This window comes from Trifolium pratense, linkage group LG7 (assembly GCF_020283565.1).
Source record: "Trifolium pratense cultivar HEN17-A07 linkage group LG7, ARS_RC_1.1, whole genome shotgun sequence".
Classification (NCBI taxonomy): Eukaryota; Viridiplantae; Streptophyta; class Magnoliopsida; order Fabales; family Fabaceae; genus Trifolium; species Trifolium pratense.
Window position 1 is genome coordinate 17267659 of NC_060065.1, and position 55061 is coordinate 17322719.

Here is a 55061-nt window from a genome sequence, read left to right on the forward strand (position 1 = left end):
CTGAGGCGTGCTGATCGCACTGTGCTTAAGGATTTATCCGCCTCATAAGCGCAAATCCCCCAGGATTCAACAGGTCCTTCCCGGATATGAATCATATCCAAGGTGACAGAACTAGCAAGACATAATTAGAAACCGGTGAAGTAATCCAGGAAGATAACTCAATTTTATGAGTGGGGAAATTATTTTTGTTCAAAATCATTTCACTTGGTTGAAAGAGATATGCAGACACCATCATAATACGAGAGCTCAATCTTCTTATATATGCCATATACATAGGATCCTCTCATGACACATATACTAATGTTGCACTATCTTTTTCTTTAAGAAAAATTATGATTCCTATTTATTAGGATTAATGGAGTAATATTGCATGTAAATAGAAACGGCCGGTAAACAATAATAACAATATTAATAATTAACAATAATAATACTTTAAAATAAATTATAATATCAAAATATCCAACAATTTCCCACAATTTATTTTAAAGTATAAAAGAATACTCAAAAAAACATTTCCCGGATTAACATCATTGATGTAATGCATCAAACTGGTGTAGCAAGCTATATGAACCAGTGCTAGACTGATAATACTTAACAAACAGTAACATTGGTGTAGCAAGCTATATGAACCAATGAAACTTAGCGTATGTTAGCGGTCTACCAATCGCATTACACCCCACAGTTCTTGTTGTTGCCGCTGTGTTGCGCGAATAGGCCGTGCGCGTGCGTGGATTCTTTCATGAGTGCTCTAGAGAGTTCGCCAAGATCTCATACAAGCGGCCCCACTTGACACTCACATAGGTGATTTCATCAAGTGTATGGTGCAAATCATACACCACCCATAAGGGATATGAAAATTATTAAAAGCTTTATTGCTTACCCTCTCAATAATGCAGTATCTAGAACTTTCTCACTCACACCATAGGAAAATGACTAAACAAAAATTAATTAATTAATTTTTGGTGCTAGCAGATCTAACAAGTAACTTGTTCTTACCCATATGAACCTTATTCATGGGATCTCCAATCACAAAGGTTGGGTTCCTATCACTTGTTGATTTCAAATGGCTAAAGTTCAATTCCCCTCGATGTGTCACAAAATTATTTCTTCCCGGGGGCTTTGTTTAGTAGCTACTTTATACACAAATGATGAAGACATAATTTTCTTCCATCAAGTAATAATGACTAAGACGTCTCGAAGTCAATTAATCTCATATAATATTTATTCAAGTCTATAACAATAAACTTGTTCCTCACAATAAATTCACTTATCGATTTTATTTTCATCGGCTCTTATATCCGATTAACATCATTGTATTATTTTAATACAATGGCTCATCTACTATAAATAATATAACACATATTGTCAAATCGACATTCATAATATAATTCATCAGGTCTACTTAGATAAATTCTAAGTGACAACATCTCCACAAATGAGAAAATAAAACTCAAGATTTGATTTATTATACAAGTCTACTTGAAAGACTATCAAGCGACAACACCCCCACATTTGGTAACATATTTGTGGATTTTTATTCAAGTCTACTTGAATTATTTCAAGTGACAGTGCCCCTCAATAAGGACAATTTATAACTCCGCACATAGAGATATATTTTCTCATAACAAATTTCACTAAATATCATTGTATTATTTTAATACAATGGATAATCCACAATTTTACTAAACATCATTGTATCATTTTAATACAATGGATAATCCGCAATATACCATATTTTAATTTATGGTATCTTAAAAATATTTCATGAATCATAATCATGTACAGGTCTACTTAGAATAATTCTAAGCGACGACATTTTTATCACATATGTATCTCTATGAATTTTTCAATATCATGAAATTTCTCAACAAGATATCTCCTCAATTTGCTTCAAATACTGCTCTACGAATTTACATGCTTCAATGGCAACAAATATTAGTGTTACTTGAATAACAATTACGGAACAACATAAACACCATCGACAATATAAGCACAACAAAATATTTTTCACCGATAGGAGAAATCAAGGTTTGAAAGTACAAGATTTAAAACCAATTTATTTTATATCACCCCATATATCACTCCCTCACATATTGTCCCTGTAAATTCATCCGCCATCTTTATAATAGATAACAACATATACACATAAAATTTCAGTTTAAGAAATCTTCTCTTAATTCCACACATTTAAATCAATTAATTATTGAAAGTAAATAATATTAAAATGGGTAAAGAATACCAATGAAAATTGATCACAATAATATGCAATCCCTCTTTAACATTCCAAAAAAAAAAATTGATCATAAGCACAATTCAGTGATTCACAAACACGTTATTATGGTTTTTTTTTTTTCTCATACTGATTCATCACAAGCAAAACTATACATATAATAAAGCTTTGTTTTGTTTTTCCACTAGAAGAAACAGAGTATTATGGACTTGCACAAAGTCCAATTAGGAATTGAATACGTAATTTCAAAACTATCTTATCATTCATTCTCATGGATGTTGAGTAAGATATAAAAATTATTCACAGAAATTTATATAAACAAATCACCGATATAAGTTTCACAATCAAATTGAACAAGCATAGTTAAAAAGACTTACTTGAATTTTTATATCACGTTTTTGCAACATTCATATCTAAGGGATTCAACTAACCGTATACCATCATTTCGTGGATTGGAAATTCCAGCTATCCACCTAATTCTTTATCACCCACTCTACTTGGATATTCAATATGTAATTCTTCTCTCACCGCAAAATCGCGGTTTTACGTTCTATAATCCGAGCATAATATAAGAGAATAAATCCTTAAGATTGTTGTAAAAAATTGGACCTAATCACAATATTCATAATAATAAACAACATATTAATTTATGTAATTAAACAAATATGAATGATAATAAAATAAAATAGAGATTATAGAACTTATCTATGATTGTTGTATATCGTTGTCGGCACTACCGCATAGTAAGCAACCACCGAGTCTCAAAATAGGGAGAATAATAAACCATGAAATAATACCTGAGGCGTGCTGATCGCACTGTCCTTAAGGATTTATCTGCCTCATAAGCGCAAATCCCCCAGGATTCAACAGGTCCTTCCCGGATATGAATCATATCCGAGGTGACAGAACTAGCAAGACATAATTAGAAACCGGTGAAGTAATCCAGGAAGATAACTCAATTTTATGAGTGGGGAAATTATTTTTGTTCAAAATCATTTCACTTGGTTGAAAGAGATATGCACACACCATCATAATACGAGAGCTCAATCTTCTTATATATGCCATATACGGGTCCGGTTAAGGTGCATAAGCTCAAGCTTATGCACCGTGCATAATTGCTACGCGCGCCCCCCATATTGCTACGCACGCGCCCCATTTTCTAGCCCCCAATTTCTAGCACGCCCCCCATATTGCTACGCGCGCCCCCCAACTGCTACGCGCCCCCCCCATTTTCTAGCCCCCCAATTTCTAGCGCACCCCCCCAGGTTTTTTTTTTTTTAGATTTCTAGCGCACCCCTCAGATTTTTTTTATCACGCTTTTAATTTTGATTGATTGAATTTTATTTTATTTTATTGATTAGGGATAAATTTCAGAGTATTATGTATGGTTAATTATTTTAGTAGTTAGTTTTAAACTAAAATCATGTCAAACCATCATCGCTGTAACCGCTGCAAGCTCTTCAATCTTCTTCGCTCTCGCTATCTTCGTTTTCCAATCGGAATCTTACAAATTGATTCTCTTGAATCGAAGGAAAACGAGAACGAATTGCAATTTCTGAAATGAATCAGAATCGGAGTTTTGCAATTTCTGAGATGAATTGGAATCGGAGTTCGTGAGAGAAGGTGTGAGTTCGTGAGAGAAGGTGAAGAAGATGAACAGTGATCGCGGATGAACAGTGATCACCTTTTCACTGTTTCGCGTAAGAGAAGATGAACAGTGAATTTTCGTTACAATTATTCTGGAAACCATTGTGCTGGTTAAATGGTTTCAGAGAGTTAAAAAGTGAAACCATTTGTATTATAAATTGGTTTTATGTGTTTATTGAAATCAATATTGTGTTTTTATGGTTTTAAAAATCCTGGAAACCATTATGCTGATTAAATGGTTTCAGAGAGTTAAAAAGTGAAACCATTTGTATTATAAAATGGTTTTATGTGTTTATTGAAATCAATATTGTGTTTTTATGGTTTTAAAAATCCTGGAAACCATTATCCTGATTAAATGGTTTCAGAGAGTTAAAAAGTGAAACCATTTGTATTATAAAATGGTTTTATGTGTTTATTGAAATTAATATTGTGTTTTTATGGTTTTAAAAATCCTGGAAACCATTATGCTGGTTAAATGGTTTCAGAGAGTTAAAAAGTGAAACCATTTGTATTATAAAATGGTTTTATGTGTTTATTGAAATCAATATTGTGTTTTTAATATTGAATTTATTGTATTATTGAAATAATATTCCTTCATTATTATTACTATTACTAAACCAAATTAACATCTCAAGATTCTCTAACCAATAATCACTCAACAATTATAAAAAAAAAAATATTAATCACTCTACTTTGTCTCCATTCAGCAAAAACACAAATATTTTATCACTAAAAAAAACCTCATCACAAAAAGAAAAACCAAGCTACCCAATTCGATTCTAATTCATACGTTCTTCATTGCCGTTCAAATTCGATTTTGAGGGGTGCGCTAGAAATCTAAAAAAAAAAAAAACCCGGGGGGTGCGCTAGAAATTGGGGGGCTAGAAAATGGGGGGGGCGCGTAGCAGTTGGGGGGCGCGCGTAGCAATATGGGCTTTCAGGCCTAGTAGGCTAAAAATAAAAACAAAACGTGTGCATCAGCAGAAAGGGGGTGGGGATAGCGAGCCTTTGGGGGGGCTGGGGGGCGCGCGCGAGAAACTTCTGGGGGGCGCGCGAGTAATTCTGGGCTTATGCACCATGCATAAACATCCCCTTATGCATATTAACTTTTGCCGCCATATACATAGGATCCTCTCATGACACATATACTAATGTTGCACTATCTTTTTCTTTAAGAAAAATTATGATTCCTATTTATTAGGATTGATGGAGTAATATTGCATGTAAATAGAAACGGCCGGTAAACAATAATAACAATATTAATAATTAACAATAATAATACTTTAAAATAAATTATAATATCAAAATATCCAACAACTCATAAGTAAGATAGAGAGCATAAAAGTATTTATGAGAAAGATACTCATAGAAATTCATATTGAATGAATATAGATTGATAAAAGAATGATGAAAATAGGTACAATATTGACTCTTATATAGGGCAATGTGTGGATTAACCAACTCTAACAAACTATTAACTAACTCTATCACACTAATCACAAACTAATGGAAAGACTAACTAAAGGGAGCTTTAGCTAATCCTCAATATTCTTAACACAGTTAATGTAAATGAATGTAATATTTTTAAGGGTCATGTTAACTTGTACCCTTAGGGCACATATTAAAAAGATAAATGTGAAAAAAATTTATTGAACTTCTAAACAAAAATATATTTATTTTTTTGAAATATGCTTATTAGAGCATTTTATTATAACAACAAAAATGTTATTTTGATACAATTTGTGTGCAAATATCATTTTAAATAAAATTTACAAATTAATTAACTCTTACAACTCTTCATAGATTAGTCTCTCCACTGATGCAGAGATACTAATTAAAAAAGAAGAGGACGTTTCAAAATTGGCGCTTATGTAAAAAAAAAAAGAAAAAGAAAGAGGATGATTCAAAATTGGCTTTTGTTGTCTATAGATATGTTTGGCCAATGTAGTCCTGAAAGTGAAGCTGAAAGGTACTTTCTCCTCATTTTCTTTTATTTAATTATAATTTTATTCTAAATGAAAAATGGTGTCTCAATTAATTCAAAAGCCTCCTTACCAAAAAAATCAATTCAAAGCCTCCTGATAAACAAAATTTGTACTCCTTCCGGTCACAATTATAAATAAAAATAATTTTTTACATTTATTGGTAAATTGATATATCTAACCTATATTATAACTTAATACATCAGTTTTTCAATAAATATATAAAGTTGTTGTTTTTTTTTTTTTTTGTTTATAATGGTAATCGGAGTAGTTGTTTGGTAACAACACTAACACTGTCACTATGCATGTGACATTTATAACATGACAAAATGACGCTGAGTCGTCGTGATTGCAACAAATTCACTTATTATTGACAACAAAACAAACAGATTACATTCATGCATGCATCATTAAGATATTCATTTTCAATATAATTGAAATTTGGAACATTAGTCAACATTTCTTTAATAAAATATGTTGAACAATGTAATCAAATATGATTAAATGAGCTGACATACGACCTAGGGACACTTGTTAGTGTACTATAAATAATAATTTTTTATTGAAAATTGTATATTTTTTATTTAAAAGTCAACAATTATTTTATTCAAGTAAAATTATTACATGAAGTATGATTAACATAAGTATGATTAACATGTATCTTAAGCGCACACAGTATACCAAAAGTTTACCAAAAGTTTAATAAAATCTGGTCTTCAATTATTACCTATAAATGTTAGTTGGGAAATGGAACATTTATACCGAGTACCGACATAAGGTGTGACTAGGCCGAGTAGTGTTGTTCATTTTCAATTCATTGAGCTCCAAGAATTTCTCAAGGAGCTGTAAGTTCATTTATTTGCTCATGTTACTTTCTTTGATATATTATTACTTTCTGATTAATCTTTTTTTCCTTCATGTTTAGTTCATATATAATAAAGTGATATTGAAAAGAAAAAAAAAGAAGAAGAAATTCTGTTACAAACATGGACCAGGAGGATCATATGAAAGAACCATTGTTGGAGAAGAAGCAATATTATAAGGATTGTCCTGGTTGTAAGGTGGAGCAAGAAAAAGAGCTTAATCAAGGGGTATCGATTATAAAGCTTGTCATTATTTGGATGGTGGTGTTATCTGCTAGTAAGTATTATTCAACTTCTTTTTTTCACTTCTTCAAAATTTGAATGTTACAATTCCTTTTAGTTTTTAACTCTTTGGTTCCCGAGGGAAGGTCCCCTCGTTAACCTTGTTAATCTGGAGTTCGGCAGAGAGGTAAGTAAAATCTGTCAAAAAATTGTTCTTTCTCGATCAAACTCAGGTTCTCCCAGATGATTCGTTCTAGGGGTATTCATTCCAATCACCTGGTGTGAATGTTACCATTATGTTGTTTGAGACATTTTGTTTGTATGTGATTGTTGTGAGTACTTGCTAATGAATGCTAAGTTCTTAATACTGGTTGAATTTTTGTGTTCTTAATTTTTGATGTCAAATGGGGATTTGAGGATTATTTAAGTTTTTTTCTTTGTCTTATGTGGTTTTTTTCTTTCTCTGATGTAACTTTTTTGTTGTTGTCATTTTCAGCACTGCCTGCAGCATCACTCTTTCCATTCCTTTATTTCATGGTGAGTTTATCTATATTGATTCTTGAGTTTTCCAATTTCAATTTCCTACACTGATTTTGTGACAATTGTTATTTCTTGGAAGTTTACTGAATGAACTCATAAAAATGAGATTTATTTATATATCTCAAGTGTTTCAATTTTCAAGTATAATTTCAGTATTATTTTCTCATACTCATATATTTATGATTGAAAAGTAGTGCATACTCTATTCAATCATTCTGCACATCAGTTAGAACAGCCAGTTGCTTCACTATGGAACTTAATCTAATAGATTATTTCAATTAATTTTAAAAAAAATATGGAGATTGTGGAAGATTATTATTTGTCTCTGACGAGATTTGAACTTCGTCCCTTTAAGTTTACAAGGTCAAACTCATACCACTGAGCTGACACCTGATAGACAAAATTGTTTCGATTAATCATTTTCCATGTCTAATCTGGCATTTCAAGAAATGAATGAGTATCAATTCACTCTTTAATCATCATTTGTGTAAATAGTAGAAACAATTGGTTCTATAATGTCAATTTCTAGTTTCATAATCCTTTTCCTTCTGTTTTGTCATATCTTGTGAAATACTCAAAAACATAAGTATTTGGTTAGTATTTAACTTTATATTGATTGATTCACATAATGAAACACTTAAATTTTAGGTGAGGGATTTCAATGTTGCAAAAGAAGAAGCTGATATTAGTTATTATGCCGGTTATGTGGGTACGATTGTCTCTTTTACTAGTATTTCTTAGTAGTACATATCATTCTTATAAGTTGCTAATTAATGATGATCGAAATGTAAATGTTCTAGGATCTTCATTCATGCTTGGAAGATCTTTAACATCTGTAATTTGGGGAATGGTTTCTGATCGATATGGTCGAAAACCTGTTATAATTATTGGGATCATCGCAGTGTAAGTAGCATCTAAAAATGGTTACTGATACTTTCTGTAAGTTATGTTGTGTGATTTCTCTCATAATTATTGATGATGTATACTTGATTTCAGTGTCATCTTCAACACACTATTTGGCCTTAGTACGAGTTTTTGGATGGCTATTATCACGAGATTTCTTCTCGGAAGTTTAAACGGTGTACTTGGACCAGTGAAGGTATGTGTAGGAGTGTTCTTCTTCAGGTTCTATTGTTCCTAATCCTTATTAGTACTGATATATGGGTTAGTTAAGTTAAGCTTTTGCGATTTTCTGTTAAAATAGATTTCCTAACTCTTAACCGTAATAGTTCTCAATATATAACTTGTTCAGTCTCATTCAAATTTCAATGTATGCATATGTATTTGACAAACTTCTCTATTTAACAGGCATATGCTACCGAACTGTTTCGAGAAGAGCACCAAGCTATAGGACTTTCTACTGTAAGTATCAACAATTCTTGGTCTACTATCAGTTCTTAATATACTTCATTTCCATCATAGTAATTCAAAGTGCGTTATGATTTCAGGTTAGTGCAGCTTGGGGCATAGGTTTAATTATTGGACCAGCAATAGGAGGCTATTTGGCTCAGGTACATCTTGCAAAAAGCCTTAGACTTTCACATGCACATAAGATGACATTATATGGAAAACTTCTGGTCTCAATATGAAGGACGGACACTCCTCAGATTAGGCGTGTCCCGTGTCGGACACACGTTGGTATTGGACACCGACATAAAACCGATACTTATAATTACATTTAATTATGCCTTTTTTTTTCAAATTATCGGTGTACGTCGACGTGTCGGTGTCCGTGTCTGTATCCATGGTTCATTGTTGAGAAGGTTAATGCTTGAAATTCTATATTGAATTCAGCATTATCAAGGATATACTTTTCATATTCATACCGATTTTCCATTTTAAAGGTCTTGTGAATGTTTTTAATATTTTGCAACAATAAGTTTTATTCTGTCTACGTTATTCTCTGGGTACTGGCACGCATTTATGAGCACATTTTTCATTTGTTTCTAACAGCCAGCAGAAAAGTACCCACAAATATTTGCAAAGGATTCCTTTTGGGACAAGTAAGTGAACTTTTCCTTTTGTCACCATCTAGTGTTTCTGTCCGTTTATCCTTTAACGATATTTCAATTTTCATTTGTCAAAACACATCATTCTGCAGGTTTCCATACTTCTTGCCATGCTTTATAATATCAGGACTCGCACTGACAGTGGCAATTGCCTGCATATGGATTCCGGTATGTATCTTAGAATTTAGCATCTATCTTCATTAAATGCAAATAGTTTATTCGTAAATATCCAATTTGACCCCTTAAATTGTAGGACATATCAATTTAGCCCTCCACATTAATATTTCAAAATGATCCCTAGAACTGTAAAATGCTAATCAAGTTCGTTCGTCTATTTGGATATGTTTTCAAATGCATCCTAGACATTATTCGTTTAGTTTATAATGCATCGCAAAAATTACAAACTGAATGTCATTAAAGTCCTTGTGAATATTGTTAATTTAGGGGACTATGTTAATACAGTCATACTGAGTTATCTTTTATGGTTTTTCTTGAACACTTTTATGATGACACTTTATAATCTCGAATAATTTATGTGTCTTTTCTAGCTTAGCCATGCTTTGTATCCACTGTTTGTATAGTTTTTCAGTATCCCTCATTGATATAATTCTTTAAATTATTTGCAGGAAACACTTCACAATCACAGCGGTAGTAATGAGTCTACAGATGATGCTGAAGCTTTAGAAAATGGAAGCAACAGAGTCGAAAAACAAAAGACAGTCCAAAAGAATGAAAACCTCTTCATGAATTGGCCTTTGATGTCATCTATCATTGCTTATAGTGTCTTCTCACTTCATGATGTTGCTTATCAAGAGGTAAATTTGTAACTATTGAACAATGTTGTTAATAGCGCTACAACATAGTAGAATTTCAACAAATCACTATTGTTCGTTGATACGCTATATTAATATTGCATATCAAAATTTGAACAAACAGTTCATTTCCGCGATCTGCAATTCATAACACTGTTACTGAGGTTAAAAATGATACATGTAGTTGTAAAGAAACATGCATTCATCTTGATTTCTTTAGGTTTTCTCATTATGGGCTGTTAGTCCTCCAAGGCTAGGGGGTTTGAGCTTTACAACAGACGACGTTGGTAATGTTCTTTCAATTTCAGGTATGTCTTTTGAACCACCTATAATAAATGTTTATCATTATATTACTTTTATAATATATAGATATTTTCTCATTGTATAAATACTAACTAACTTGTGAAACTATTAGGACTTGCACTTGTGATCTACCAACTTTTCATATACCCATCTGTAGAAAAAGCTTGTGGACCCATCGCCTTTGCCCGCATCACAGGGGTTAGTTTCAGTTTTCATCTAATTGTAGCAGCAGTTATTGAAAAATCTGCATTTCCTTTCTTGTTATTTAAAATATGCCATTCTAATTTTGGTTTTCATATGCAGATATTTTCGATACCACTTTTGCAAAGTTACCCTTTCATCGCAATGTTGTCTGGTGTAAGCTTATACATAGTCATTAGTATTGCTTCCATGCTGAAGAATGTTATGTCTGTAAGTGCATCTTTAAATTTAGTTTACCTCAGTAACAGAAGTTCAGTTTAATTAATTGAGAAAAGTTTCTCCGTGTTATCAATTTGACCGAGATTGTATTCTTTTTTATTGACATAATCAGGTGACGATTACAACGGGTTTATTCCTAATACAAAACCGAGTAGTGGTAAGTGTATTAGCTCATTATATTTTGTTTCCTCACTAACAAAGTTTGATATTAGTTTTTGATGGAATTGTCGCATATTGTTTTGGAAAATAGGAACAACACCAAAGAGGAGCAGCTAATGGAATTTCTATGACAGCTATGTCTCTATTCAAAGCTATTGGCCCTGCTGCTGGTGGAACAATGTGAGTCTGAATCTAATTTCCTCAGCTTTTGTTTGACTTAGCTGTCATAATTCAAAAATGTGAATTCAACAAAGGATTATTATTTCAAATTATGATTAATATTGTTTTCATTTCATACATGATCTATAATATAGATTATTTATTTTATGTGTGCCTGAAACTACATAGTAACTAGTTTCCTCTCAATATATAGTATTAAAATTCATTCTCAATTTTCTTCTTTTCATGATGTTCGTCAATGCAGATTAACATGGTCACAAAAGCGTATGGATGCTTCGATCCTACCCGGTATGATTCTCAACTATAAACAGTTAACATTTATCTATATGTATATACTACTTGAGAACTTACTATTGCACATTTAACTGCAGGCACTCAAATGGTCTTTTTCTTCTTGAATTTAGTTGAAGTACTTGGAATACTTATGTTGTTTAAACCATTCCTTGGTCAGAAGAAAAAAACACACTCAGATTTGTTACATTGATCATATCAATCAACTTTGCTTGAGTCTTGTTTTATCACAATGTCCTAATGGGGATAGTAATGGTATTTAACTAGGTGCATTATTAGCATTGTCATTGTTAAATTGATAGTAACAAAAAGAAAAAGAAAAAAAAAATGAGAAAACAACATAGGAGAAAGAATTAACAAACAACAGAAAACGAAGAAGAGTTGAAAAAGAAATAGAGAAAGTTAGTGTTTGCTTCTCTTGTTGGAATCATGATTCTTAAATTGAAAGTGATTTTACTAAATTGTCATTCTAGTTTTCTATTTTGTGACCTTTATAAATAAGTTTTAGCTAAGTTTATGGAAGTATATAATTGAAACATTTTAATCATGAATGAATATTCAATATACTTTACTTTGGGATGGGCTAATTTGCAACTTGGTGAACTAATAATGTTAGAAACTTGAGGAATTGTAGTCAGATCATCTGACCGTCTGATTAAGAGTAAATGGTTTTGATTTTAAATAATTAAAAATAAAGAAAAAGTCTGTTATAAATCAAAACCGTGGATGAGAAAACGACCAGCAGCTTAAGTCTAGAAAATGACCCGCAACTTAAGCTGGGAAAACAACTCATACTCTAAGCCGACAAAATGACCTGCGTCTTAAGCCGGAAAAACGACTCTAACCCCTAAGCCAAATGATCCGCATCTTAAGCCAGGAAAACGACTCACCCGAGAAAACGACTTGTATCTTAAGCCGGGAAAGCGACTCGCACCCCGAAGCCGAAAAAACGACCCGCATCTTAAGTCGGGAAAATGACTCGCACCTTTAAGCCGAGAAAACAACCCACACCTTAAGACCAGAAAACGACCAGCATCTTAAGCCGGGAAAACAACCCGCATCTTAAGCCGGGAAAACGACTCTAACCCCCTAAGCTGAGAAAATGACCCGCATTTTAAATAGGGAAGACGACTCGCACCTTAAGCCGAGAAAATGACTCGCAGCTTAAGTCGGGAAAAGGACTTGCACCCCTAATCTGATAAAACAACCCGCAACTTAAGTCGGGAAAACGACACGCACCCTAAGCTGAGAAAACGACCCACATCTTAAGACTGGAAAACGATTTGCACTCTAAGCAGAGAAAACGACCCGCATCTTAAGCCGAGAAAACGAATCACACCTTATGTCGAGAAAGCGACTCACAACTTAAGTCGGGAAAACGAATCGCACATTAAGCCGAGAAAACGACCAATATCTTAAGCCGGGAAAATGACTCGCACCCTAAGTCGAGAAAACGACCCACAACTTAAGCTGGGAAAAAGACTCGCACCCTAAGCCGAGAAAACGAGCAGTATCTTAAGCCGGAAAAACACTTGCACTGTAAGCTGAGAAAACGACATGCATCTTAAGCTGGGAAAATGACTCGCACCTTAAAGCCGGAAAACGACCAATATCTTAAGCTGGAAAAATGACTCGCACCCTAAGCCGAGAAAATGACCCGCATACTTGCACCCTAAGTCGAGAAAACAAACCGCAATTTAATCTGGGAAAATGACTCATACTCTAAGCCGGAAAAACACTCGCACCGTAAGTCGAAGAAACGACTCGCATCTTAAGCAGGGAAAATGACTCGCACCTTTAAGTCGAAAAACGACCCACAACTTAAGTTGGGAAAACGACTAGCATCCTAAGCCGAGAAAATGACCCGCATCTTAATTTGAGAAAACGACTCGCACTCTATCTAAGCCGAGAAAATGACCGGCAATTTAAGTCCGGAAAACATCTTACACTTTAAGCCGAGTAAATGACATGCATCTTAAGCTGGGAAAATGACTTACACCTTTTACTCCAAAATAAAATAGAAAATAACATGTCAAATAAATATATATATTTGACTATTTAATGAATTTGATTTGTTTACTATTAATTTTTTCTCCAATAGTATGCTAATTGATCCGACTATTATTATTTATTTATTTTTTGGTAGTAGATCCGGTTTTTTTAAGTAAGCTAGTGGTTAGAAGTATAAGTGAGATAAGCTATTAGGTTCGGTCTAGTAGTGAGGAGTTTGGGTAGTACGTTATATATCTTGGGTTCGATCTCCAACTCATTGTAAACAAAAAAAAAGAAATATAAGTGGGATGGTGCCATAAATTCTAGCTCAACCGGCAAAAATGTCAAAATTGTTAGGTCGGATTCGTGATCCGGGTTCGAACCCGGGATCTCACAATTATCAGGGATCTCACAATTATATGTGAGTTTAATTTCAGTGATTACCACTTCATCTAAGACAAAAAAAAAATTATAAGTGGAATGACCGTGATTCAAAACTGCATAAATAATGCAATGTACTACTAAAAGCTCACGGGACAGATCCTATTACTTACTTTTTATTAAGGTAAGTTTTGATGAGAAATTAATTTGTTCGATTGACATAATTAATAATTAAAAACCAAATATAATAGTGTAAATAGGTGTTGAAGCAGTAGAAATTGGGGGAGAAAAGTAGCTGGAAAAATGTGAGGAATTGATAGAGAGCATACGAAAAAAGGAGATGCCATGAGAACCTGCAAATCGGTACACTTTTCAGGAATCTTTTCTTTCGCTAATCAATCGTCGTTTTAATTTTGTATTTATTTGTTTCTTTACAATTACTTTGATCAACAATATTATTTATATTTGTTTTTTCTTTTATTATTCAATGAAATATCATTATTGTTCAGAGTGTATAGTATATGTCATTATTGTTTTTTCTTTACAATTGCATGCTCTCGTAGTTATTATAATTAAAGGAAAAGTTATAGAGTTTGAATTAATTTTAAACAAAACAAAGAAAAACATGATTAAAATCAGGATATATACATTGAAATCCTTGCACACAATAATCACTTCTCAAGTAAAAATTAAGCAGTAAAAATTGATGCACTAGCGATACGCACTTTTGACATAGTAGTGACCATCTTTTTTGAGTCTCTAAATTGTTAAGAAGTCTCGTATTAGATGTGAGTTGGCATGTACAATGGTTTATAAGTAAGAGACAATTCTTATTTTACAAGCCGATTTTGTAAGGATGAGTTAGACCCGAAACTCAATTCTAAGATGATATCAGAGTCTCTCTAGCTAAGATCCATTGGACTACCCGTTATTTGGGCAACCCGTTATTGTTGAGTCCACGTTCCAGCTTGTTCAGTTCTTGACATGAAGGGTGTGTTAAAAAGTCTCACATCGGATATGAGATGGCCTTGTCTAAGATGGTATCAGAGCCTTTTCAAGATTCGTTGGGCCACCCACTATCGGACCACCCACCGTTTATATCCACACACCAAGCTCAATATTGCTGGGCATGAGGGGTGTGTTAAGAAATCCCGCATCAGATGTGAGTTGGCCTGAATAAGGATTTATAAGTAAGAGAGACAATCCTCAACTTATAAACCGGTTTTGTAAGGATGAGTGAGACCCAAAACTCAATTTCAATTTTAAGACGAACCACTCTATCTTCGCCAACTGAGTCTATCAACGGACGGACTTTGCAGATTTTTTGCTGCATTACTTTCATAAAAAATAGAGCGAATAAAAGCTATATTCCACACTGTGTGTTTGTCACTAGCAGGTTTGAAACCTTCATAAGATTTAGAATTGGGCTACATTGGCCTTGTCAAAACTGAACCATCTAAAGTCCATCTATTATCTCAAACCGAAATACAAATACATGTTCCAATGTTCCACTTATAGCCACCACGAACCATAAACTTTGCATACTAAATGCTCCACCAAATGTAACTCCGATTTTATCCGATACTTGAGCTTAGAAAGTCACCTCTAGGAAAATATTTAGCTTTGAATAGTCTTTAAATTACATAGAAGTTTTCAGGCTTGCTTATCAAACATTTGCATAATTAAAAGCTTCGATGCTTTTAAATCTCAAGCTACCTGCCTTTTTGTACATAGAGTCGCTCTCAAGAGAGCCAATAGATTCCTCTAGACTATTCTCTACTATGACCCCATCAGGACGAATTCATCATCTTTTCAATTTCACCACATAGAGAGGACGGGAGTAAGAATATGCCCATGACATAAGATGTTATAGATTGAAAGACCAATTTAATCATAATTTATAATCCTGTTTGAGATAAACATCTAGTGGCATTCTTGCTACGGCCAACCATGGATAATAGACCAAGATATTTTCTAGTTCCAAGAACTTGTTGTACTCCTAAAATGTTAGTGACAAAATTTTGAATATTTGGAGATACATTCCTATTGCGGTATATTTCCGACTTTTGCAAATTAATTGCTTGGCGTGGAAAGAATATTTTAGGATGGAGGGAGTATTTTATCCATGAACCAAAATTTGTCTTTATATCATTTATTAAGAGATGTCAACACTTTAAATAAAACTCAATTATTTGAAAAAAGTAATCTCAACATATGCAAAGATTATCTTACCAGATTCAGAGGTAACAGAAGCTTTAACTATGCGAAAAAGTTTAGAATTTGCAAAAGATATGTCTTTCGATTGAATCCTATAGCAAATTAAGATGTTGTTCTGGCGCTAAATCGTCATCAACAATCGTACTACTATGTTGGTTCTATTATTGAAAAATGAGGTAATTTTAATTTTTGTTTTTGTAGCTTAGTACTGCAATTTTAGTACCCATATTTTACTTTTTGCAATTTTGGTCCACCTGTTTAAAAAATTAAGATATTAGGTCCCTCTCCTTATTTGGTCTTCCATTTTTATGATGTGGCACTTAATTAAATGACATGTCATTATGGACCATGTTAATGTGGCTTCCACGTCACCTCTAATAACTTTAAAAGTTTTTATTTAATAAATTAATATTATTAATTATGTATTTTAACAATAAGAATAATAATTGAAGAAAAAAAAATATGAGATTGAGATCCAATAATCCTAGAATAATCATCGTCACTAATCATCATCACTAGGAAATAGGAAAGCAGGAACTTGTGTTCAAAAACTTTTTTGATCTCTTTTAAATCTTTGATCACACCCAGAAATAAAGAAAACTCAATCAACAAAAATAATTTACTTTTCCTTTTTTTTTTTTTTTTTTTTTTTTTTTCATATCTACCCCCTCGCACTTCTTCTTCTCCTTCTTTTTTTTCCCCTTTTTCGATTTATCACAAACCAAAAATCATGAATAACAATACACATACAATATCTTTTATGGATTTTTTGGGTTTTTTCTTCTTCTTCTTGTATAGAGATGGTGATTGTTTTTGTTAATTCATTCTTATTGTTGGAAGATTCCATTTTATTTCTCAATTTGCAGATCATATGAATTGATTTTATGTTTTTAATTTCAATATTTAATATATTTATTTAAAAATGGTAGAAATGAAAATAAATGTGATGTGGTAGTCAGGTAAGCATCGTTCAACAATGACATGTTGTGCCACATCATAAAAATTGAAGACCAAATAAAAAGATGACCAAATAACTTAATTTTTTAAAATAGTGAGACTAAAATTGCGGAAAATAAAATAAATGGATTAAAATTGCGGTTTATATAAAACATGAATCAAAACTGAATTTAAACCTACTTTTTTATAAATTGAACTCCAATTTTTGCTTTTGATTTGTTGCCATTTTTTAATAAATTATTTATAATGTAAAAAAAGAAGAATACATTATTAGTTTAATAAAACAAAAAGTGTGTCGCAAATGGTATCTTTGATCGTTAAACTTCCGTGTTCAAATTCGATTTTAGCAAATGTTTGGGAATGTTTCAACCCCACATTCGTTTGGTCAGAATTGTTTTTATTTTATGCATAAATAAATATAAAAGAAATAGTTAAATAGTTGACTCAGAACACTAGCTAATGAAATAAAACTAGTAGTAAAATTATTTTGGTGTTTACGTAATTAAACTCTTTAAAAATATAAAATGTGTTATTTTTAATATAAATAAAAATATAAAATTTATTTTTTTTAAGAAGAGATTTACTTTTTAGATGTATTCAAAGTTTGATGTATCTAGACAAATACAATAAATTAGATACATTAAAATTAAAATTTGGATGTATTTAAAAAGTGAATCTTTTACACACTCTGGTCCTTGATATAAGAAAATTTTCACTTTTTAGGTTATAGAATGATTGATGTATTTGGTCTAAAAAATGGACTAGATACATCAATCATTTCATGTATCTAGAAAACAAAAGTTTTCTTATATAAAAAGACTAGAGAATATTATAATTATGACCAGAAGGAGTAAGATAAATGTTGACATGTATCTAAACACACATCATAAATAACATAATATAAACTCCTGAGTTGGTTTAATGGTGTTGATTTGAGTTTATGGAGTATGCTCCTCTCAAGATCTTTCAGATTTCATTCTCTCTGGTGTCAATATCGATGAGATAGTTCATACAAAGCGGAAAAAAAACTCTGGTTTTAAATGGAACTCCGGCAAGTGTATGGTGTGAGTGGTTCCCTCGAATTAGTCGGTCCTAAGATCTGATAAAAAGAACTTAATATAGATCATTTCATTTTTTTTTTACTGTAGATCATCTTAAAGTTGTGCATTAAATTATCAAAAATTAATGTTATACTTTTTTGGTAGATAGAACAAAATGACAAGTCATTAAAAATTGACACATACAAAATGAAAAGATTACAATTTCTTAGTCATATTTTACTTATCTCGTTACCGAATTCTGGACTACTAGGACCCCTTTTCCCTAAGAACCAGAGGGTTAAAACTAAAAAAAATAATGAAAAGATCAGGATTCAAACCTCAATCATAACGACCATGCTAACAATTTACGAGTAATATTTATGTCGGTTGAGCTAAATTTTTTTAATAATGTGATATTATCATGACACATGTTAATAAGTAAGATCCAAATAATAATACGGTACCACTGTAATAGCACATGTGACTACCCACATTTTTTCTTGGCCGTCAAGGTTTAGTAGTAGTAGTACACTAGTACTTGATTTCTTTTCTTTTTTGGTCAAGTTCTTGGTTTCTTTTCAACATAAAAAAACTTCCGTTTTGGTTTTGTCAACAAATGAAAAGCTAATTGTAAAAACCAAAGAATATATCATACACCTTTAAAAAATTTCGGAACACTCTTTAAAAATCTTAAATACTAAGTAAATTTGTATAAAAGAATATAAAATTAATGCATTAGAAATTAAAATATTTATCTTTTAAGGATTACGCACTCATTATAAAAAAAAAAAAAACTCTTCTTATAAATATATATCATACACCTCATTTCAATACCCATTTTGTACGAGATTTTAAATTTTTATTCCATGAAAACAAAATTTATAACACAGAAAATTGAAGAAAATATTAAATAAAAAAATGTCATTGACCATATTAAATTAAATAGTGCAAAATTATAACAAGTTGACCATATTAATTTCATTGACCATATTGTTTTAAAAAAAAAAAATATAAATTTTTTCTATGTGAATTTTTTTTGTTAAGTAGACTATTGGTTATAAATTTACTTATTGAATATAGCAAAAAAAAAAAAAGTAATTCACTTATTGAGATTATTAAGTGGAGAAATTCGGATTCGAATTTTAGCCACTACATCACAATCTTAGCAATATCAATTGTGACTCGCCTTTGAAGAAAAAGTGTGAAAAGTGATGTTCCCCGCGAATACAATGTCACCGATGGTTGAGCTCACACATGTGAATTTTTTTTTAACACGTGACAAAATAGGCCTTGTGTTGTTCATTTTCAAGAGTTTCTCAAGTAGCTCTATAAATATTTGCTCAACCACTCTTTCTTTATATATCTTTTTCTGATTAATCTTCTACTTTATTAAGAAAAATGAGTGAGGAGCACATAAGAGAGCCATTGTTGGAGAAAAAACAATACTATAGAGATTGTCCTGGTTGTAAGGTGGAACAATCCAAAGAGCTCAATCAAGGGCTATCCATTACTAATCTTTTCATCATATGGGCAGTAGTATTATGTTCAAGTAAGCATTGTTTTTCTGACTTTTATACAAATTGCTTTTTCGAATTCTCCTTAATATGTAGCGAGTCCAATCCAATCTCAGAGGTAAGAGTATTTATCTCTCAGATGCGATTGGACTAGCCACATCGTTATAGACACAAAGAACCCAAGCTGGTGTCTAACTTGAAAACAGAACGAGTAATAAGTATTTTCAAAATTGCAACATATACTAATATTTTTCAACTGCTACACTCAGTTTGAAACCTTTTCCTAACATATCAATTCATTCATTTTCTTGATTATTTCTTGGAGAAAATCATGAAAAAGTTAGTGTGGTTTGATCTCAATTTTGTTTTGTAATGTTCAGCACTGCCTGCATCATCACTCTTTCCATTCCTTTATTTCATGGTGAGTTTATCTATCATGATTATTGATTGTTCCAATTTCAATTTTTTTTTTTAATTATATAATTATATTTATAAATTCAAAATGAATTCAAAAAGTTTATACTCTCTTCAATTTCCACATCAGTTCTTTAGTATCATTTTGTGATTTTAGTGATACACATAACATAATCCTCAATGATGCAACATTTATTTTCAGATTAGGGATTTTAAAATCGCAAAAGACGAGGCTGATATTAGTTACTATGCCGGTTATGTAGGTAAGATTGTTTTTATATTTCAATTCATTGAAGTATTTTATCAATTTATAAGTTGTTTATTGATTATGATTGAAAATGTTACAGGATCATCATTCATGCTTGGAAGAACATTGACATCTGTATTATGGGGAATGGTTTCTGATCGCTATGGTCGAAAACCTGTTATAATTTTCGGTGTTTTTACAGTGTAAGTATAATTTTGATGCTTTCTTTAAGAAATAGTAGAAAATATTTCTGATATATTTAAAAGTTCTAAGTAGAATTCAAACACATTATGCTAAATTTCATGTGCCTAATTAATGGGACGAATGCAATAATTAGAAATATACGCTATTTTCAATAGATATAATGTGTGGTTTTCTATAACCATTAATGCTTGTTTGGTTTCAGTGTGGTTTTCAACACATTATTTGGCTTAAGTACAAGTTTTTGGATGGCTGTTATCACAAGATTTCTTCTGGGATGTTTAAATGGTGCAATTGGACCAATAAAGGTACTATCACTTTTAATGTTAACTTATTAAGGCCCCGTTTGAATTGTCTTGCCTTTAAGCTTACGAAAAACAGCTTATGCAAATAAATATGTTTTGTCAAGGTAGTTTCTGAAATTTAGTTAAAAAAAAAGGTAGTTTCTAAAAAAATAGCTTATGAAGATATAACTTTCGCTACTGAGAACTTGTGAACTAACATAAAAGCTTATTTATCTTCATAAGCTAAAATTAAATCAATCCAAATAGGCCTTAAATCCCATTCAAGTTTCGATTTATGTATCTATTTTACAAAAGTCCTCTATTTAACAGGCCTATGCGGTTGAACTTTTTCGAGAAGAACACCAAGCTCTTGGCCTCTCAAGTGTAAGTATCTCCGGCTCTTCTGAACTATCAATTTTTCTAAAAATGGTCTGCAACTGCAATTGTGGCCACGGCATCAATATCTTTTATGTCCCCTCGACTGCATTACAACTACATTTTTGGCTGCATCAACTGTATTCGACTATTAATTAGTTTGTAATGTTGCATTCCATCATATTAATTGGAAATGGTATATGGTTTTAGGTCAGTGCAGCTTGGGGAACAGGTTTAATCATTGGACCAGCATTGGGAGGCTATTTGGCTCAGGTACTATTTCTTCTTAACAAATTCATGTGAAAACTCTTCATTTATTAATACTATGGGAATTTTTATGTTGCAGCCAGCAGAGAAATATCCACATATATTTCCAAAGGATTCCTTCTGGGACAAGTAAGTGAAATTTTCGTACTTTTTAATTTTCTTACATTTTCTGTTTCCACTTATAATTACAAAATAACTTATTAAAAGTAGAAAATGAAATCTTAAAATGTTTTCTGATTCAAATTTGACTCCAATCATGTATTTCTAGGTTCTACCAATTTATCTTTTGATGATATGTGGAGTTTCATTTAACAAACCATTCTGCAGGTTTCCTTATTTCTTGCCGTGCTTTATAATATCAGGAGTTTCATTTGTAGTAGTTATCGCCTGCTTCTGGATTCCGGTAAGTATCTTCGGTTTTTATGGATTTTATTTTCAACATACACTTTTATGATAATGTTTCATAAGGTAAAGTAATTTATGTATGAAATTTTTAACTCAATATAATTGTGGAAACTACATGCAGGAAACACTTCACAATCACAATAGTAGCGATGAGGCTATAGATGATGCTGAAGCCATAGAAAATGGAAGCACCGAGGTTGACAAAGAAAAGACGATACAAAATAATGAAAATCTCTTCATGAATTGGCCTTTAATGTCATCTATCATTGCTTATTGTGTCTTCTCACTTCATGATATTGCCTATCAAGAGGTTAAACTTCTAATTATTGATACTAAAGTAAGTTTCATTAAATATATGGTTTTTGGATCTTAAAAGATTCTCTTATACCTTTTATCTTTAGGTTTTCTCTTTGTGGTGTGTTAGTCCTCCAAGTCTAGGAGGTTTGAACTTCTCAACTGATGATGTTGGTAATGTTCTTGCAATTTCAGGTACATCTTTAGACCCTTTATAATTAACAGTTTGTTCATATATGATCGTAGCATCTATGAAACATTTTAGGCCGTTTGGACATAGATATTCAGACTGTGAAACTGTGAATGGCTCATTAATTCAGTTATAGTTTGTTTGGTGGTATCTACTGCTCGGATAACCATAGTAATTCTAGAAAACTCTTTAGTTTATTCTTGTGGTATATTTTTATAAAAATAAAATAATATTTATATATTTAATGTTGTGAAATATTCAGGTATAGCACTTGTGATCTACCAACTTACCCTATACCAATATATGGCAAAAGCTTGTGGAACTGTTCGCATTGCCAGAATCACAGGGGTTAGTTTCATCTGATTGTGACAATGGTTGAAATTCTTCAATTTCATATGCAGATTTTTTCATGTTCTTTTACTATGGTTGTTTCATATGCAGATATTTTCAATACCAATTTTGCAAAGTTACCCGTTCATAGCGATGTTGTCCGGCATAGCCTTATATATAGTCATTAGTATTGCTTCCATCCTCATGAATATTATCTCAGTAAGTTCATCTCTTTATGAGTAATAATGAGAGTTTAAGATAACTTATTAAATTGGATTCACTTAACTCAAAAAGGTTCCTTGTATTACAAGTTTGATTGATTGTATTCTTTTTTTTTTACGGACTCAGGTGACGATTATAACAGGTTTATTCCTTCTACAAAACCGAGCAGTGGTAAGTGTATTAATTCATTATATTGTATTTCCTCACTAACAAAGTTTGAAATTAGTTTTTGATGGAATTGTGGCATATAATTTATTTGAAAACAGGAACAACACCAAAGAGGGGCAGCTAATGGCATTTCTATGACAGCTATGTCGTTCTTCAAAGCTATTGGCCCTGCTGCAGGTGGTACAATGTGAGTGTGTTCCTCTAATTTCTTCATTTATTGAAGCTAATTCATCTTTAATTTTCTCATTTTTATGATGTTGATTAATTCAGGCTAACGTGGTCACAAAAGCGTTTGGATGCTACTTTTCTCCCGGGTATGATGCTCAACCAATTTGCTTGCACTATTTGTATTTCATAAAAACTATGTCAGATGTGTCCGAGAGAATTTGAACATAAGATCATATTATTTGATTGCTTACTATTGTGCATTTAACTGCAGGCACCCATATGGTCTTTTTCTTCCTGAATTTAGTCGAAGGACTAGGTATACTAATGATGTTCAAACCATTCCTCGGTGAAAAGAAGAAAACGCAGTTGGATCAGTTACATTGATATCAGAAAACTTTGCTCTAATTATGCAGTATAACATGGACATCATTGAGGACAATGATGGCAACTAGATGCATAATTAGCCTAGTTCTTTGTTTCTAAATTGATAGTAGCAATTAAATGTACAAAATCAAGTGAAAAGCATCACATAACAATGAATGTGATCAAGAAAGGAAAACAATATAGGGATTGTACAAAATCAAGTTAATGTGTTTTATTGCAATCATGATTCTCAAGTTGAAAGTGACTTCATTAATAAAATCTACATTTTCCTTCTGGTTTTTGCTTTCATTACCTTTATAAATTTGTTTTTACTATGTTTATGAGAAATAATCTCAAGTAGGAATATGTAGATTACAATTCTATCATGTAAGTTATAATGCATAGGAATATATAGTAGCATTACTAGTAAAAATCTTTGTGTGTTTCTTTCTCTGTCTTTTATACTTGTTTTTCGTCCAAACTGTTTTAATTTAGAAAGAAATTTTTAGAAAAAGAAAACACAATTCAAACCCCAACATTTGACGATATAGATATCTAAGCGACAAACAATTGTCAAAAGTCAATGCAGTAGATAAACACAAGCATAAAATACAATAAAACACCTCGAATGATTGTCATTATATTACAAAAAATGGAGAACATAATATCAACAAATGTCAAAAGGTGGACACAGTGCCATCAAAACAAATATTACGAGGTTATAAAAAATTACAAGGGAAGTACTTGAGCAGCTTCTTCCTCGAGGAGACCACAGGGAGCGCGAGCTAGCGAGCTAGCTGTCTTTGACCTCCATCAAAATACTCATACCTTCCGTCTTCAGCTCCACGTCAGGATTCAGACACTTGATCCGAGCCAGATCAATTTTTGAGAGCCTGGGCACAATTTTGACCCCAAATTCAAATGTGACATAATATATAAATAGTCATAAATCTAAACAAAAATACAATTTATATATTAAAACTCCTACAAAGCACAAGATGTACTTTGGAGGTAAGAAAATGCAATCACTAGTTCATCTAAACTAAATAAGTACCCACCGGAGGCCTCTCCTAGGCTAACGGCCATTGCCTCGAAGAACGAACAAAATCCTCCATTTTAGTCTTCTCTCCACCAAGGGCAGCAACGTTCTCCTTAGCAAGCTTCAACCCGCCCTCAAGGGCCATAATCCGCTCCTTCAACTTGGACACTTCAGTCGTAAGGATCACTTTCTGTTGAGTTAGATCAGCGACCTCTTGCTCCCTCTGACCAAGGGTAATCATTAGACCAGCTGACTATAGGGAGAAGTGTGAACTTCAAGCTTGGTTAATTATCCCTCAACCTCGACAACCTTCTCTCTCAACTCATCACGCTCTTTCAAATACTTACACTAGGTATCATTCAGAAACACTATGTTGGGATTTAAGAGGAGATTTTTTTAAAATTTAATCATCTTAGTGGAACAATTCCGATGAACGGATCTTAATTAAGCCATTAATCACAAATCATAAACTATAAGTCTATGTGTTTACCTCTTGAAGTGCGGAACCTTTGAAGCACATGCGATTTTTGATCACGAACAAAGCAACCTAACGATGTCTCTACTCAGTCCATAGGAACAGTTCTTTCGATCGCACTGTTAGCCGAAGCTTTAATGAAGGTCTTAGAGAGAGAAGGCGCGTTATTAGCTAAATTCAGATTATCTTTATCCTCTAAGCAAGAGTTCTATTATCAGTTATAATTATTTTGTAATTATCTAACTACTAATAAGTCTCCCTTATCATCTTATAAATAAATTACTAGTTTAACTTACCCGTGCGATGCACGGGTTAATGTTCAATGGAAAATATAAATTATTAAAATTTTATTATTTTGTGATTTTTTAATTATTTATAAAATTATTTTTTTATTTAATGCAATTTATTTAAATATAAAAAATAATACTTTTTTAGTGATTTTAAAAGGAAAGCATGGTGGAGAGTGATCTTTCACTCCCATGTTATTTTTTTTGTCAGTCGCAACTCTAACTTTTTTTATTATTTAATCATTTAAAATAATTATTGTGTTAAATTTATATATAGTTACATCGATAATTCAACTAATAAAAAATTTCCATAAAAATATTTAAAAAACAATTGGGGAAAAAGACAAATTAATTTCCTTGATTTTACGAAGTTAAATTTATGTTCGTGAACTATCATCTCAATTATTATTTACATAGGATAAATTTATATAATCATGTAAAATTCTATCAAAAGTTCGTGTAAATTAAATATTCAATCCCCGTATGTTGTAAAATAATCGTGTGAAATATTCATTCTCCGTAAATTGTCAGAAATTAGAATAAAGATCAAAAGAGGAAGAACATCGAAATTGTAAATATGATTTAATATTAATTTTATAATAATTATCTGATTAGTTAAGTCTGTGTTTGTCAAAAAAAATAATAATGATTATCTGATTGATAAATTATAGGACAAAATGATCTTGTTTCCATTTTTTTTGTAGAGTCTTGTTTCCAAACTTTAATAGTAATTAATCATATTAACAATTAATTGGGATTGGTTTAATTAAATATATTTCAAAAATTAGTGGATTAATAATTAAAATTTTTCATATTTAATGTTTCAGTTGAATCAAGACATGAATATAGACATTGTTCATATAAAATAATCTGGTCAATAAATTATTTGATTTATTCTATATTTGATTTTTTTTAAGAAATTAACAATAATGTGCATGAATATCTATTTTTTGGTGGAGCACATTAATGTAAATTAACTGACAATAAATAATTAAACAAATTCTAAATTGGAAATAACGATTTTTGCCAAATAAAGTAGATGAAGTCCAACTTTAGAATTTGATTTATAATGATAATCATCATATTGCCAAATAATTGACTTTATAAAAATTAATATAGTACATGAATTAATGCTAATTGAAAAGGTTGTGAGAAAATGACATCTCAACAAATGCTTATAGAGGACATCCGCATCATTTTGAGGAGGAATAAAAATTATATAAGAAGTGATGATCAGTGTTTTTTCTCGTGAGATCTTGAAATTGAACCCCAAACTATAAATATTGGCTAAATTACAAAATACAATCATTAAACCTAAAACTACAAATCGTTCTATATAATAGACATAATTAAATTATTGAAATCTAGCATCGAATTTCTTGTTGCATGAAAAAGTATGCTTGTAATTGTTCCATCTAAAATAACGACCATGTCCTTAGGATCATGGATCAATATGGATTTAACGCATAAAAAATCACCTGAATCACATGAAAAAAAATATTAGATCATGAGAAAAAAATATGAAAGAAAATACAGAAGAATAAAAGAAAGAATGAATGATGGGAGAAAGTTGGAAAAAATGTATCAGAAGAGTTGTTTATATTTATACTGAAATGTGGAATACAATATTAATTAACATTCCTTAATTTGTCATTTTGGTTCCTACCATGCTATATAATTAGTAACAGATTATTAAAACAATTAAATAGAAAACGTGTAATAATTAAGGCAATTGTGAGAATGGTGGTAGTGATTGATTAATAATATAAGATCAAATTAATTAAGAAGATAAGATCGAAATCAAAATCAACCAAAATTGGATATGTAAACCTTAAGGAGTTTTAACCAAACGACAGATAAACAAATGTGGTCTTAGAAGATGTCATGTAAGATTAGAAAAAAATTGGTTGATCAAGAGAATGTCATGTATGAAAGTTTCTATGAGAAAAAACTCCTAAACATATAAATAATAGATTTATTTCGTAATTATCCATAATAATTATTCCGTAGTTATGTTTTTTTGAAGCAATTATTCCGTAATTATGTAATTAATAATAAGTCTCACTTATATCTGTTGGGGTTGATTGTCAAGTCTCACATCGTCTAGTCTCTTAAGTAAAGAAGGAGGTTAAGGGTCCGTTTGGTGCACATGATAAGAGACATGATAGGATAACTGTATCATATCCTTCCGCAATCCAGTGTTTGATGATACAACAGGATATGATAAGTTAATCCTGAAGCTTATCAAATCCTGTCTCTCTAGTTATAATTCTTATATCTTGAATTTGAGCTGGGTTACCAGCAGGATAGGATAAGAAAAAAAAATTATTGATTTATTTTATAAAATATATTTTAAAATACATAAAATAAAATTAATAAAATATAAATAATAAAATAATTTATTTTTAAATATATATGTGATTTTCTCACAGGAGTAATTTTGTAATTTATATATTCTAAAAAATCAAAATTTTACTAAAATTATTAATATTTTAAAGTAAAATGATTTTTAAAAAATTGACAAATAGGAAACTGATTTATATTTTTTATTTTAAAGTAAAATGATTATTATATAAAGTTATTTGATTACTTATTTATATTTTTTATTTATAAAATTCAAAGTATTACAAAATAATTTTAAAAAAATAACAATTGTTTTACAATTGTAATTTTGTCAAATGAATATGTTATATATCTTACCATATTATTATGAGTTTAAAAACAAAATATAATAGTTATCATGATTGTTATCCTGTGTGCACCAAACACAGGATATGATAACTGAGTATAACTGTTATCCTGCTGTTATCATATCCCATCCTTATCCTGTTTTATATCCTATCCTGTCACTATGCTATCCTGCGCACCAAACAGGCCCTAAAGAATAGCTATTGAAAGTCCCGCATCGCTTAAAATTGTGAAGCAAGGAGGAAATCAAAGCTATATAATGGACCTAAGTTTTTTGTTTGTAATTACACCAGTCAGTAGCACTTTAAGCTTATATCTGACTCTTAGTTTTAATATTTTCTTTGTGAGAGTTGGGCATTGGGGTGAGAGTGAGAGAAGTCTATGTGTTGTAATAATTTTCACATAGTGATTATTCTCTAGTTGTCGGTTTAGACAATTGTTTGTGGTTTTTTCTCCGGTTTGGAGTTTCCACATTATATTCTTGTGTTTTGATTATGTTTATTTTTTTCTTTAGTGTTGTTATTTCCTAACAATATCTTATAAATAAAATTTTATTTATTTATTTATTTTTTCCAGTCGACATGAATAGAGCTCTCATATTTATTTATCTTAATAAAGAAGTCTACTTATCATTCACAAAAAAAATCTCATTCACAAAAAAAATCTACTTATCTAACTCTAATATATTTGTTCTATGCGTGTGATTCCTATAGATTCTCGTAATATTAAATCATGTATTTAATATTATAAACAACGGTCGACATCTAGCAATACATTGTTATCATTCAAGTGACGAGAATGTGTATAATTATCTCTTTGCCCTTTATATCTATATTGAACATAAGGCATAGAACGTGTCACCCTTGTATAGTTCAATATTTTATGAGTATTATCATGATGGGTCAATCCAATATAAATATCACTCCTAATATTTATATCCATGTTAGGACTTGATATCTTTTATTCATGACTCATGAGATGAGGTCATCAATCTACTAACATAATAGTCTATATGTTTTACTGTTATTCCAAATCACGGTAAAACTTGACTATTATAAGTCACAAGCTTGACTATTAAGTCTTTGTGTCTAATGAGTTCTCCAATTAAGTTACACTTAATGTTTCATTAAACAGACTAACTATTATATGGATTTTATTAGTTTGAAACAAAGATAATAAAGAAATGCCTTATGATATAATATATTTAATATATTGGGGTTTTCTATCATGTGCAAATTTGTCCATGTTAAGAAGTTCAAGATAATAAATTTGTATTAAAACTTGTGCATTTTATATTAAATGTATAACTTTTTAATAAATAATTATTGTCTTTTAATAAAAATTTGCTATTTTTGATTTCTTTAACATGTACAATATTACACATAACCCTTAATATATAAATTAAAGTCATGATACAAAAAAACATTAAATCAAAATAGATTACTTTTTAGGGCTTACTCCAAGAATATATACATATAGAAAGCTAATAGAATCATAAAAAATTAATAGAACACATAGGTAACAGTCACTTACCACATGAACCATATAGATACACATCACTAGTACCTCATCATATCTTAGTTTGTTAATCTATATAAAATCTAATACAACCATTTCATCTGGATCTCACCTCTCCGTAAAACAAAATATCTCACCGTTGGACAATGTCTCATCATTGGACACAATACCCCATTATTGGGTATAGTAGTAGTACTCCGTAAAATTTTATGTTCAGTACCCCATTATTGCAAATTATTCCGAACATGCCACATATTTAACAAACGGTCGTCCCATATTTATGATTAGGCCATGCCACCAATGCATGTATGAATGTCTTCACTCGAGTATTATTAGAAATGATCTTGTTAACCCACTTGGGTTGGTGCATTGTTATTGGCTTGGGACCTGGGAGTGTGCTCCTCTTGAGGTCTGAGGTTCGATTCTCTCTGGCGACAATTTGGATGGACTAATTTAGTTTCTTCAAAAAAAAATGATCTTGTTCTAACTCCGATTTAAAGACAAGATCACCTCAATGATAAACTCAATCACTCAAATCAAAGAGACAAATTAAATCAACGGCTAACAAGAAGCGCATAACTCATGCTTCACAACAATTTCATAATATCATTTATGCACACCAAGATCACATATAAGCATCATTTATAAACATGACAAACAATCAGTGGAGACCCTCTTAAGCAAAAATAACTCCTAAATTTTTCAGTAGAGGACCCTCCTACGTCTATACTAAATTATGGTGATGGACTTAGATATTGACTCTTATGGTTTGATTTTTTTTTCTTTAGCTCTATTTTTTCTTCTGGCCAAGCTCTCTCTATTTTTACAACGTGATTTTCTCCTGTTTATTTCTTAGTGTAGAATGAGAAGTTTGCCAAACAAAATGAAAGAGAGAACCGATAGTTATTAGTAGGTAATCATCCACTAATTTTTCTAAAAAATAAATGGAATTATAGTTGAGTGGAATGTGATCGTGTAACAAGGAAATGAAGTAGCACTCATATTTTTATTATAAATATAATATCTTGTTGCTACTTTATTGGAAGAGGTTGATTGGCTAAGCCTTTCTAATATTAATTTTATATTTTTGTCGTTAACGAAGTACTAAAGTTGGTTAACGGCACGACTCATTTTTTGTGTTATAAAAATAAATCTCTATATTTTTTTTGTTGACAGATAAATCACTACATTAGACGTATGATTTACGGTGTGTTTCAAAAAATTAGAGGTATTTAGTAACAAGTTTTTTTTACTAGTTTATAGTTTTTTTTCATATGTTATTTCAAGTAGCATTTGAGCTTATTTTTTTCATATATATATATAAAAGTTAGGGTTCGAATTCGAATTTCTCCACTTAATCATCTCGAGATGTTAAAATATATATAATACGATATTCCTATAAATTAAGTTATACGTGGGAATACTGCTATGTGAAATTTTAACATGTGACAAATAGGCCTCGTGTTGTTCATTTTCAAGAGTTTCTCAAGGAGCTCTATAAATATTTGCTCAACAACTCATTTTTCACTTGGTGTGGAATAAAAAAGAACCAAGTGATATATCTTTTTCTTATTAATCTTCTTCTTTATATAGAAACAACATGAGTGAGGAGCATATGAGAGAGCCATCGGAGGAAAAAAAATACTATAAAGATTGTCCTGGTTGTAAGGTGGAACAATCAAAAGAGCTCAATCAAGGGCTATCCATTACTAATCTTTTCATCATATGGGCGGTAGTATTATGTTCAAGTAAGCATTGTTTTTCTGACTTTTATACAAATTGCTTTTTCGAATTCTCCTTAATATGTAGCGAGTCCAATCCAATCTCAGAGGTAAGAGTATTATCTCTCATATGCGATTGGACTAGCCACATCGTTATAGACACAAAGAACCCAAGCTGGTGTCTAACTTCAAAACAGAACGAGTAATAAGTATTTTCAAAATTGCAACATATACTAATATTTTTCAACTGCTACACTCAGTTTGGAACATTTTCCTAACATATCAATTCATTCATTTTCTTGAATATTAATTTCTTTGAGAAAATCGTGAAAACGTTTCTGTTGACTTATTGGAGAATTTCTCAACATTTTCATCTTCCTGTATCTAGGCAAAAGTTTGTCAAGGGAAAATGTTGGGTGTGTATGTAACTTAATAATATGTTGTAACTAAAACAAAAAATACCTTAAACTTTTGCTAATTGTAAGAAATGAAGAGATTTTTTATATATGATAATAATTAACTACTTTGTCTTTCTCTGATCTCTATTTGTTTTATAATAGCACTGCCTGCATCATCACTCTTTCCATTCCTTTATTTCATGGTGAGTTTATCCATCATGATTATTGAGTGTTCCAATTTCAATTTGTTGTAAGAAACACACCAATAACAAACTTATGCGTGGAGTAAATTGAATTAAATAAGTAGGAACCGAAATTAATCACAAACAAAAGATAAAGAATATGGTAAAATTGTTTATCCCGGTCGGTCTTAAATTGACCTACTCGAGAGGGGAAGAGCAGCTCTCTGTTCCACTATCAGTAGAGTACTTGTTTACAAATGATCCAATTGAGTTACAATAATTAGCTTCAAAATCTAACTCTACTCAATTCTCGAATCTCTTCCCGTGGCCAAGAGACTCAATATAATTCTGTGTTTAACCAAGGTGAATTCTTCCCAACCTCTAGACTCTAGAGTTGTTGCCAAGAGTATTCTCTTTGAACCCTGGTCTTTGTCTTGGCTGCAAATCCTATTTTCCACCCTTAAAAGAACAAAAAACACAGCCCATGCATATATATATATATATAGTCTCGTGCGCCCGCGCCTAGGGCGAAAACCTACCCCTCACGCGAAAAAAACCAAAGGCGTGGTCCTTTCCTTGGGCGGTCTTTCACCTGGTGCAAAAAATACCTGCGCCCCAGGCAAAAAAGACAGAAAACATGGTTCTACAAGATTTGAAGGCAATCCCAACAATTCTCCACCTTGCCTTTAAATCGATGGTGATGTCAACTTCCCATCAACCACCATGTTGCTCTCTCCAACCTCCGTCTACTCTTCAACGAAGTTAATCAAGTCCAAGCAATGCTTGAACTTTACTCTAGGTAGTGATTTGGTGAACATGTCTGCCAAATTCTCCACTGATGCCACTTTCTCGACCACGATTTTTTTGTCTCAATCATGTCTCAAACAAAGTGAAAACGGATGTCAATGTGCTTTATCCTCTCATGATACACCTGGTGATTTGCCAAATGAATGGCACTCTGATTGTCACAATATATCTTCACACACCCTTGACAAATACACATATCCAATCATACCCTTCAACCATATGGCTTCCTTGACCCCTTCAATAAGAGCTATGTATTCTGCTTAAGATGTTGAAAGGGCTACAACTGATTGTTGGTTTAGCCTTCCTTGACCCATTTCTAGTGTTTATGTTACCTGCGTAGTCCGCATCCACATACCCCTCAAAAGTATCCCTTCCTGGATCAGTTCTCTTATACTTCAAACCTTCAAGAAACCATTCAAATATATACCTCATAACCCACTTCAAAGTTTTCCAGTGAACTTGGCCCGAATTTTCCACAAACTGACGTACCACACTTATTGCATAGGATAAATCTAGTATACTACAAACCATGCCACACATGATGCTTCCAAGCTACTTGCAGAGAGAGTACTTTTCCATCTTCTTTCTCTCTTCCTCGGATTGAGGACGTTGTTTTATTGACAACTTTGAACGATGGCCAATGGGTGTGTTTACTACCTTAGAATCTATCATTCCAAACCGCTCCACCACTTCCTCAAGTAACCTTGCTGAGATAAGAAAAATTCACCTTTACTCCGGTCTCTCAAGATATCCATACCAAGAATCTTTTTTGCATTACCGAGATCCTTCATCTTGAGCTTTTGGATCTCTTGCTCGTTAGAACTTGCTATAAGAATATCATCTACATAAAGAATGAGGTAGAGAATGACTTTCTCATTCCTCTACATCATGTATCAACTATCATAGTTGCTCCTCTCAAATCCAGTCTTCAATAGGAACTCATCAAACCGACAATACCACTACCTTGAACTTTGCTTCAACTCATACATAGATTTCTTCAACAGATATACTTTTGTCTTATACAAAATCTTCAAGTTGTTGTATATAGATAGTTTATTTCATCACGTAAGAATGTGGTCTTCACATCCATCTGTTCTAACTCAAGATCATACATGTTAACAATAGCCATGAACAATGTTTAACCACCGGTGAGAAGATTTCGTTGTAATCAATCCCCTCTGTTGGGTTTTTGTATGTTGGCTACATTTTGCAAAAACATCCTTTAGCCAAGTGTTGAGACATATGTGCCTACACCAAGTGTTGTGACAAATGTGGGTACACTTTGGAACAACACCTGTCTGTATGTCTGTGCGCGCCAGCTAGCGGGTTTTTATTTTCTACTCAATCTTTCGAAGATTTGATTGAAGAATTGTTTCAAGGTTTCTTACAGAGGAAGGCGCAAGTGTTTAATGTGTTTCAGGAGGCAGCCAAACCCTAGTTATATTTTCTAAAGGAATTATATTTTTGGAAAATATATTTTTGCGTTTCAAAAATAGAACTATTATTTTCAGAAATATATCAGTTGCTGCCACAATTCTAGAAGCCCTAATTTTGTCTTGAAGCCCAAGTCGTTCTACTACTATAAATACGAAGGCAAGCATATGGTTTCAAGCATCTAAAATCGTGTTCTTACAAAGCGTGTGTTTTAGGGATTTTAGAGTGTTAATTGTGAGCCTTTCTTGTATCTCATTGATGCAAGCTTAGGATCTGTGTTTATTGAGTTGTAAGTGTGAACTTCTCCTAAGCTTTGAAGTACGGAGATTGTTCTATTGTGTTGTGTGATTTGCTCGCAAGCTTTTAAGCAAGAGTGAATCTTAGTTTTCATAGGAGTGTGTCTCCACCTTTTGTAATCGTTGAAGTTGATAACAACGCTGAGTGTGTTGTTAAGGTGGGAATTGGGACGGGGTCTCATATCTAGGAGTTCCTAGGTAGAAGTGTCATTGGGTAGTGATTAAGTGAGAAGTTGTAAACAAGTGAGTTTAACTTCGAACTAATACTGCTGATAGTGGACTTCATTCCTGGATTGGTATCCCCCAAAGTAGGCTGTTAGGCTGAACTGGGTTAACAACTCTTGTGTGTCATTTACTTTATTGTCTTTATTGCTTTATGTTCTATGCTCTGTTTATCGACAAGTGTTGGTGCACCTTTAGCAACACCTGTCTACTACAGACAAGTGTTGATATACCTTGATCAACATCTGTCCACTGTGTGCCAGAAATTTCACCCTCCAACAAAACTAATTAATTCAAAATAAAATATTTGGTTTGTGTTGGATCACCTTATACTGATGTACAATATTTATTTTCAGATTAGGGATTTTAAAATTGCAAAAGCTGAAGCTGATATTAGTTACTATGCCGGTTATGTAGGTTAGATTGCAAAATCCATTTATTGAAGTATTTTATCAGTTACAAGTTGTTTTTTGATGATGATTGAAAATGTTGCAGGATCATCATTCATGGTTGGAAGAACATTGACATCTCTATTATGGGGAATGATTTCTGATCGCTATGGTCGAAAACCTGTTATAATTTTCAGTGTTTTTGCAGTGTACGTATATCTATTGAAGAGTTTTTATGCTTTCTTTAAGATATATATAGCAGAAAATATTTCTCATATATTTCAAAGTTCTAAATTGAATGAATACAAACCCTACTTCATTTAAATTAGAGTGGTCCAAAAGTATCCATATTAAAAGGTCCCTTTTCATATCTCTCTTTAGTAAAGTACAAATATTATATTTATAGTTTTACTCTCGGTCTTCCTATTTTTAGACCAAGCTCCATATTATATTTATAGTTTTACTCTTGGTCTTCCTATGAAATTTATTATTGGTCCACAAAAAAATAGAAGGAAAGTACAAATATTATAGGGTGCAAAATTCAAAGAATTACAAAATAGGAGGGTTAAAATACCGGATTTTAAAATAGAGAGGGTAAAATTCCGATTCAATGAAAATAGGGGGGCATTGCCCTCTTTCTTCACATAAAAAAAATGCATTTAAGCCATATATATAACTAAATTAACATTCTGAAGTATATTTCGAAATTTTTTACTTGGAATCAATCATATAAAAGAGAGTCATTTATGCTTATCATAGTTCGCCTCTTCATATTAGAATTAAACATGTTATCTGAAAAAATTCGTGTATTAGATAAAATTCGTGTATTAGATTTCGAAAGCTACTCAGGGCTTCGAATTATGTATGTTTTTCCGAATAAAGACAAGCTTCGAGCGACACAACAAAAGCTTCGAGTCATATATCACAAGCAAATTTAAGAAGATTGGACAAACGAATCAGAAGAGGTGTTCCCATCGAAATTCAAAATTCAAATTCAAAGTCTAAGCGGGAACGGTTTCTCGACGTGGCCTCAAACGTGGGGAAATAGAGATCGTGGAACCCGGCCACTAAAGAGCAGTCATAGAAGATATTTCTCAAACTCTATAAATAGAGGAATCTTAGACTATTTTAGGGAGTTCATTTCCGAGAGAGAAATACACTACCTAAAACAGAAATACATCTGCACGCTGACACACACAAAAAACAGCACAAGGATACACTTGTTGACACAGACTGTAAATTCTCGATTAACGTGTGAACTCAATTTATAATTCCAGCAATTTTCCTTTTACTTGCAGTTTAGTTTTAGATTCAAGTTCTTGAGCGCAATATATTCTATACGCAATTCGAACCGATTGTAAACCTGTTAAATTAGAGCCCACTCAGGATGTAATCCAAGTCCTAGATTGCCCGTCAGAATCATTGGGTTATCATTGGGTTGGAGTGCAAAAATACAACTTAGTATTAATACACCACTCTCAACAGAAACCCTATTTTAAAATTAACTTGACTAGTTAATTCTTATCACTAATTCAATAATATGGGGGTGCGATGGGAAGCTCAACTGGTTAAGTTAGTTGAGCTAAGAGTTAAGGAGCTTGAAGTTCAAAGTTCAAGTCCTGGCAAAGGAGAAAAAACTAACATAATATTATAATACTAACAACTAACATTACTTATAAAAAAAACTAATTCAATAATACTGGCTTGATTTCAGTGTTGTATTCAACACATTATTTGGCTTAAGTACAAGTTTTTGGATGGCTGTTATCACAAGATTTCTTCTGGGATGTTTAAATGGCACAATTGGACCAATAAAGGTACTATCATTTTTCAATGTTGACACATAACTTATTAAGGGTCTGTTCTCATTCAAATTTCGATTTATCTATGTATTTGACAAAAGTCCTCTATTTAACAGGCTTATGCTACTGAAATTTTTCGAGAAGAACACCAAGCTCTTGGACTCTCTACTGTAAGTATCTCCGCCTGTTTATATACTATCGATGTTTTAAAAAAGGTCTGCAACTGCAATTGTGGTAACGGCGTCAATATATCCTTTATGCCCCCGCGATGGCAACTGCAATTCAAAACCTTATCCACTATTAATATTGCATTCCATCATTGTAATTGAACATGATATATGGTTCAGATTTCTTTATACCACATTTCCATCTTAGTAATTCGAAGTGTGATATGATTTCAGGTTAGTGCAGCTTGGGGAACAGGTTTAATCATTGGACCAGCATTGGGAGGCTATTTGGCTCAAGTACTATTTCTTCTCTACATGTGTATGCTGATTTTGGAACAAATTCATGTGAAAATTTGTCACTTGTTCTTTTTCTAATACTTGTTATTATTGATGAAAAATGAGAAAATTACAATGAAGAGTTTTTGTGTTAATATACAAGTGAAGAAGCTAACTAACTGATGACGTGGCATAACTAACTTGCCAACTAGGGAAAACTACTCTACATTCTCTTCATAGTCCTTATCATGGTCGTTAACTTGTGATTCAAGCAACTGTGTTTCTCTAATACTTTGGAAATTTTCATCTTGCAGCCAGCAGAGAAATATCCACATATATTTCCAAAGGGTTCCTTCCTGGACAAGTAAGTGATAGGTCTGTTTGGATTAGAAAACTCTTTCGATTTCATTTTCTGTTTTCACTTTTGATTACAAAACTGACACCTGGTTTTCATTTTGGTTCCTCTCTTTCAAATTAAGTATTCAAATTTGACTCTTATCATGTGTTTCTACCAATTTATCTTTTGATGATATGTGGATTTCCTATTAACAAATTCTGCAGGTTTCCTTATTTCTTGCCGTGCTTTGTAATATCAGGAGTTTCATTTGTAGTACTTATTGCCTGCTTGTGGATTCCGGTAAGTAGTTATTTTCAAAACTTTTATGATATCGATTCATATGGTAAGTTAATTTATGTATGATTTTCTAATATGCAGGAAACACTTCACAATCACAATGGTTGCAATGTTGATGAGTCTATAGATGATGCTGTAGCTATAGAAAATGGAATCAACGAGGTTGATAAAGAAAAGACGGTACAAAAAAATGAAAATCTCTTCATGAATTGGCCATTAATGTCATCTATCATTGTTTATTGTGTCTTCTCACTTCATGAGATTGCATATCAAGAGGTAATTAAATTTCTAATTATTGATACTAAAATAAGTTTCATTAAATATAGGCTTTTAGACACTAAAAGATTCTCTTACATGTTGTTATCTTTAGGTTTTCTCTTTGTGGTGTGTTAGTCCTCAGAGTCTAGGAGGTTTGAACTTCTCAACTAATGATGTTGGAAATGTTCTTACAATTTCAGGTGCATCTTTAGACTCTTTTAATAGTTTGTGCATATATGATTGGATAACTGTGTAAAAACATTTTAGACCGTTCGTACATAGTCATATTCAGACTGTGAAACTGAGAATCGTTCATTAAATCATTTATAGTTTGTTTGATGGTATCTACTACTCGGATAACCGTAGTTATTCTAGGAAACTCTTTAGTTTATTCTTTTGATATATTCAGGTGTAGCACTTGTGATCTACCAACTGAGCCTATACCAATATATGGAAAAAGCTTGTGGACCTGTTGGCCTTGCCCAAATTGCAGGGGTTAGTTTCAACTGATTGTGACAATGGTTGAAATTCTGCAATTTCATTATGCACATTATTTTCATGTTATTTTACTATGGTTGTTTCATATGCAGATATTTTCAATACCAATTTTGCAAAGTTACCCGTTCATAGCGATGTTGTCCGGCATAGCCTTATACATAGTCATTAATATTGCTTCCATTCTAAAGAATATTATCTCAGTAAGTTTGTCTCTTTATTTGTTTAACCATGTATGAGTAATAATTCATTTTCAAGAGTTTAACATAAATTACACATTTGATTGATTCTATTCATTTTTACGGACTTAGGTGATAACTATAACAAGTTTATTTCTTATACAAAACCGAGCAGTGGTAAGTGTACTAATTCATTAAATTGTGTTTCCTCATGTTAAGTGATAATTATGATCAGCACATTGTAAATAGCAAGCTAACTCAAGATGATCATGACTAACTTGTTGAACAAGTTATTGTATATAGCTAGTGTAGCTTAGCTTAGCATAGATCTTATGTACTTGTATATATATAGATCATTAGCTGCAGTTTGTAATTCAATTCATTCAATTCATAATGAAAGCATTCTCTCTTTCAATTCTCTCTTTTCATTAGATTGTAACATGGTATCATCCGCTTTAAAGATCCACCGTAACCGTTTTCTCTCTCCACCGTAACCGTTTTTGCTTCCGCCGTAACTAACTCTTCTTCTTCGTTTCTCCTTCATTTCCAATGGTTCGTCCTCCACCGGATCCGGTTCTTGATAACTCTTCTCCTTACTATGTTCATCCCGGCGATGGACCTTCCTCCGTGGTTGTTACTCCTCTTCTCACCGGTTCTAACTACCACTCTTGGTCACGTTCTATGAAGCGTGCTCTCGGTGCGAAGATGAAGCTTGATTTCATCACCGGAGCTCTTCCAATGCCGGACGATGACTTTGATCCTGCGTATCGTGCTTGGCACCGTTGTAATCAGTTGATTTCTTCTTGGATTTTGAACTCAATTTCTCCTTCAATTGCTCAATCCGTGGTGTTCATGGAGAACGCCATTGATATATGGAACGATCTTCGTGAACGATTCTCACAAGGTGATTTGATTCGTATCTCTGAACTTCAACAGGAAATCTATGCTTTGAAACAAGATAACCGTTCCGTAACTGAATTTTTCTCCGATCTCAAGACTCTTTGGGAAGAATTGGAGTTGTATCTTCCAATTCCTTCTTGCACATGTCGCCAGCGCTGTGCTTGCGAAGCTATGCGTTCTGCGCGCAGAAACCATCTCTTGCTTCATACCGTTCGGTTTTTGACTGGTTTGAATGAGAATTTTTCTACTGTTAGATCACAGATCTTGATCATGGAGCCTCTCCCTCCAATTAACAAAGTTTTTTCTCTGGTAATCCAGCACGAACGTCAAGGTAATGTTGCAAAATCTGCGAAATCTTCTTCTAGTTCCAAGCCTTCTACACGTAATTGCTCTTATTGTGGCAAGGACAATCATGTGGTTGAAAATTGTTTCAAGAAGAATGGTGTACCACCACATATGAAGAAGTTTTCATCTGCTCATAATGTTGCAGCTGAGGGAGGTAGTGTTGATTCTAATGTTGCTTCTACTCCTCCATCACTCTCTCAAGATCAGTATGATAAGCTAATGACTCTCCTTCAGAATTCTACTCTTGCATCCAATGCTGCTAATGCAAGCTCCAATCAGGTTGGTTCTTCCAATATCACTGATCATTCATCAGTGATTCACAAAGGTATTCACATCTCTTCTCATAATGCATGTGTTCTTAGTACTTGGATCATTGATTCTGGTGCTAGTCACCACATATGCAACTCATTATCTTGGTTTCAATCATATATTGAGATCAATCCTATACACATTAAATTGCCTAATGGAAACTTTGCTATTGCAAAGTACTCTGGTGTTGTTAATTTTTCTTCAAATTTAGTCATTCTTGATGTTTTGTATGTGCCTGATTTTTCAATCAATTTACTTGCTGTGTCAAAACTATGTAGTTCATCTAATTACATTGTTAATTTTACTGGTTCACAATGTGTCATTCAGGACAAGAAGTGCTTGAAGATGATTGGTTCTGGTGATGAGCATGAAGGCCTGTATCACCTTAAGCTCACAGATAGATTGGCTCATGTGGCTTCCATTGATGGTTCTAACCATGCCACCATTCCCAAAACTGCTTTATGGCATTTTAGATTAGGGCACCCCTCCCATCATAGACTTGTTAGCTTGAAAAATAAGTTCCCTTATGTAATTGCAGATCATAAAGGAATATGTGACATTTGTCACCTTGCTAGGTTTAAGAAATTGCCTTATGGTAATAGTTTTAATAAAGCAGTTACTGCTTATGATGTAATTCATTTTGACATTTGGGGCCCTATATCAATAAAATCTATTCATGGTCATTCATATTTCTTAACTGCTGTTGATGATTATAGCAGATTTACATGGATTATCTTAATGAAATCTAAAGCTGAAACTAGAAATCATGTAGTCAATTTGCTGAAAATGATACAAACTCAGTATAATCATCAAGTTAAAATTGTTAGGTCTGATAATGGACCTGAGTTTTTAATGCATGATTTCTACTCTTCCAATGGCATTATACATCAAACAAGTTGTGTAGAATCTCCACAACAAAATGGTAGAGTGGAGAGGAAACATCAACATCTTTTAAACATTGGTCGAGCCCTTTTATACCAGTCAAATTTGCCTAAAACTTTTTGGTCTTATGCTGTTTTACATGCCACATACATTATCAATAGAATTCCTACACCTGTACTTGAAAATAAATCACCATTTGAAATGATATATCAGTCTCTACCTGACTTAAATGATTTGAAAGTTTTTGGTTCTCTTGCATATGCATCAACTTTATCTGTTAATAGAACAAAACTATCACCAAGAGGTAGAAAATGTGTTTTCTTAGGCTACAAGCAAGGTGTCAAAGGCACCATTCTTTTTTATCTTGAATCTAAAGACATTTTCATCTCAAGAAATGTTAAACATTTTGACCATATTTTGCCTTACACCACTAATACCTCAAAAATTCATTGGCATTATCATTCAACCCTTGACTGTGACTCACTCACTCCATCACCAGATAACACAACCCAATACTTTGACACTTCTACCATCACACCACCAGAAAACTCACCTTCCCCTTCTAACACTCCTAACCAACAACATAATTTACCTCACACTTCACCAATTACTACACCATTGGTTAGGCCTGACAGGATAAAGCATAAACCTTCCTATCTGTCTGATTATGTGTGCAGCTCTTCTGACTCATCCACACAACCATCATCTCCAGGTATTCTCTATCCTATCTCCTCATTTCATTCTTTAGATCATTTATCTTCTTCACATAGTGTCTACACAATGTCTCTCACACAACACACAGAACCTAAGACCTATCATGAGGCTTGCAAATCAGATCATTGGATACAGGCCATGAATTCTGAACTTGAGGCATTGGCTCGTACTGGTACTTGGAAGATTGTGGATTTACCACCTAATGTTAAGCCAATTGGTAACAAGTGGGTTTACAAAATTAAGCATAAGTCTGATGGTACAATAGAGAGATACAAAGCCAGACTTGTGGCTAAAGGCTACAATCAGATTGAAGGCCTTGATTTCTTTGACACTTTTTCACCTGTTGCCAAACTCACTACAGTTAGAATGCTTCTTGCCATTGCATCTATTAAAGGGTGGTTTTTACATCAGCTGGATGTTAATAATGCCTTCTTACATGGAGACTTACAAGAGAATGTCTACATGAAAATACCTGATGGTGTTTAGTGCACTAAGCCCAACCAAGTCTGTAAGCTGCTCAAGAGTTTATATGGTTTGAAACAAGCCAGCAGAAAGTGGTATGAGAAGCTTACATCTTTGTTAGTCAGGGAGGGATATAAACAGTCCACTTCTGATTATTCATTATTCACACTCAATCAACAAAACAATTTCACTGCATTACTTATATATGTTGATGATGTGATATTGGCTGGTACTGATATGCAAGAAATAAATAGAATTAAAACTATTTTAGATCATAACTTCAAAATCAAGGATTTGGGAGTTGTGAAGTACTTTCTTGGGTTAGAAGTTGCTCATTCTAAAGAAGGCATTAGCATTTCTCAGAGGAAATATTGTCTTGACTTGCTCAATGACTCAGGTTTACTTGGCTCAAAACCTGCATCTACACCTCCTGATCCCTCTATCAAGTTACATCAAGACAATGGGAAACCATTTGAAGACATAAGTTTGTACAGGAGACTTGTAGGGAAACTGCTATATCTCACCAACACTAGGCCTGATATAACATATGCAACACAACAACTGAGTCAATTTCTGCATAATCCAACTGTGACACATTATAAGGCAGCTTGCAGAGTGATTAGATACCTCAAGCACAACCCTGGCAGAGGTCTTTTATTTCCCAGAAATGCTGATCTACAGCTGCTTGGATATTCAGATGCAGACTGGGCAGGATGCATAGATACAAGAAGGTCCACCACTGGATATTGTTTCTTCTTAGGTACATCACTGATATCGTGGAAGGCAAAGAAACAAACTACCATATCCAAATCATCATATGAGGCAGAATATAGAGCCTTATCTTCAGCAACATGTGAGTTAACTTGGCTTTTGTACTTGCTGAAGGATCTACATGTTGAAAGTTCTAAGCAGCCAGTAATATTTTGTGATAATCAAAGTGCCTTGCATATAGCGTCCAATCCAGTCTTTCATGAAAGGACTAAACATATAGAAATAGATTGTCACCTTGTGAGGGAAAAGGTTCAAGAAGGGTTAATGCGCCTATTGCCAATTTCAACACAGGATCAGCTTGCAGATTTCCTAACAAAGGCACTACCTACTCCAAAGTTCAACAATTTTATATCCAAGCTTGGATTGCTTGATATATACCAAGCATCAGCTTGTGGGAGGCTGTTAAGTGATAATTATGATCAGCACATTGTAAATAGCAAGCTAACTCAAGATGATCATGACTAACTTGTTGAACAAGTTATTGTATATAGCTAGTGTAGCTTAGCTTAGCATAGATCTTATGTACTTGTATATATATAGATCATTAGCTGCAGTTTGTAATTCAATTCATTCAATTCATAATGAAAGCATTCTCTCTTTCAATTCTCTCTTTTCATTAGATTGTAACACCTCACTAACAAAGTTTGGTATTGTTTTTGATGGAATTAAGGCATATAATTGATTTGAAATTAAAACAGGAACAACACCAAAGAGGAGCAGCTAATGGAATTTGCATGACAGCTATCTCTCTGTTCAAAGCTATTGGCCCTGCTTCTGGTGGTACAATGTGAGTCTGAATCTAAGCTATGATCCACATGCATTTTCATTTTACAGTTATAATTATATTAAAATTTATTGATATGATCTTGGTAAACACAGATTAACTTGGTCGCAAAAGCGTCTGGATGCTACTTTTCTCCCAGGTATGATGCTTAACTGATTTGTATTTCGTACACAATGTGTCCGAGAATTTGAACACGTTTCCTTAAGATTACACTAACACTATGAGTAAGTGTTTGTCTTATAATCACTTATAAACTATTTCTGAAATATATATAGTAGTAGTAACTAGTTATCTATGGGAGCTTGTAGAAATAAGCTGTCTTTAACACTTAGATAACGACTTATGCATAAGATAAACCTAAATAAACTGTAAAAGTAAGTTCTTCCAAACACATATATAGTAAAAGGTTTATGTGCTTTTCCTGGCTAGATAAATTATTTGGTAGCTTACTATTGTGCATTATATTTAACTCCAGGAACCCACATGGTCTTTTTCTTCCTAAATTTAGTTGAAGGATTAGGTATACTTATGATGTTCAAACCATTCCTGGGAAAAAAGAAGAAAGCACAGTCAGATCAGTTGCACAGGGTCATTATTGAGGACAATAATAGTAGCAATTAAATGTACAAAATCAAGTGAAAAGCATCACATAACAATGAATGTGATGAAAAAAGGAAAACAATATATAGAGGGATTCTACATAATCAAGTTAATGCGTTTCTCTTATTGCAATCATGATTCTCATGTTGAAAGTGACAATTCACTAATAAAATCTACATTTTCCTTCTGCTTTTTGCTTTCATTATAAATTTGTTTTAACTTTTAACTGTTTATGAGAAATGAATCTCAAGTAGGAATATGTAGATTACAGTTATATCATGTAAGTTATCATGCAAAGGAATACATAGCATCACTTACATTATTATATCACTAGTGGCTCGTGCCCGTCTGTATAATCCGATTTGATATAAACAAAAACGTGTCAAAAAACGTTAATGGTTTGATGATGGGAGGGATCAAATTACACCGGTGTAACATTTGACGCTCAATAACGCTTCAACGAATACAAATTTTACAAAATCCACCGTTGGATTGAAAGTTTATATCATATAGATCATTCATGTTCCTATAAAAAACTAAAATCATTTGATATGTTATTGAGATTGATCAAGCTTAACGGTATTCAATAAAAACACATAAAGCGTTAATCTTGATCGGTCTCAATAACATATCAAACGATTTTAGATTTTTGTAAAATTGAACATGGATGATCTAAATGATATAAACTTTCAATCCAACGGTGGATTTTATAAAATTTGTATTCGTTGAAGCGTTATTGAGCGGTGTAACATTACTCAAGTGTTACACCGGTGTAATTTGATCTCTCTCCATATATATATATATATATATATATATATATATATATATATATATATATATATATATATATATGGGGGGGTTTTCTAACTTAGACCCTAGTTAGGTCTAAGTTAGCAAGGTGCACCTTTTCAATTGGACCAAAATACCCATTCTTTTTAATTAATTAACCAAAATACCCATTAATAGACGCGGATCCAGTGTCTCGCGCGTACCGAAGGACCATGGTTACAGACCGTTGATTTCCATCAAAAAAGCCAAGATCTGATCTCATCAAGACTGTCTGATCAATCAGACAGCCCAGATCATCCTGATCCATCAGATTCCAGCGCCTGCGCCACACTGGATTACAACCTGGAGAGAGAAAATTTTGCTTTTTAAAAGTAGGACACGTGTCACACAATGGTTGGCTGGGCGTGATTTTTGTTCATTTAATACTTTGAACTCAATTATTTCGTTGTAAATTAATTTTTTATTTTTATACCAAAATTCATAATTTTTTTTTGTCTACAAATAGAGACTTGGTTCGTTTGATTTGGACACCGAAAAAAAAACGCAATTTTTCACTACCTTAATCTCATTTTTTGTCTACTAAATACGTTACTTGTGTGTTGTAATTTAACACGCACCACTCAACCAACTCACTGAAACCATTATACCAGGAAAATAGTAGATAATATTCTGGAACTTTTGGTATATTTTATGAAATTTTTGAAGACCTGAAATTATTTTTAGTTAATTAAATGAGATAAAACGGTAATTAAAAACTAATGTTTGCTTCTGAAACCATTTTACTGGTAGAATGGTTGCACATAGTTGTATTCTGAAACCATTTTACTGATAGAATGGTTTCAATGAGTAATTTATTAATTGTGTTTGCTTCTGAAACCATTTATCTGGTACAATGGTTTCAGAGAGTTGTAATCTGAAACCATTTTGCTGGTAGAATGGTTTCAGTAAGTTGATTATTAGTTATTTGCTTCTGAAACCATTTAGCTTGTAGAATGGTTGCACATAGTTGTATTCTGAAACCATTTTACTGGTAGAATGGTTTCAGTGAGTAATTTATTAATTGTGTTTGCTTCTGAAACCATTTTGCTGGTAGAATGGTTTCAGTAAGTTGATTCTTAGTTATTTGCTTCTGAAACCATTTAGCTGGTAGAATGGTTTCAGAGATTTGTACTCTGAAACCATTTTCCTGGTAGAATGGTTTTAGTGAGTTGATGTAAGGTAGTGAAAAATGAGATTAAGGTAGTGAAAAATTGGGTTTTTTTTTCTGTGTCCAAATCAAACGAACCAAGTCTCTATTTGTAGAGAAAAAAAAATTATGAATTTTGGTATAAAAATAAAAAATTAATTTACAACGAAATAATTTAGTTCAAAGTATTAAATGGAAAAAATTCACGCCCAGCCAATCAGACAGCGACACGTGTCCTGCTTTTAAAAAGTAGATTCTTCTCTCTCCAGGGTGTAATCCAGTGTGGTGCACGCGCTGGAATCTGATGGATTCGGATGATCTGGGCTGTCTGATTGATCAGACAGTCTTGATGAGATCAGAGCTTGACTGTCTGATGGAAATCAACGGCCTGTAACCATGGTCCTGCGGTACGCGCGCAACACTGGATCCGCGTCCATTGATGGTAATTTGGTTAATTAATTAAAAAGAATGGGTATTTTGGTCCAACTGAAAAAGTGCACCTTGCTAACTTAGACCCAACTGGGTCTAAGTTAGCAGCCCCCTATATATATATATATATAGAGGCTCTAATTTAGACATTTGAGAAAAATTCACAATTTCCATTTTTTTCCGAAATAAATCACAATTATTTTCAATTAAGAACTATCATTCTTTTTTTCACAGCAATTAAGAACTATCATTCTTGTTTTAGTATATATGTAATATGATAAAATATTTTTTTTATCTTCAAGTCGTTTTAGTATATATGCAGTCACTTTTCCATGCAGTCGTTTTATGGTCGTCCGATCGTAATCGGACGGCTTAAATAAATGCAGTCAATAAATAAGTTTTTAAATCATAACCGTCTGATCTTGATCAGACGGCTGTAGATGGCCTGATTGCATGACTGCACCAAAAAGGTGACTGCACGGAATCCGGGTCCATTATGAGGAATTGGATATGATGCAGTCACTTTTCCATGCAGTCGTTTTATAGCCGTCCGATCGTAATCGGACGGCTTAAATAAATGCAGTCAATAAATAAGTTTTTAAATCATAACCGTCTGATCTTGATCAGACGGCTGTAGATGGCCTGAATGCATGACTGCACCAAAAAGGTGACTGCACGGAATCCGGGTCCATTATGAGGAATTGGATATGATGCAGTCACTTTTCCATGCAGTCGTTTTATAGCCGTCCGATCGTAATCGGACAGCTTAAATAAATGCAGTCAATAAATAAGTTTTTAAATCATAACCGTCTGATCTTGATCAGACGGCTGTAGATGGCCTGAATGCATGACTGCACCAAAAAGGTGACTGCACGGAATCCGGGTCCATTATGAGGAATTGGATATGATGCAGTCACTTTTCCATGCAGTCGTTTTATAGCCGTCCGATCGTAATCGGACGGCTTAAATAAATGCAGTCAATAAATAAGTTTTTAAATCATAACCGTCTGATCTTGATCAGACGGCTGTAGATGGCCTGAATGCATGACTGCACCAAAAAGGTGACTGCACGGAATCCGGGGGGTCCCTATTATGAACATGCAAATGACTGATGAAAGACTCAAGAATTTGGCATGTTTGATGATACTGATCAAGCAGTTGGTTGAAAGATAATGTTGAAGGAGCAATGATCTATGAAAAGGAAGATAGATCGACTGAAAGAGGATTTAAGAGTGTGTTTCGATGGGGGAATTTTTTGAGAGAATTTAAATGATTTGAGGTGAATTCCATTGTTTGGATGAAATTTTGAAAAATTTTCAAAATGATGGAAATCTATGAAGTAATTTGTTCAAGTTAAATTTAGAGAATTTCAAAATGACACATACAACCAAAGAATTTGAAATTCCTTCTTCTTTGTAAACTTTTAAAAATTACCAATTGATCGTAAAACCTAAAATTAGCCGAAAAACCTAAAATCGACGATAAACGCTAAATTGGCCGAAAATCCAAAAAATCGGCACAAAAAACCTAAAATCGGCCAAAAGCCCAAAAATCGACTATAAACCCTAAAATCGGACGAAAACCCAAAAAATCGGCAGAAAAACCTAAAATCGGCCAAAATTCCAAAAATCGACTATAAACCCTAAAATCGGCAGAAAACCCAAAAAATCGGCCGAAAAACCAAAAATCGACCGAAAACCCAAAATCGGCCAACATCCAAAAAATCGGCCGAAGAATCTAAAATCGTCCCTAAACCCCCAAAACTCGGCCGAAAACCTAAAATCGACCCAAAATCCTGAAATCAGCTATAAACCCCAAAATCGATTGAAAAACCCAAAAATCGGCTATAAACCCATTTTTCAGCCGAAAAATGGGTTTATAGTCGATTTTAGGTTTTTCGGCCGATTTTAGGGTTTATAGTCGATTTTTGGGTTTTTTGCCGATTTTAGGTTTTTCGGCCGATTTTTGGGTTTTTGATTAATTTTTTGGGTTTTCAGCCGATTTTAGAGTTTATAGTTGATTTTAGGGCTTTTGGTTGATTTTAGGTTTTTCAGTCGATTTATGGTTTTTGACCGATTTTAGGTTTTTCCGCCGATTTTTTCGGTTTTTCGGCCAATTTTTGGGTTTAGTGTCGATTTTATTAAAATAAATAAAATTAAATGAAGGAAATTCAATTACATTATCCAAACAAAGAATTTTACAATTGATGGAATTTCAACATTTTATCCAAACACTAGAATTTGAAAATCAAGGGAATTCAATTGAATCAATTGAATTGCCTAGTATTTAAAATCCCTTGAATTTCTAGAATCCCTCATCCAAACACACTCTAAGTGTACAAGATAGTGTTAAGAGTCTCACATCGGTCGGTTGAGAGATGGTCTGACTAAGTGTTTATATATTAGAGGTAATCCTCACCTTACAAGCCAGTTTTGTAAGGATGAGTTAGGCCCAATACTCATTTCTAATAAATAGCATACATGCCTTTGTTTGATCAAAATCAATTGGGGAGAGAATTCACTCCACATCATCTGTATTAAAAGTTCGTGGAATTTCTCCCTGATCAACAGAAGCAAAAGGATGATGTGGTTTTCATTTTATTTCGGTCATCCTAACAAATCAGGCATCAAGTTGATGACTAAAGTAAAAATTTTAAATTTTAAATATTACTGTAGTTGATAAAGAATGCATCGATAGACAGAAATTAGTTAAAGTGAGAGATATTATGTAGAAGATTTGATTGGAGAATAAAAAAATCTACACAAAATAAATTAGTAAGTACAAATTAAGATAGAAAGATGAGTTTGAGGCAAATATATAAGTGTAAGTTAATAGTCTAATTAATTTGTGGGGGCTTAAATAAAATATATTAGTATTTTATTTACAACAACAAATATATATACAATAGTATTATTATAAGAAAAAATTGTTTCCTAGTGGGGGCTTGAACCCCATTCTAATACACATAAATCCGCCCCTGTTTGTAAGCAACCCAATTTTCTTTCCTTAATGTGGGAATATAATGAAGAAAATATAAGAAGTCAAAATTATAACATCACAATACTTTGAGGGTTAAAGTAAAATTAAGTCTAAAATCAATTAAGAGCATGTGTTAAAGACTAAGGAATCATTAATTTGCATGTTTTAAGGACTAACGATGATTCTAAACATTGACCTCAAATTATCCCTCTCCAATAGATAAGGAAGAAGAGAAAAATTGTGACAGCTAAGATTAGAAAAGGAAAAAGAAAAAAGTTAGTTAAACAAGTTTTTTTTTTTTTTATCTTAATGTTCAATAAGTGGAATGTCCAATGTTCGAACACCGACTCATGCATAATATATGTAATGTTCCTACCAACTAAGTTAAGCTCATGGGGACAATTAAACAAATTTTTATTTATTATTTGGTAATACTTATTATACTTTTTTTGTTTACTTAAAATAAACGATAATTAATCATTCAAATTAATAGAGTACTTGATGCAATAAATACTCAGCCAATTTTTTTTTGGACTTTTTAGTTTTGGGTAATACTCCCTCCGGTCATTTTATAATGAACACTTTGAAAAATCACACAAACCGAAGAAACACATTGTAAATAGTTATTTTCATTTAATATTTTTATAAATTTAAATGTATTTCATGTATACCCTTATTTAATTACTCTTAATTCAACTAATTTACTTATTTTTAATATTCTCTCCATAATAAATAAGGATATAAGTAAAATTGAACATTTATAAATTTAAAAATTTATCAAAGTTTCTTATAAAAAGAACTAATTTGTTTTTACTTTTGTATCTTATAACAATGACCGTAGTGAGTACTTATATATTAATTAGTCTGCCAAATTTTTTTCATATGCGTACAAATTTTCAAGACGTCTTATAAATATGGACGAATAATGTAGTATGTTTTTTATTTCCAATAAATGACATTTTGATCTTTAGGCCATGCTAGTCCAAAATTGTAGTTCTGATTGGACCATTCTAACGATACAAAGTGGAAAACAAAAGCCTACCTGCTGCTACGGCTAGAACATGTCTAATTAACGTATTATTTCTGTCTTAAAATAAATAATATCGTTAAAAATTGTATACTTTAAAAATATTCATACAAATTAAATAAATTTTATATGTTAATATTTCATATATTTATTAGTAAAAAAATAGTCAAAATAAATTACGTGAATTTACATAATAAAACTAAACTAGGTATGTATTCCACATATATAATGCATCAACGTAACTTGCTTACACGTATCCCATTTCTTGTAGACCATGTATACCTTTTCTTTCTATGCACGCAAGGTCATCAAATACCTACACTTCTAATGTGTTTATTTGTGAGAAGTAGGAAGGCCAAAACATACATATCTAATAGAATTGTTTCCTTGATCATTTCATTATGCCATAATCAGTATATGTACAACCATATTGAGTCAGTGTTGACTCATCAAAATAATTTCCTAATCAATATAAATTAATATGGCATCTCCTAATATAATGATACAAATAATGATACAATAATGATACAATAACGGTTTTATATTCTAATACACTCCCGTAGTTGAAACTGGAGGTTGACGAATGTTGAGACTATCTCGGAAATCATCAAATAACTGCAGCGGAAGGCCCTTTGTGAAAATGTCAGCTATTTGATAACGAGACGGAACATGTAGAACACGTACTTGACCTTTAGCAACCTTTTCACGAACAAAATGGATATCCATTTCAATATGTTTGGTGCGTTGATGTTGAATAGGATTTCCTGACAAGTAGACAGCACTGACGTTGTCACAGTAGACAATAGTAGCTTTTGTTACCGGACACTGGAGTTCTAAAAGTAAGTTTCGAAGCCAACATGATTCAGCAACAACATTAGCAACTCCGCGGTACTCTGCTTCAGCACTAGAACGGGATAAGGTTGGTTGTCGTTTTGCAGACCAAGAGACCAAATTATCCCCAAGATAAACACAGTACCCGGATGTGGATCTTCTAGTATCTGGACACCCTCCCCAGTCAGCATCAGTATATGTGGTGAGTGTATCAACTAGGGAAGGAGAGATATGTAGGCCGTGGGTAATTGTACCCTTAAGGTACCTAATAATCCGCTTCAAGGCAGTCATGTGTTGTGTTCGTGGATCATGCATGAATAAACACACTTGTTGTACGGCATAAGCTATATCAGGCCTTGTGAAAGTTAAATATTGCAATGCACCTGCAAGACTTCGATATTCAGAGGGATCGTGATATGGATTACCTGAGATTCCACTAAGCTTTGCTTTGGTGTCCACTGGTGTGGAAACTGGTTTGCAAGATGACATGGCAGCTCTCTCAATAATCTCTTCAGCGTATTTATGTTGAGATAGAAATATTCCACCTGAATGTCTAATAACAGATATACCCAAAAAGTAACTGAGGGGACCCAAATCTTTCATGGCGAATTCAGAATTGAGTTTAGACATGATGGACTGACGAAGAGTATCAGATGAGGCAGTTAGAATGATGTCATCCACATAGAGTAGAATGTATGCTGTGTCGTTGCCATAATGATAGATGAATAAAGAATGATCACACACACTATGTGAAAATCCTAAGGTAGCAACAAACTCTGCGAAACGTTGGTACCAGGCACGAGGGGCTTGTTTAAGTCCATACAAGGATTTCTTCAGCAAGCATACATAATCAGGATGTTGAGGATCACGAAAACCGGGAGGTTGATGCATGTAGACGGTTTCATTAATATTGCCATGTAAGAAAGCGTTTTTGACATCCAACTGATGTAAACACCATGATTTTGAGATAGCAATACTAAGAACCGTTCGTATAGTGGCTGGTTTTACCACTGGACTAAATGTTTCACCACAGTCTACGCCAGTTTGTTGGTTAGAGCCATTTCCCACTAGACGAGCTTTGTATCTTTCAAAGGAACCATCTGACTTCTTCTTATGCCTGAAAATCCACAAACTTCGAATGACATTAGCATTAGTTGGACGTGGTACTAAATCCCACGTCTTATTTTCAATAAGAGCATCATATTCGTCTTTCATAGCCATTTTCCAATTATGGTCTTGTAATGCATTAATGGGATTAGTGGGTAAAGGAGAAATGACGGGTGAAGTAGAGGTGTGGAGATTGAAGAGTTGGCGTGGTTTGAAAATGCCATGTTGAGCTCGGGTGGTCATCTGAGGAGATAATGGGGGATTGACTAAAGGATCATGAGGTGTAGGTATGGTATTGGGAGAGGGTGTGTTAGAGGGAGGTGTTGGTTGAGAATTTGTGGGGTTTATGTTATTAATTGGTGTTTGATGTGGTGTAGGTGAGGTGTTTAAGGGTGAGGCCAAGAGGTGGTGTGAGGCCGAGTTGTTAGGGTGATGAATGATTGTGGGTTGTGGCGAGATAGAAGTAGGAGGGAGAGTTATTGGTTGATGTGTGGTCAATGTAGGGAATGTGTGATATGGAAAAGGTTCGTCGCTTGTATTCAAAAATTCATAGCATGAGGACTCAGGAGTATGTGAGTTAGAGAAAGGGAAGACATTTTCATCAAAAATAACATGTCTAGAAATGAATATTTTATGATTGGACAAGTCAAGGCACTTATATCCTCGATGATTTGAGGGATATCCTAAGAAGACACATGGTTTTGACCTTGGCTGAAGTTTATTTCTAGTAGTGGAAGGAATTAATGGAAAACAGAGACATCCGAAGACTTTAAGATGAGAGTATGAAGGAAGTTTTTGATAAAGAATTGTAGTTGGTGTTTGAAGAGCTAACTTTTTGTTTGGAAGAATATTTAACAAATAAGTAGCCATTTGAAGAGCATGATGCCAAAAAGAGGGTGGTAGAGAAGCATGTGCGAGTAGGGTACGTATGATATTGTTTATAGTGCGAATTTTTCTTTCGGCTTTTCCATTTTGAGGTGATGTGTGAGGACAAGAAAACCTGAAACTCATTCCATTTTGCTCACAAAATTTATGAAAAGAAGTGTTGTCATATTCTTTACCGTTATCACATTGAAAACATTTTATATCTCTTTCAAATTGTGTTTTAATGTGATTACGAAATTTGAGAAAAATAGAGTAAGCTTGAGACTTGTTTGCAATGGGAAATGTCCATAGAAAATTCGTAAAATCATCGAGAAATAAAATATAGTAACGATGGCCACCGGAACTAAGAGTTGGTGATGTCCAAAGATCACTATGCACAATATCAAAGGGAAATAAAGTGTGAGACAAAGATTCATAAAATGGAAGTTTTACTTGTTTTCCAAATTGACAAGACTGGCAAACAAAATTGTTCTGAAACTTATTACAGACAATAAATTTATTTTGGTGAAGAGAATTCAAAATAGATGCTCCCGGATGTCCCAAGCGATCATGCCATAAATTATTGGATAAAGCAACAAAAGTAGATGGTGTTGTGCTTTGAGTGGATGGTCTTGGAGTAAGAGGATAAAGTTCACCCGAGCTATTACATCTCATTAACGGCATCCCTGTCTGAAAATCCTTCACAGAAAAACCAAATGGATCAAATTCAACTGTAACTTCATTATCAATGGTAAATTTTCGCACAGAGATAAGGTTTTTAATTAATTTGGGGGCATGCAGGACATTATTCAAGGTCAATGGAGTATGAGAATTTGTTAATAATGCATTACCACGACCAATAACTGGAATATTATGACCACTACCAACAGTAATACGATTACTAATATTGGAATAAGACGTAAGATTACCTTTGTTTGCCGTCATATGAGATGTGGCTCCTGTATCCATGTACCACTGTTCATCAGGAGGAGCCATAGATAGAGTGTGCATTGCGGCCTGAATATCGGTTGGTGTGTATGACGGTTGCGCTGAAGCAACATGTGCCTGCTGTGGTTTCTGTCCAAGAATGCCGGGTTGACGGTTAGGAGCGAATGATTGCTGCCAATT

At 32.9% G+C, this 55061-nt stretch overlaps 3 protein-coding genes across 6 annotated transcripts; all 3 read left to right on the forward strand.

The window, feature by feature from the left end:
- The first annotated feature begins 6559 nt into the window (after window positions 1-6559).
- LOC123894526 (protein ZINC INDUCED FACILITATOR-LIKE 1-like) lies at window positions 6560-12237 on the forward strand. The gene is made up of 18 exons (XM_045944545.1): window positions 6560-6704; window positions 6801-6999; window positions 7441-7481; window positions 8133-8193; window positions 8285-8387; window positions 8481-8583; window positions 8793-8846; window positions 8933-8995; window positions 9438-9487; window positions 9586-9661; window positions 10120-10308; window positions 10526-10613; window positions 10721-10806; window positions 10912-11019; window positions 11141-11185; window positions 11279-11367; window positions 11612-11655; window positions 11739-12237. Exons 2-18 carry the CDS (start codon window positions 6846-6848, stop codon window positions 11849-11851), a joined length of 1467 nt encoding a protein of 488 aa, XP_045800501.1. The 5' UTR covers window positions 6560-6704; window positions 6801-6845; the 3' UTR covers window positions 11852-12237.
- Window positions 12238-19485: 7248 nt separating this feature from the next.
- Window positions 19486-23981, forward strand: LOC123894531 (protein ZINC INDUCED FACILITATOR-LIKE 1-like). The gene is made up of 17 exons (XM_045944552.1): window positions 19486-19794; window positions 20140-20180; window positions 20376-20436; window positions 20521-20623; window positions 20827-20929; window positions 21236-21289; window positions 21491-21553; window positions 21627-21676; window positions 21875-21950; window positions 22074-22262; window positions 22354-22441; window positions 22699-22784; window positions 22878-22985; window positions 23115-23159; window positions 23255-23343; window positions 23427-23470; window positions 23596-23981. Exons 1-17 carry the CDS (start codon window positions 19644-19646, stop codon window positions 23706-23708), a joined length of 1464 nt encoding a protein of 487 aa, XP_045800508.1. The 5' UTR covers window positions 19486-19643; the 3' UTR covers window positions 23709-23981.
- Window positions 23982-31211: 7230 nt separating this feature from the next.
- Window positions 31212-44909, forward strand: LOC123894528 (protein ZINC INDUCED FACILITATOR-LIKE 1-like). 4 transcript variants are annotated; one of them, XM_045944547.1, is made up of 17 exons: window positions 31212-31442; window positions 31976-32016; window positions 35111-35171; window positions 35250-35352; window positions 36858-36960; window positions 37062-37115; window positions 37347-37409; window positions 37703-37752; window positions 37950-38025; window positions 38104-38298; window positions 38393-38480; window positions 38690-38775; window positions 38871-38978; window positions 39087-39131; window positions 44036-44124; window positions 44217-44260; window positions 44597-44909. In XM_045944547.1, the coding sequence occupies exons 1-17, from the start codon at window positions 31295-31297 to the stop codon at window positions 44740-44742; spliced, it is 1500 nt and encodes a 499-aa protein (XP_045800503.1). In that variant the 5' UTR covers window positions 31212-31294; the 3' UTR covers window positions 44743-44909. The 4 variants fall into 4 exon arrangements, with proteins under 4 accessions (XP_045800503.1, XP_045800504.1, XP_045800505.1 ...); XM_045944549.1 differs by lacking the exon at window positions 35111-35171 and having other exon boundaries at window positions 31274-31442; XM_045944550.1 differs by lacking the exon at window positions 31976-32016 and having other exon boundaries at window positions 31308-31442.
- The last annotated feature ends 10152 nt before the right edge of the window (window positions 44910-55061 follow it).

Bases quoted from the DNA above. Each gene is read 5' to 3' on its own strand.
- LOC123894526 (XM_045944545.1), top strand. From the start codon at position 6,846: ATGGACCAGGAGGATCATATGAAAGAACCATTGTTGGAGAAGAAGCAA. The intron at 8,194-8,284 runs GTACGATTGTCT...TAAATGTTCTAG, and splicing joins TTATTATGCCGGTTATGTGG to GATCTTCATTCATGCTTGGA. The intron at 10,614-10,720 runs GTATGTCTTTTG...TGAAACTATTAG, and splicing joins TAATGTTCTTTCAATTTCAG to GACTTGCACTTGTGATCTAC.
- LOC123894531 (XM_045944552.1), top strand. From the start codon at position 19,644: ATGAGTGAGGAGCACATAAGAGAGCCATTGTTGGAGAAAAAACAATAC. The intron at 21,554-21,626 runs GTACTATTTCTT...TTTATGTTGCAG, and splicing joins TGGGAGGCTATTTGGCTCAG to CCAGCAGAGAAATATCCACA. The intron at 22,263-22,353 runs GTTAAACTTCTA...TTTTATCTTTAG, and splicing joins ATGATATTGCCTATCAAGAG to GTTTTCTCTTTGTGGTGTGT.
- LOC123894528 (XM_045944547.1), top strand. From the start codon at position 31,295: ATGAGTGAGGAGCATATGAGAGAGCCATCGGAGGAAAAAAAATACTAT. The intron at 32,017-35,110 runs GTGAGTTTATCC...ATTTATTTTCAG, and splicing joins TTCCATTCCTTTATTTCATG to ATTAGGGATTTTAAAATTGC. The intron at 37,410-37,702 runs GTACTATTTCTT...TTCATCTTGCAG, and splicing joins TGGGAGGCTATTTGGCTCAA to CCAGCAGAGAAATATCCACA.